General features: G+C 41.3%; 1 protein-coding gene across 1 annotated transcript; it reads right to left on the bottom strand.

Annotated features, from left to right (window-relative positions):
* Window positions 1-3,386: 3,386 nt before the first annotated feature.
* Window positions 3,387-32,536, bottom strand: hs3st3l (heparan sulfate (glucosamine) 3-O-sulfotransferase 3-like). Its single transcript, XM_039789223.1, has 3 exons — window positions 31,716-32,536; window positions 8,509-8,738; window positions 3,387-4,779 (listed from the first exon to the last, which is right to left on the bottom strand). The coding sequence occupies exons 1-3, from the start codon at window positions 32,198-32,200 to the stop codon at window positions 4,391-4,393; spliced, it is 1,104 nt and encodes a 367-aa protein (XP_039645157.1). The 5' UTR covers window positions 32,201-32,536; the 3' UTR covers window positions 3,387-4,390.
* Window positions 32,537-60,948: the final 28,412 nt, after the last annotated feature.

Below are 60,948 nucleotides of genomic sequence, written 5' to 3'. Positions count from 1 at the left end.
GAAGTCGAGGTCATTTGTTTATACAATGTGATACATATCGATAGACGGATGAAGCAGAGAGAGGGAATAAAAAGTAAAGGTTCTGGGTTAGCCGGCATCAGATGCTGGGGGAATCTCTGTCTGTCTGCTAGGTTTTAGCGATAGGCTGTTTTGTCTTTAAGTAATCTGATCCGTATGCATACGCTTTTGTATTTTGCAATATCATTCACTAAAGCTTGTTATTAACTTTAACTGGACGAATCTTGAGTCTTAATTTGAATCCTGAGTCTTTTCCTCTGATCTACCAGTAAACGAACACTATTCAGTGACCATAGAATTGGAGTCAGATTAAGTCTAGCCTTTTTAGGGCCAGACCGGTCATCGGTCACATTTTCGAATAAAATCTTACACCGTGCAAACTGCCAAAACTCATCAGTAAGAGGAGTGTGCCTCTTTTGAAGTTCTCTGTGTAATATTTACTTGATGGGGTACTTTTCTTACATATTTACACAAATTGTATTAATGAAAAACACAGACCAGGATTGTTGGGGTTTTTTTTTACAGTAAAATGTATATTATGTATTATATATTGTATTAATTTATTCAATTAAAAAATAAATGTATTGAAGACAACTTAAGATTTATTCTGGTTCAGTTTAAATTTCATTATTGCAATACATGCTGACAAATGGATTGTTGTGTCTTTTTGTGTATGTCAGACTTATTTACAGAGTCACCTTTTTGTATAGTGTTCTGTAGTTACATTTTTGTGGATTATTTGCAACCTAATATATTAATATGACTAAATTTATATAAACAGATATTTAAAAGTAAACAAGGAACATCATAATAAAGAAGAGACTTGTTTTACATGTTTTCTGTTGGACTTTTTCCCCACCAATCTTAAAATGCTTCCTTTATTGTCCACGAGATGGCATTGTTGTCCCACACTGACATTACCAGAATGTCTCTTCTCTTTAAACCCAGCAGCTTTCAATTTGTTTTGTTTGTGTTCTAAATTAAAATTATAATTTACCCCTTTACAATGAGATCACCCATTCAAACCAACAGTATAACTCAGAGATTTATTAATGGTATACTATGCAGTATTTTCCTATAGACTCATACAAAAATAATCCCTCTTAATCATCCCTTATGACCTACTAGAAGAGTGTGCTTTTAAACATTGGGTGTGTAGCCTTCACGCAAGTGTCATGCATCCAAGAGGAAGCTACGAAAATGGCACCGGGGTTGGCTTTCACTTTCGCTGCTGTATGTGATGCTGCAGGTGGTGCACTGTGCTGTGTTCTGGTAACCGCAATCAAGGACATGTGCTTCTGGTGTCTTCGAGCAGGAGAAGCCAACAGTATGCGACAATTTCTGCATAGTTTTGCTTTAAAATTCAACAATTTCATTGGCATTATTACATGGACCACCTTTTTGCATCTGACGTAAACAGGTTTACATTTTCAAAGCAATTGCACTAATGTTGTCTGTGCTCACATTCAACATTAATCCTAGCTACTCTCATTAAGGCTCAATGAGACCTTATAACACAATATTTGATGGCAAACAATAAGGAAAAAGAAGAAATGTGAGAAAGATTAACACAAAAATCAATGGCTTGGGTGCCCCGGTAGCCCACCAGGTAGAGTCCGTACCATTAAACGTACAATATGTAACTTTCTGCCGCAAGGGGTCTCTAAACCAAAACAATGGACGATAAACTGGACTTTTGATGACGTTGGGAAGTTGCGTGGAATTATGGGAGTTTTTAGTGTTAAACACCTTCGCTGCCGGTTAGAATGCATCAGTTCACGGACGAGTTTACCCATTCAAGTTTATTCACGTTACGTTTATTCATGTTATTCTAATAAAATAGCTGCAGTGTCCCCAACATAATTACGCTTTTCTTGATTAGATTTGTATTTGTAGCTGACCAGTTAGCTAGTGAGCCAGCAAGCTAACAGTAGCCAGCAGCTAAAACTATATATATATATTTCACATATCAATGTAACCTTTTGGATGGTTTCAACACCGAGGCTTTGTTGTAACGCTAGCTAGCTACTAAACGAGGCTGAGAGACGGGTGTGGGTGGGGGTTGTCGGGGAAATCTCCGCAATGGCAGGACGTTCGATGCCCGTTGTGCAGCAGCAGAACATCTCCCAGCTGCCCGGAATTATCTCCCCTTCACTTTTCAGTAATCTCAACTTTTTGTTTTGGTGCTTAACCCACCTTCTGTCGGGTTAATTTAGCTAACCGTAAAGACAGCTAAACGCGAAGGGGGGAGAAATTCGGCAGGGGAGGAGATTTTCGGCACATACACCGATAGCGCTACGGAGATGTAGCTAGCTAACGCTATGAATGGCCGCTGTTGTGACTCGGTGCTGGGTCTGATATGGTCTGTTTCCCGACGTTTAATTAAACTGCCGTTAGCGTCTGGAGATAAGTTCTGGCAGGGGGGTTGCTGTAATGAAAGTAGCTGGCTGATAGCTGACTGGGGGCTAACGGTAACTAGCTAGCTAGCTATATGTCCCGGGGCTGTTGTCAGCTGTCATGCTGACTGAGTCTCTCTGCGCCGGGGGAGTGAGGCAGACAGACCGGGGTGTGCTAGCTAGCTGGCTAAATTAGCATTCGATTAATCGTTTATCTATACAGCTAACGTTAACGTTACTAGTGAAGTTATTCGTGGGTAAGCCCAGTCCTGTTAACTGTGGTCGAAACAGTCATACTAATAGTAACGTTTTTAGCGTGTTGAACGATGTTGTAACCTCATAATGTTACCCACAAAGCATTAGCATCACGTTAGCTACTTTTCAACCAGCACATTGTAGTAACGTTAAGCTGGTATCGATATTGAACTTTCAAAATAAATAAGGTTGTATTATTGTGATAAAAAAGTGGGATGTAATTAATCACAAAATGATGCTGTATGGCAAAAAAAGCAGTATTACGGTTACAAGTATTTTTTTTCTGTGACATTGTATGATTTACAATTACTCCTGAATGTATCATCTTGGTGCCAGTGTTCTGACGGAAGTTAGAGTAACTACACAGTAAAAGGTTATATGACGCCACTGATGGGCGACTAAAGGAAACATCCCGTGTCTGAAAATAAAATAACAGATTTCTCTGGGTTTGACATTTGGTGGAAACATTTGGGATAGTGTAAGAACACAACTCATAAAAATATATAACATAGGTATGGTTGTTTTTAGACATTTTAAAGCAGAAATGTTACATATTGTACCTTTAAGGCTCAGTCCTAAACCGCAGTGGCCAGGGTTTGAGTCTGGCCCTGAACCCTTTTCTATATTGTCTTCCCCTCTCTTTCCTCTCTGTTTCTGTCTTTAATAAAAGCATAAAATGCTTAAAAAATATATTTAAAGAAAATCAATTGGAAATCCTTGGATTAAAAATAGTTTTATTTTGTATGCTTTCAAACTAGTGCAAATACATATGATACACTGATAACAGACAACCCTGTAGGCAGGCCTTCTCACAAAAACAGTAAAGCCTGAAAGCCTTTTCATCACAAGAAATGGTCATTGATATGACCTGGTCTCGTTTTGGTTATCCCCCAGTGGTTCCTTTACTTCACTCAAGGTACAGTCCGGTCGTTCTGCAGTCGGATGCTAACGTAAGCCTAGCACATAAATGTGCCAATAGGCAAGGAAGAAAATGAGCCGGAACAGTTCTCCTATATCCATTTATCCACATTCATTATTTAAGAATACGAAACCACTCAGTCAAATCTCAGCTCATATAAAGATTCTCTCTCTCACCCTTTGCTGCTCGCCACATAAAAGATTCATCCCCCCTTTTAGGGAAAAATGCTTGGAGGATAATACTCTATGTATGCATTGATTGCCCTTAAATTCTTAACCAGTGAGACTGAAGAACAAGAAGGTAAGAAAAAGTTGTGGAAATTCTGGAATATGAAAATGCACCAGTTCTAGGTTTATTGTGCCACAACAGCCTACCAACTAGAGCATCAGGATTAAACCGCAAACCAGAAATGCTAACAGCTACACTGGGTATTTCACCATTAAACTTTTTACAGCTGTAACCTATAGCAAGCACTTTCTCATGACCTCACAAATGTTTTATTTAACCACCTCGCATAGGAATAAGTTGTCTACCAAATGAGGAAGATGTATATAGTACATTCCTTACTGAACATCTATGACAGATAAAATAATGCTGCTGTCTTTCAAACACTTGAACAAGATGATTGATTGATAGGGGTAAATGTACTGACACTGAGTTTTTATTATTAAGTCTCTGAGATGTCCTGCTGGTCATAAGCAGATAATAATAATCGGTTTCAGTCAGATGGAAGAATTGCTCATGCTTCTACCCAAAGCAGTGTAATGCCAACAAAAGCCTCTGGTTGCACACAATCAAAGGGTCACTGCCATCCAAAGTCTTGGCCCGCCATCTGATAGAAGCGCTGGTTATGCACCTTGTAGAAATCCCTCAGTCTCTGCATCACCTCTGGGTCGATGGAGGCATGCGTCCTCCCTTTTGTCTTCCCCAGGCAGTGAGGTTTACTGCTGCCCTCCGGCTTCTTCAGACAGGGGAAGCCTTTTGTTTTATTAAAGTAGAAGTGCTTGTCTGTGACAATCGTCTGGAGACCCAGAAAGTCCTGGACTTTGCCCAGTTCTCCGGCAGGGTCGGAGATGAGCCTCTCACCACTGACCAGATGGATTTGAGTCCTGGGGAACCAGGCCAGCCAGCGTTCCAGGTGCTGGGCGTACAGGCCTATCCACAGCGGGCTCCACAGTGAGTCGATCTGACCTAGAGACAAGACAGAGATATACCAAGTCTCTTTATTCAAAATCATCATTGCTACCACCATTGTCTCAAATTCTCATTCAACTATTACATTTAAAGGTGCCGTAGGTAGGATTGCGAAGATCCAGGACTTAGCCAGAATTGATGCCATCAGTCATAATAATTATAATGCCGATATTATTTCAGTATAGAAATATTAGGTACTTTTTAGGCAAGTATATCACAAAACAGGCAGAACAAGAGATATATTTAATTGCTCAAGAAAGTAACGATGGTGCCCACCCCCCACCTCCACCCCCAAACACAAACACACACTCACACGCACACACACCGTTCTTTTAATACATCCATGACACACACACACACACACACACACACACACACACACACACACACACACACACACACTCAACTTCCCAAGCTAACCGTGGGTGCCCTTCCCAGTGGTCTGTTGGATTGTGCCTGACGAAGTTTGACAGTAGGCTAAGTCAACTTTTTTGGAAATGGCCTCGAAAAGACAGCAGGAGTCAGGATCAGAGAAAAGAAAAAAGAAGAAACTGCGAGATGATGCCCGTGCATGACTTGCAGGTAAGTCCATGTTTAATCATTCTTAAATATGGGAGTTGTGCTGCTAATGTAATGGTTAGCCTATGCATACACCTCGAACTAGCTGACGTTATTGCTAATGTTAGCAAACTCAAATATGTTATAACTTAGGTGCAAGCTAAATTAAGATTTTACTGTTAAACACTATCTATGCATTTTACAAGTAACTAACACCAGCTAGCTGTTATTTTACTTTAGATATTGAGCAGTAGTTTATGGTTTATTTTGACGTGACGGTGGTCAATACTTTCTCAGTAACATTTTTGTAGTAGACAAAATGCTATCGTAACCATATTTAAGTTGTATTCAATTAAATGGTAAAATAATGTTTAAGATTCAGAAATGTAGTCTTGTGTAAGGTGTAGCATTTTGCTTTTATTCCTGTAGGTAAGATATAAATATAAAATGTCATTATGAATGATATAAAGCACACATTATTGTTGAATTGTGTGCAATATTGCAACTCATTCTATTATGCTTTTGTATTAGATTAGATCAGATTTATCAAATAGTTGATAAATAAGTAATAAAGGGGGAGAGCTCCTTGGCTGCATGCTTTCAGTTTTAAATGTTTATAATTGTTTTCGGTATAAGATTCTTTGTTTGAATGTTTTGTCTCTTTCTATACTGATCCTTTTTCTTTGTATTTCTAAATTAATGCAGGGTCAATGCTGAGATACGTAATAGGAGGAACACGTGGCCAAGAGGAAGATACAGACGACGAGCAACCATCTACAAGCAGTTCAGGCACACATCAACCCTAGCCGGCCAGCAGGTCTGTAGACTCCACAACAGTACCAAGCCCTGATCAACCACCCTCAACCAGCAGTTTAGGGACAGATACACAGCAAAAATCTTTGGTTTATTTTGATAATAGGGCATCAACAGCAACAGTTTATTTGAAGACTTTCAATCAGGATTTAGAAAGCATCATAGCACAGAGACGGCACTGGTGAAAATTACTAACGACGTTCTAACAGTTGCAGACAGAGGACTTGTCTCCATACTCATTTTACTAGATCTTAGTGCTGCATTTGACACTATTGACCATACAATCCTGTTACAGAGATTGGAACACTTAGTCGGCATTAAAGGAATCGCACTAAGCTGGTTTAAGTCCTATTTCTCTGATCGATCTCAATTTGTTAATGTTAATGATAAATCCTCCAAGTACGCTAAAGTTAGCCATGGCGTTCCACAAGGCTCAGTACTTGGACCAATTCTATTCTCCTTATATATGCTTCCTCTTGGTAATATTATTAGGAAACACTCAATTAACTGTCACTGTTATGCGGATGACACCCAATTATACTTGTCAATCAAACCAGACGAAACCAGTCAGTTAGCTAAACTTCAAGCATGCATTAAAGATATAAAATCCTGGATGACCTACAATTTTCTGATGTTAAACTCTAACAAAACTGAAGTTATTGTGCTGGGCCCTAAACACCTCCGAACTTCATTATCTAAAGATATTGCTACTCTGGATGGTATTGTCCTGGCCTCCAGCACTACTGTCTAGGAGTTATTTTTGATCAGGATATATCCTTTAACGCCCATCTAAAACAAAGCTCAAGAACAGCCTTTTTTCATCTTCGTAACATTGCCAAAATTAGGAATATCCTGTCTCAAAATGATGCTGAAAAACTAGTCCATGCATTCGTTACTTCCAGGCTGGACTATTGTAATTCCCTACTGTCAGGTTGCTCAAATAAGTCCCTTAAGACTCTTCAGCTGATCCAGAATACTGCAGCACGTGTTCTGACAAGAACTAAGAAAAGAGATCATATTTCTCCCGTATTAGCTTCTCTGCATTGGCTTCCTGTAAAATTCAGGATTGAAAATTGAAATTGAAAAAATTAAAGTCCTTCTCCTGACCTACAAAGCCCTAAATGGTCAAGCACCATCCTATCTAGAACAGCTCCTAGTACCTTATTGTCCCACTAGAGCACTGCGCTCCCAGAATGCAGAGTTACTTGTGGTTCCTAGAGTCTCTAAAAGTAGACTGGGGGGCCAGAGCCTTCAGCTACCAGGTTCCTTTCCTATGGAACCAGCTCCCAGTCTGGGTTCGGGGGGCAGACACCGTCACCACATTTAAGAGTAAACTGAAAACCCTCCTCTTTGATAAAGCTTATAGTTAGGGAGTGAGGAGTAGCAGCGTCCGCCTAACCCGGCCCACCTGCTTCTCTTCGTAGTCATCAGATTTATTTATCATATAATCAATAACATAGTGAGAGTAGAGGGAGGCGGGCCAGTACAGCCCGATCCGTCAGGGGAGAGTTCAAGCCCGATCCGGCACATCTCTCTAAGCTAACCTGCCTCTTTTAGTTATGCTATTATAATTCTAGACTACCAGGGAAGTTCCTTCCTTCCTATGAGACACTGAGCTGCTCTCTCATCTCTGTTTTCACTTGTTTCCTTTTGTATGCATCCTGTCCGAGAACTGCTTGTTACTAACCTAGCTCTGGGGAGTTTACTCCCCGGAGTCCTTATGTGTCTTCCTGCAATGCCCAGCCGCGTCCTGCTGCGTCCGCTGCATCCGCTGCATCCACCCGTGTTCTGCAGCGCCACATTACATCCCACAACGCCCTGCTGCGATGTTCATACACACAGAGTAGTCACGATCCGGTATAGGAGACTGCACTACTCAGTATGCAACGATGTGCCCTGCTATGACATGAACTACAACGACTACCTTCGAAGTCACTGTTCCATTATCTTTAATGTGACTATTATTGCCACTGTTCATCACACCCCCAACCGGCCCCATCAGACACCGCCTAACAAGAGTCTGGGTCTGCCGAGGTTTCTTCCTAAAAGGGAGTTTTTCCTCGCCACTGTCGCAACAGCCACTGCTAATGCTTGCTCTTGAGGGAATTACTGTAATTGTTGGGGCTTTGGAAATTATAGAGTGTGGTTTAGACCTACTCTATCTGTAAAGTGTCTCGAGATAACTGTTGTCATGATTTGATACTATAAATAAATTGAATTGAAATTGAATTGAATCATAAAGGAATTATGCTTAGGGCACCAAAATGGCTAGCAGCGGCACTGATTAGCAGCAAGGAAAACAGGGTTGTCTTTTTTTATGGTCTGAGTCTGTGCTCATAACACCAGGATCAGTACCTGTGGTGCGGTTCTTGAAGGCCAGGCTCTCAAAAGGAGGGATGTCGGGGGTCTTGGAGATGATCTGTGTGTAGTCAGATATGGCCCTGGTCACAGGGTCACGGACGACCACAATCAGCTTCACATCCTGTGACATAGCATGGACTCGTGCTGGTGTTTCCATGGTAACAAAGTAACGAGGTGTCTTCTCAATAACAATCTGACCGTCCAGGGCTTTGGGCATCATACTTCTAAAAGTACAGGAAAAATATGTTGTAAAGACAAAGTACTGGCAAAATACAATATCATATTAAATAGACTTAGGTCTGCACTCCTCCCTGTGCAGCTGGGTCCCCGACTTTCTGACCAGCAGACCCCAGGTTGTGCGAGTGGGCAACCATGTCTCATCCCCCCACACCCTCAACACCGGAGCCCCCCAAGGCTGTGTACTGAGCCTCCTGCTGTACTAATTATACACCTACAACTGCATGACCACGTCAGACTCCAACGTCATTGTCAACAAGCGACTGAGTTCGTGAAATTAAATTTATTATTATTATTATTATTAACATCATCAAGTTTGCTGACGATACAGCTGTGGTGGGTCTGATCACTGAGAATAATGAGATGGCCTACCTGATGGAAATCGAACACCTTTTGAATTGGTGCCAGGAAAACAATCTCATGCTGAACGTCACAAAAACTAGAGAGCTGATTGTGGACTTCAACAGGAAACAGCAGAGGATCTACCATCCACTCTGGATCAGCGGGGCTCAGGTCGAGAGGGTTGACAGCTATAAATATCTTGGGGTTCAGGGCTTGACATTAACTTTTTGAGGCACTTGTCCTTTGGAAAAGTACATTTACATTTCACTTGTCCATGCACAAAATCATCATTTCATAAATGTTTTTGTGTTTTGCTAATGCAGAATTCGAACAAACCGTTGAAAGCATCCAAACTCTGTCAACATTAATAAAATTCCGTTGAAACAGTAGAAACAAACTTCCCATTCAACAAGAAAAAATGATCCATAGACTCCATAATAAAAAATATACTTCGCACGCCGGTGTGCAGAAGTTAATATATTGAGTTTCTAAGTCAATATTTTAAAGTTTGTCATTACTTTACGATTCCTAGTCAATATATTGAGATACTAAGTCAATATTAAGATATTAAGTCAATATATTGAGATACTAAGTTATTGACATTCTAAGTGAATATTTTAAAGTGTCTCATTACTTTGAGATTTTTAGTTTATATTCTGAGATACTGAGTCAATACATTGAGATACTAAGTCAATATTTTGGCCAGAAGTAGTGATGACTTGAACTTATACTATATCTAAAATAATTTTGTAGACATAACAATGGATTTTGCCACTAAATGTTGGTGTTAACTTTTTTTAATTTTTTTTTTTAATACAATTTCACTTTCTAGATGAACATAGACGTAATGAGTGGCACATAACGTGAAGTAACATGGCATTTTATTTTGTTTGACTTTTAACTTGTCCAGTGGGGCAAGTCAATTTCTCTTCCGCTAGCCTTAATGTCGAGCCCTGCCGGGTTCATATCACTCAGGACCTAACATGGTTGCTCCACATCACCTCCCTAGTGAAGAAGGCCTGTCAGCGTCTCCGCCATCTCAGATGCCTGAGAGACTTTAAGCTCCCCATCAGGGTGCTCAGGAACTTTTACATCTGAACCATAGAGAGCATCCTGTCTGGGAGCATCACCACCTGGATGGGCAGCAGCACCCAAAAAGACTACCTGGCCTTAAAGAGGGTGGTGGAGGATGCGTACAGATACAGGTATATGCCTGTAAATTGTGGTTATTTTCCAAGATGTCTCTATAGTGCGTTCAGCGATTAGAAACACACACACACACACACACACACACACACACACACACACACACACACACACACACACACACACACACACACACACTCCATAATACAATCCCACAGTAGTCACTTTGACAGACATCACACTCTTATAGACAGTGAGAGAGTATCCATCTCCAGGGATCCAGACACCCAGGCAGGGGACAGCAGTGCTACATAAACACAGGAGTCTTTCCTTGAATGTATCTCGCTCTGCTCATCTCTAACTCCACACCAGAAGGCCAGCAGATGGGACTCATTTAGAAATAAATTACACCAGAGGGCTCAAAAAAACGGCTGGGGACTCGCGGACATCTGCCAACACACCTGCCAACACACCTGCCTGACTGACTCACAAAACACACACAGCCTCGGCAGCATGGTCACACACAGCACTGAATCAGCTTACCAGCTTGTTTACATAAACAAAGCTTAAATGCCCATACTAAAGTGTTTACAATTTGTATTTCTTAAACTACAAATACTACAAAAGTTTATATTTTTGGTGACCATTTCTTAATGTATGCTGCACTGTTTTAGATTTTTAGAAGTATTTTCCAAACAGTTCCAGGCAACCATTAATTTGCATATGTTTGTTAATAGAAACTAATAGCTACTGTTCAGCCATTGGTTTGAAATTATTTATCTTTAGCTATGAATCAATGGTCTCCAATGGCTGAAAAAAATCGCTGTTTAGTTCTGGTGTTCCGGTGGTGAGACGGCAAGACAAGTGTTTAGGGACCATCTACAAACTACAACACCGAAAAGCGATACAAAAATATTTTCCAAAATAGGCATATGCTTATTTTTTTAAAGTAAGTGCTGTAGTACAACTAGCAGGATACACGTTATAATTGAGGTAAGTTTGGAGACACCTTATTTAATCATTAAATTAATAAATATTTTTGTTGTATCTCTTTTCGGTGTTGTAGTTTGTAGACGGTCCCTAAGCACTTGTCTAGCCGTCTTAACACCGGACTAAACAGAGGTATGAATTAGCACAACTTTTATGCATTTCTTTCACATCTACTGCAGCCATATTCACTGTGTTCACGCGGAAGGAATCAGTTCACATGGCAAGGCCCTTGTAACGACATCTCGAACATGTTAAGAGGCTAAAAGCATGTTGTTGACCGGAATTATTCTGTAATGAATGTAATCAAATATTTATTCTCCCTTAAGCTGTTTGTACGGAAGCCTTGAAAGGCAAGGCAGAAAAAGTCTAGAAGGTTATCTACTATGTACAAGATGTTATCTTCTACATACAAGATGTTATCTTCTAAGTAGGAAATCATTTTTAAAATGTTTATCTTGTACGGATGAGATAACCTCTCATATGTAGGAAATACAGTAGCTATGGGTATTATGTCCTATGTAATAATAATTAATTCAATTAAATTTTATTTAGTTTCAAGCCGCTTTGGGGAGTAGATACATGTAATGGATTACACTTACTGGGAATTACAGTTACTTATGAAAATGTTCACAATTACTTTGGGGGTTACATCTGAATATTTTCTGTAAAGCCCAGTTCAGACCACATATTTGCAACGAGACAAAACCGTTTCAGATAAATAGAACAAAGCAGTGAATCTACGCTTAGTTAAACCAACCAGGTTTAGCCACAATCTCGATCAGCCAATCGCATTCTTGCTGTCAATTTTTAAATGTCATTGCGACCCTCCTCCACCCCATTTGCCTTCACTTCATCAATTCCGGCTCCCAGGTCTGAGCTCACCAGACCTCGCTCCTCTTCTCATTCATCCAGGTCTCAGCATCCTCTTCATTCATCACCATCACCACCAGTGTCTAGACTCTACCGGGGGGTATCCTACATACTCACGGCTTCTTGCCCCCCTGGAAATATGAAGACGTCACAATGGGAATTCGATGATGTCACGATGGGGTCTAACCGCCAAAAACTACATTTATCATTATCATGCACACGTCAATACTTTTTCACTCAAAACGAGGTCTCTCCTGATTGAAATAAAATGTTTTTGCTATGGAGATGGGACACCGTCTTGTCTCGTCGCATTGATGTGATCTGGCAGGTTTTAGAACGTTGCATGTTGGTGTGGTGGTTTTGGGGATTTTAAAAGGACTATTGACAGTAGTCTGTGTTGAGTACTGCTGTAAGTTTAACACTGCCAACAGGGCCGGAGTTGGACTCATTTTCAGCCCTTGAGATTCATGCCCACTTTACAACTAACTAAGACCTTAGTATATAAGTCTACAATAGCGCACTGTTCTCTACAGCCTTGTAATTCGGTATATTTTGTAAACTATCATTTCCAATTCAGTGCAATTGCAGTAAGTGTTGCTTCACAATGTTCTTAGCTTACCTGTGCCTTCCACACTAATAGCAGCTAACCCTTGCACACTACTGGGTCCTGGCTCTGCTTCTGACATAAATCAAATGTTAAAATGCTTTCTGATGCAGTCAAGTCAGTTTGATTAATGTAGTGCCGAATCATCTGGCATAATTGATTATCTCAGGGCATTTTTCATATAAAGCAGGTCTACACCATACTCTTTATTAATATTGATTCTAGTTCTTATAATATTCACTTAATGAGCAATCCTAGCTGCCCACAATTTTTGGGCTCATGGCTGGTGCTTGGCTTTTCATTGTCACTGTTAGCAGCAAGAAAAAGTTTTATTCATAAACATGAACGGTGGTTTGCAGGCAATGTTGTACTGTATTACGTTTTGCACGTCCGCTATCATCTTGCACTGCTTAAACTAGCTTAGCTTAACCATCTCATCGTCTTCATTTGGCGTTTCACTCACAAACTGCTAGCTGGTTTTAATGAAAAAGTTGCTCAGTTTAGCACATCTGGCCGCATCACTTTCTAGAGCTTTCTTCTTTAATTGTCGCATTTTCAGCGCCATTTTTGTGCTTTCTGTTATCCATTTCTATAGCTTCTTTTTGCTCGCATGTTGCGGCCAAATCCTCCAACAAGCACCAGTTAGGCAGTCTCGCAATGTTGATTTGAAAAGGAAAATATAACTGTGTATTGTTCAAATAACAGTGATAAGAAATACGGTCAAGCTCACATCCCTCGCATAACCGTGGTCAAACCAGCCGCCGTTGAACTTGGAGAAAAGTGCCCGGCAGAGCAGTGCAAAGTCTCGGTGAGCAGAACAGACGTAGTAACGTCACTCACCAATGTCTGAAAAATCTTTTAAATAAAATGAGCAGGTTTAACCATGCAGATGCAAGAAATATTCACCAGTCCAGAACACAGGACCTTATTCCTGTTTTTACTTTCTCTTCCCAGACACATCCGACCAATAAGCTGAGTTAACGTTCTTGTGTGGTTTGTAGTGATGCATTTTTGTTCGCTTGGATTTTTTCTGTGTGAAACTGAACCAAGGGAAAAACGCTCAAAGTTTACAAACTCATCAACTGATTCAGATCAGAGTAAACTATAGGTTTGAAAAGGGCGTAAAAGTGTCAATAAAAATGTTGCAAAGGAGTTATAAATGAGATGTTAATAAAAGAAGGACAAACAAAAAGAGACAATAGGGAACACACAGCTGATGCAGTAAAGACAGGATGCTCTGACTGTCTTTTGGTATTGACTCAGGTTTCTGATGCTTCTGCAACACAACCTCCTTTCAATACATCCACCCTCCCAAACTGGCCCCACTTTTATGAATCTGACAAACACGCATGCACACACACATGCACACACGCACGCACGCACGCACGCACACAGGGATTTGAGTTGATCTGAACATAGGGCTGGCAACACTTACCGCCACTTAGCCATAAGACTTCCCTTTTTAACTCCAATACCCTGAGCAGGAGGAGCCACACAGTCTGTGTGACACACACACACACGCAGAATACATACACAATGCAAAAAACAAGCAACCAATCATTCACTCATTAGTCAAGCATTTGCTATTATGCTTTTGGCCTCCCAATGGACCCATCTCTTACAGTCTAATGCCGCGTTCAGACTGCCTGGGTCAGCTGTCCGATGGTCCGGCAAAAACACAGGTCTTTCCATTCATTTTGAATGGGGGTAGTGCATAAAGGGTGGGTGTGGTAGATTTTTACCAGACCCTTTAAATACTTTGTGTGTGCTCATCTAACTATGTGTGTGTGTCTCTGTGAATTTGCTTACTTGTTTTAAATGAAAGGGGTGGGGGAGTGATGAAGGAATGATGGGAGTGGATACAAACGCGCCTCCATTAGCAATCTGTCTGTGAATAGCCTTAGAGCCAAGAGCCCTATGCCATTACCTAAGCACAAAGAGCTAATTACTGCCCCAAAGAGCACCATCAAAAGAAAATATCTATTATAAATATGCTTCTGCTATGAGCTTTGCACAGATACACTAATTGACAGGCATCACAAAAGAAAATTCCTTATCCTACTTTGGCATAAAAATTTGTGATCCCGGGGCTTCTGTAACTTCAATTCCATTTCATCCCTGAATAAATGGAGAATCAAGACGGGACGAAACAAAGACATTATGCAACATTTTCTCAGAATCAGAAACAATGTCACTGGTTGACCTAATCCTCAGTGGGAAGAACAAAATAATTATAATGTTGCTAAAGTAATTTTAGTAGATATAGCACATTAAGAAATGCAAGAACCCTCAAAAACCAATAAAATGGAGTTAAACAAAACAGTTTGAAAGGTAAGATTTTTATTTTCTAACTTGGACTATGGCTTGTGTTAATGATTACACCCTCATAGTGTAATATTTAGGTGTTCATTCACTGGTTGTTGACGATCGTTTCAATACCACTGTTTAGTAGTGTTTGCCAGATCAATGTAAATTAAAATGTGACTCTCCACTCTGATTAATTGTTTAAAAATGGCAAACTGAATAATTGACCTAAGTAGCTTTCTGATACATTGATCAGAATTGGGACACACTATATTACATTAGTCACCATACACTTCCTTCAGGCATTCTGGAGAACACTTTCCCATCAAGAATGGTTCTTTTTTCCCACCCATGATTTGATGTCACATACTGTACATGAACTCAAAGGTAATAAATTCCAATATCTGATCGCTGAATTTGATGTGTGCGAGTGGCCAACAAGTCCTTGGTTGCTTGTTAATGACATATGACTGTTTAAAAAAACAGGAAGTAAATCATAACATAAATCCGTGGGTGGGCATTTGATTTCAGTGAACAGGCCTAATGTAAACATAATAAGCGTTTAAAAAAATAAAAGTTTTATTTTTTTTTCATGCGAACAAAGAATTCAGAATTAAGCCTTGACAAAATGAACTGGCAACACCGCTGCCTGTTCCCATAGTAACTCACTCCTGCCTGGTAGTACACACGGCAAGAGAGGAGGTAAAGACGCTGTGCTGCTGCCTGAGGAGCAAAGTTGACAAGCGCTCTTCCGGCACTCCTCTCTCAAACTTTTTCACTCACCACCTTTTTTAGAACAAGACTTCACCATATTTCCATAATAGAGCTCAATAGTGACCGCCCACTTTTTGAATGGGTCCAGTTCCGTAGGTGATTTTACCCATTTATTCACTCCATTTACGTTTCGGAAAATCTTTATATAAAGAGTTATAAGCCTGGAACCAAGGTAACCAACTACAAGATGAATTGTGACCATAAAACATTTAATTTGGCGCAAAAATAAATTAGAAAAATGTAAAAAGGCAAAGGTAAAAGACTGTGTTCATAAACAATCTTAGAGTTCAGTGGTAGCAGCTCACAAGCTGTTCACAGCTTTGCATGTTTGGTAAACATTACCATGGTAACAGTCATCTCCATTTCAAAGATATCGCTGTTACGCTTAGGATTGTGGGTTGTGTAGTACTCCATGACATTGCAAATAAACATGTTCTTCTTAAAACAAGGTTGTTATCATACGGACTTGCGACTTCCACAGGAGCATAAACTATTGTTTCACAATCTCATAGCTTGTGGTACATCTAACTTGGATGGTTAAGTACAGTATGGCTAATACAGTATGGCTAATATTATTATAATAATATACAGTATGGCCAGAGGTGGGTAGTAACGAGTTACATTTACACCGTTACATTTACTTGAGTAAGTTTTTGAATATATACTTCTAGGAGTAGTTTTAAATCACTATACTTTTTACTTTTACTTGAGTAGATTTGTGGAGAAGAAACTGTACTCTTACTCTGCTACATTGGGCTACAATGAGCTCGTTACTTTTCTTTTTACCTCTTTGGTATTCTACGCGTCATTGTTTGTATTCCCCCCGCGTACGCCTCATTTTAATGTTTTATTTTGAAAGAGAGAGAGAGAGAGAGAGAGACTTCCGCCAAAGGCTCTACCACGTACGTGACTGTTCACCAATCAAACGTAGTTGTGCAGTCTCGTCAGCTGATGCGTAAATCAACACTTATCAATATCACTTCACCATCAGTCAGGACCAAGATCTGACCATAATTACACTTGTGCTTTCCATAAACTGCCGTAATTAGCCTATTGTTTCAGTTGCAATCCTGCCAGTGGAAGCGATCGTGAGAGCAAATAAAAAATATAAAAAACATAATTCAAACCGCTGTGCGCATTGGCTCAAGAAGCAGAGAAATAGCCGATATGTAATTCCCTCCCATTCAAATCTATATATTTCATAAATATACCCATCAGGGAATGTTTACGGCGTTGTCGGTCTCTAAATGTTTTAACTTTTATGAGCGCGCTCTTTTCTCTCTCTTTTTCACTCTTCCCCCCCCTTTTTTTTTTTTTTTTTTTTTTTCTCTCCTTTTTTTCTCTCCACACCGAGCTCCGCCTGATTTTCTATAAGAACGGTGATGCCGTTATCAATCGAGTAGGCCTATTGATTGGTCAGTAGGCGGTGCTTTTACACCGGTTGATCTCTGATCTCCAACATAACCTGCTCCCGACCAGGTTAGGCGTCCAGCATGAGTTACCACGGCGATTGAACCCGGTATCAAGTGATCCACCTTCGTGATAAAGAAAACCCTGGGTTGAACGTGAAGTTAGCTGTTAACCCCAAATCTTGCTTCATAGTACAGGCCTCTGGCCTCATAATGAAAGCTTATTTACCTTAGTAAAAGTGCCAAAAAGCAGCTCTATTACCTTATTCTAGTTCTGCCTGCAGAGCCTGGTAAAAAAAAGTAGGTTTGGAAATTTGTGTTACTTGTGCTTATTTATTTTTATGTATTATTATTTTATGTATTTTATTTTTTAAGTACTTGAATTTACCTGGATTATTTTAATGTAAGCTATTTTGTAATTAATTAATTTGTATTTATTTTATTGATTGGATGAACTATAATTTGCCTAAAGATGATTATTTTGTATTTTTGTCCGTCTGATTGAATACTTATGTTAAAAAATAAATCAGACGTTACTCAACAGTTACTCAGTACTTGAGTAGTTTTTTCACCGAGTACTTTTTTATTCTTACTCAAGTAATTATTTGGATGGCTACTTTTTACTTTTACTTGAGTCATATTATTCTGAAGTAACAGTACTTTTACTTGAGTACAATTTTTGACTACTCTACCCACCTCTGAGTATGGCTAATATTAAAACTTCTAATTCAGAATAAGAATGGGATTTTCACTTCCTGGACCTCACTGTTGAGCTCTATAGAGTGCTGCCTTCCCTAAAAACCAAGAAACTTAAGTTATTACTCCTCAGTACATCACTGGTGCTAAGTCAGTATCTACATGTAATCAATGGCAATTGGGCATCTTTGTTAATAATAACTAACCAACCATCAAACTGTTAATGATATTTAATAATATTCAGGAGGGTTAATGTTAGCCAGCTTTCGATAATGTTTCCTATTCAGGAGGTGGCACTAATTGCCAAATTAGATATTCCTCCAGCTATTTTGTGGGACATTTTTTTCAGTTAAAGGTGAAACAACACATATATGATGGGTTATAGTTTGTCATGCCATGCCTGCCCCATTAACTTTATTTGGAATTGGCACCAAAGTCTTGCACCAATGCACGTTATGAGTAATGACTCCTACCTATTTTATATGACTCTTCCTTCTTTAATAGGTTACTTGGAAATGAGTTTGCATTTTGGCACTTCCATTTCCCTTGTCTCGAAGTCAATGTTTTTTTTAATGGGTTTTTGGTTGATGCCTGAAATAAAGTCTGGGGTTAAAACAAGCTTAAGGGATGTTCATGTTTTGTTCTACAATATAAAATACGTCAGTACATACCATTACGGCAAACATGCAAAATCAGTTGGAAGCAGTTTGAAAGCTAGTGGTGGTGGTCATGTGACCGTGGTGTAGTTCATTTATAGCCTAACATTAGCTTTTTATTTCTGGCAATTGCATTTATGCTTCTAAAATCATAAAAGTGGTGTTTATTTGTGAAGATTATCTTGCTAAACAAAACGTAGTATCGTAAACTTTTGTTTGCCCCAGAGTTTATTATGTTTATTTTTTTTTCTCTCTCTCTCTCTCTCTCTCTCTCTCTCTCTCTCTCTCTCTCTCTCGAACGGTCACGTCAGATAGCTGGTCAGAGGAAGTTTTTCCTCGCTGTGGCACCAAATGCTTGCTCTTGGTCTATACCTACTCTATCTGTAAAGTGTCCTGAGATAACTTCTGTTATGTTATGATTTGTCACTAAATACAATTGTATTGAATTGCAATAATCCAAAATCCAATGGAAAAGTAGTCAAACACTTTTTTTTTTTTTTTTTAAGATCATTTTTTGGGTTATTTTCAGCCTTTATTTTTGACAGGACAGCTGAAGACATGAAAGGGGAGAGAGGGGGAACGACATGCAGCAAAGGGCCGCAGGTCGAGGTCGAACCTGGGCCGCTGCGTCAAGGAGTAAACCTATATATATGGGCACCCACTTTACCAAGTTAGCTATCCAGGCACCCTAGTCAGATGTTTATAATAACAATCTGAGCATGTCAGTGGCAAAAACAAGCACTTTTAGTGGAACACGGTTCACGGCTGTCGGTTACAGCACTCTTGCTCAATACTGGACATGTTATTCGTTAGACACAAATACATGGGAAAATTGGGTCCAGTTTGAAAAATACCGAAATTCCCCTTTGAACTCCCAAATATTAGAGCCCATCACTGGCAATTGAATAGAACCGTCTGGTGACACCATGTATTACAGAGAAAATCTCCACCAAAATGAGATTGCTCAATTAATTGGAAGTTAGTTTAAAAGCCCTGTTTTAGTATAACATTCTTACACTGCCCATTTACTATTGAGTGTGAGAGATCAAACATCAAGTATAATGAACACAGAGGGATTATCCACATCTTATAATAAGCCTTTGTTTTCCGTTGAGGTTTGGTCCTTCATTTCCCAATATTTTTAGCAGGCCTTCCAGGTGAATAACCTCGGGCCAGCCAAGGCCACTGGCTATTAATCCTTTGGGGGCTTAGGTGGATGTGGATGGTGTACAGCCGGGAATAGTAAGGATTGTGTGTATTGGGATGAAAGTATAAAGCAAGAAGGTGTTGGTGTACATGTCAGGGGATGGACTGAGAATGGTAATGCAGCACTAGGCCTCAGCTGGGACCCAGAGTGGCAGGTGGAAACTGGGAAAGCCAGGCGCCTCTGGAGCCCCATCAGTAGCATGCTATGTCATGTGACGTTTTTGTTAACAAATGTGAAGCAATTGCAATATTCGTCATTTGTACAGCAGGAAAAATGCGAATGGGCTAGATGTGCTAGATTAAAGATGTAAAATCTGATCGGTTTATCTTTGATGCTTGATCTAAAGAGGAATCAATAACCAATCAAAGAGCAGAGTATTGACTGTGTTTATTTGCATGAACAAGTGCGTTATAGTGTGTGATATTAGTGGACCGCTTATCCATTTTGCTCTGTATGGGGGACCATTAAGGGGTCGGCCCATTGTGGCTGCACCCTGTCCACTTCAGGAGACATCCATCACAGAGGCCATACCCCCCTTCCCCACCTCCTTTGCTTTCCAAGCCCCAGGGGAGGCCTTAATGAGGGCCCGATCGCCCCACCCGTCTGGGCCTTATGGTGATCACCTCCAGCGGATTACGGGGACAGGATAGACCACACCACACCTGAACCCCAGTTACACACACAACAAACAAAACATAGCCAAAATCAAATCTGTTCTTATAGCTTCAACCAATTCACACTTCAGCATGATGAATGATGAAAATTTGCCAAAAAGATACTAAAAATATAAAATATTCGATTCCCATCCTGGAGATCAAACCATTGGCTTCATCAGAAAATCTGCCTATCCATGGTTGCTACTAATTCCCATTCACTGAATCCTACTTCACATTAAATGTTTTGGCAGCCATTCTTCTGTGCATGGAAATAATATCCACTGTACAAACAAAAACAAAAGTAGCCCTACGTGCTGTGTTGCATGGCAGGACAAAGCCACCAATGTATGGGTAAAAGCCTCCCTTAAAGAGGTCAATATAAATGTGAGTCTGTGCCATTCAGAGCAGCTGACGCTGAAAACAAAAGTTTGCTAATCCAGCGGGATTCCAGGATTCCTCTGGCTGAATTAAAGTTGCTACAGCTGCTAAATGCCTGTCTGAAATGTAACGTTTTTTTTGTTGTTTTTCCAAGATCATGTCTAGCTCCCCCTTAGGTCATGTTTTGTTTCATGTTTATTTCTCTATGTTGTTGCCACTTCCTGTTTTATTTTGATACTCACCTTAGCCCTTTCCCATTTCCCAAATTGTGCATCCCTGATTCCTCTCCTCGATTCCTCTCCTTGCGTCTTAGTCCCGCCCACAGGAGATTCGAGCCAAGGAGATGAGGAAGAGACGCGAGGAGTCGAGGCAACAGTCATTTAACAAACATGACACATCTTCGTCTCGGAGCTGTCGTTAAAAGCGACAGCAATTAAATATGACGTGCAGCACAGCTGCATCAGCTGTTCATTGTTTTGTCATATGCTGTATTTTATGATCTCGGTCAGATGAGCTGAACAGTGTTCATGACAACATTTATATTTACTTTGAATTCAATTCACAACGTGGCATAATGTGACAAATAAATAATATGATAATCGGCTCTTCATACAAATGGACGTGCAGGCTTAAAATCATCCCTCCACCCACCTGAATGAATTATTTTAGACCAGCATGGACACTTCACTGTCCCTCTACAGTCCCTGAAGGCTGCGTTGATTTTTAAATGATGTAATGTATGAGTGTTTTCCATATAACGATTTACTTTAATGATTAAGATTTTAATTTAAAGGTGCAATATGTAATATATTTCTGTAGATCAGATATTAAGGAAACATGCTAAGTTGAAATACTATCTTTTCTGACAACAATGCTAATGCCAGTATTTTCTCCTTTTTAAATTTCCGTTCCGTGACAGAATTTATGTTTATGTTTTGGCCTGTGTGCTGTTATCAACTGCTGTTTGACAGCCAGGCCAGGTTGCCAGATATACCTGTAAAAATGTAAAGCCAGCGCTCTACAGCTTAATGTACAGCCAAAGCAGCAAACAAACGAACAGGATCAACTGAGATAGATTCTACCCAACCAGCTTCAGGCTAATTTATCACAGCTATTATGGACAGGCATTTTATGTCATTTCAACATTTGTGTAGCTACTCACATTGAATTATATAGCTAGACCGAGTTGGTTACTCGCAAAAACAATTGAGACATAGCCAGTAAAGTGATCCCAACTGGTCCTGGCTAATGCTGCCATGCTAACCCTGCTAACTGCTAACCTTACGGAAGGACCAGGCAAGCGGGCCACGGCTGTTTACAACGTGTAGCCTGTTCAGTGGCCGTAGCTGACAACGGTGAGCTATCTGAAGCCAAGACAAATGAATAAGGAAGAGAGGACCTTGAGTTTGCAGTGTGTTTAGCGATTGTTGCCGTAATTCTAACCCAATAAAGTGTGTATTTCAGTCGCATGGCAAAGGACGGCAAGGTAGTGGTATTTTTAGCGGTTCCTATTGTAATTCTAAGCCGAAAAAGTGTGTGTCAGTTGGGTACAGAGCTCCATACTTTCGCTTCAGTCTTTTAGCATAACATCATGTATGTATTTCAACAAGCTCACAGAGATTTAGTGTTTTTCCCCCCGGTTTCTCCCGTTTTTTAGCCCTATCTCCTGGACCCCCCCGGTTTGTTATTTCTCCCGGGAAACTCCTGTAATTTGCATTTAAATAATCAGACCAATATGTTTGTTTAATGTTGACCAGTTGCCAGATCTTGTATGAAACGCATCCTATTCACACAATCCACACACCATATACAATTTTCAACCCGTTTGTCACCTCAACCTGGCAGTATACCTATAAGCCAGTTGCGCAGTTGATCTCTACGCAAGCTTCAGACCCGAAAGCGAGCAGATAAAAATGGCAGGTGAAGGTGGTGTGTTCCCGCAAAGAAATCGAAATATAGCTGTAAATTTCAACAATGTTGGGCGCAACAATTGACATGCATCTTACCTAGTCATATCGACAACCTCCACGCTTGTTTGTAAGGTGGGTCGCATTGATTTTAATGTAGCGCACATTACCCAACAATTAAAACACAGCGGCACCATCGCGCAGAAGAAGCACATAAGGGCACACAGGCAATTTCATCCTTCATCATGAAAGAACAGAGGCAGAAAACGTGAAGCAAACTGAACTCAAGATGGCAATGTTGGGAATACAGACTTACAGTACACTTAACACCAACTATACTATACTAATGACTCTTTTTGACATTATAACAACATTTTTATCACTTTTTTGACATACTATATTATAGCGTTTTTATTACTTTTTTCGACATAGTATACTATGACTTTTGTGACATACTAAACTGACTTTTTTCGACATATACTGTGACTTTTTTTCGACGTATTATATTATGACTTTTTTGATATACTATATTATTGCTTCTTTACACTTTTTTCGACATACTATACTATGACTTTTCCGACATACTATATTAGGATCTTTTTATCACTTTATTCAAATAAGCCCTGCGCCGCACCGCCATGCCCCTGCACAAATCTCCCGTATTTTGAAAACCAAATGTTGGCAGGTATGGACATTTCATCAAATTGACGGTTATCAGCTAGAGCTGGTTTTCTTTTTTTACTTCTGTGTAAAAATGTAAAAATGTTTTTTCATTTATAAATTACTAAAGGAATATGTTTCATTCATTTTATTCAATTGTATCATGTTGAATAATAAACATTGAGGACTTGTTGATGTCCACCACCAAAAAACAAATAAAGCTCTTCACTGCAGCAGCAAACAATGCTGTGGCAGTAACTCAGAGTCAATCATTTATCAATAAATAATGCCTCAAGAACAAAGTACAACCTGCCCCACTGTCTGCAGGACAGAACAGTCTCCAGACTGTAACAGAACCTGAAGAAGTCAGCTTTTACAGACACATACAGGAGTCCAGCTCTGATGACCGATGAAGATCGGTGGAGATGTGTTACACTTCACTCTTTAATCTCCAGCTCTGCCCAAGCCTTATTTCTTAACCCTCTATTTTATCTCCCCTTTTTTTCACCATACATCTGTCCTGCCCTCTTTCAGGAACAAACCATCACGGGTAAGATGTGAATTTCCAACTGAGCAATTTTAATGGATTTCTCCAGAGCTACAGAGGAGAAAAAGCTGTGTGTAACATGACCTCTGTGTGCCTATGCGGGGGGGGGCAATGTAGAATAAAGCTTCCTGCTAATTGTAACAGAAGCAGAGCTGACCAACGCTAACCGCTCTAATGCTAGAGTCAAACCAAGGTCAGAGCGAGAAGAGCTATCGATCCCAGACAACTCAGTAAGGAGGAAATTTCCAGTCCATCTCAAGGCTCATTGCAGCATTCCAGATCCAATCTCTGCTCCAAAAGCCATTAGTGGATCTTTGTCAGGGGCTCTGATCTCAACTGCCCTGATGATCAAATCAAATCTCGACAAAAAAATTCCATCGGCAAGAAGTAGGACCATTCAGACAATCATGCAAATTTTACACAACACTTGAGGTTAGCTAAAAAGAAAGAGAGAGAGAGGGGACGACATGCCACAAAGGGCTGCAGGTCGGATTTGAACCCAGGCTGCTGCCAAGGACTCAGCCTAAATGGGGTACACACAGGGACGTACACAGACATTTGGAGGGGCTTTCGCTCTAATCTGGAAAAAAGGCAACAGATGATAAAATAGGCCTACTTCACATTAAATGAATAATGTAGGTTGGTTGTTTGACATTATCAAATGCTTCTCTCACAGCTCTGCTGAGAGTTTTAATCCAGCTCTGTAAAGTTGCAGATCTTTTAGCTGCTTCATTGAGCTCTGTCTCTCTCTTCTTCAGTCGTCTTTGTTGTGAAGACATACTTAAGCACACAAAACTAACGTTAGGCTATACTCTTTTTTTTTTTATGCAAAGAAAGTTTATTACATTAACCAATTGGGACATTTAAATAAATGTCATAACAAAGTAAGGCGACTTTCACTTTCACTAACGTCACATCTGATTGTTGGTTGAAAACTCATGTAACATATTGACTGTAAACAACGTATAACCTATGATTCAAGAGCCCAAACCATCACATCCCTGAGCCTCTCTCTTCTCTACAGAACGCACACTCATGTAACGGATGTAACGTAGCTACGTTAGCCTGCTGCTGTAACATACGTTATGTAATTAGCTTTGGTTGATAACGTAGCATTTTACGTTAATATAATGCAATGCAACCGATGGAATGCCTTCTCCAGGTAGGGAATGAGTCCTTACCCCAAGTGAAGGAGTTCAAGTACCTTGGGGTTTTGTTCGCGAGTGAGGGGACAATGGAGCGGGAGATTGGTCGGAGAATCGGCGCAGCGGGTGCGGTATTACATTCCATCTATCGCACCGTTGTGACGAAAAGAGAGCTGAGCCAGAAGGCAAAGCTCTCGATCTACCGGTCAGTTTTCGTTCCTACCCTCACCTATGGTCATGAAGGCTGGGTCATGACCGAAAGAACGAGATCCAGGGTGCAAGCGGTCGAAATGGGTTTCCTCAGGAGGGTGGCTGGCGTCTCCCTTTAGAGATAGGGTGAGAAGCTCAGTCATCCGTGAGGAGCTCGGAGGAGGCCACTGCTCCTTTGCGTCGAAAGGAGCCAGTTGAGGTGGTTCGGCATCTGGTGAGGATGCCCCTGGGCCTCCCTAGGGAGGTGTTCCAGGCACGTCCAGCTGGGAGGACGGCCCGGGAAGACCCAGGACTAGGTGGAGGGATTATATCTCCAACCTGGCCTGGGAACGCCTCGGGATCCCCCAGTCGGAGCTGGTTAATGTTGCTCGGGAAAGGGAAGTTTGGGGTCCCCTGCTGGAGCTGCTCCCCCCGCGACCCGACACCGGATAAGCGGACGAAGATGGATGGATGGATGGATAATGCAATGCTGCGCGACGTGATGCACACGTTACAAGCTAAAGCTGTATTCAAAGCTCAAGTGGATTTTTTTGGTTATTATTCACAGGGTATTTGTCATAATCTCAATTACGTTAAAAACTCACGTGAGGGCAGAAGGGCTTGCGCTGCTCCGTGTGTGAGAATATAAGCAAAGTCACGTGACTGGGGGCAGAGGGCATCGCTGAGGGCAAGATTGAATTTTATAGCGGATTTAATTTGATTTAACTTAAAGTGATGGTTCGGAGTAATTCACCCTAGGGTTCTGTGACCTCAGAACTTCAGAAGCACGATATGCGTTAGCTGCAGCATTAGCCGCTGATATGGCTGGGGCTTATCGGACCCATCGTTTGTATCTCTTAATGACCACTAATCGACTAATATGCATGTACAGTATACAGCTAGTTTAGGTGTACCTCATAAAACGATGGATTAGAAACTTTGTAGTACACCAGAAGTTTATGTAAATAACACTTGCCTGCTGGCTTCTGCTCTCTGCTGTTGTTGTTGCTGCTGTGAGACGAGTGCTTAGGGACATCTACAAATATACAACAACCGAAAAGAGATGCAACAAAAGTATTTTTAATTTAACTTATTTTTTAAAGTAAGTGCTGTAATATAACTAGCAGGAGACAAGTAATAATTGAGGTAAGTTTGGAGACATTACCTTATTTAATCATTAAATTAATACATATTTTTGTTGTATCTCTTTTCGGTGTAGTAATTTATAGACGGCCCTAAGCACTCGTCTAACTGCAGGTAGCAGCAGCAGCAGCAACAGCAACAGAGAGCAGAAGAGAGCAGGCAAGTGTTCGTAAACTTCTGGTGTACTTACAAACTTTCCAATCCATCGTTTTATGAGTGCATAACCTATATATACTAGTGTAGACCTTTGGTATCATTTCGGGCATTTTTAGTGGGGTCATTTAAGAGATACAAACGTGGGTCCATTAGCCCCGCGCTAAGCTACTTAGCGGCTAACGCTACTCTACGCTAACTCGCCCAGTGTTAGACCCAGGTGAAAAAAGCTTCTGGGGGGGTGTTTGGCTCGAGGTCATGGTGCAAAGGACCCTAGGGTTAATTACTCCGAACCATCACTTTAAGTAATAATGGACATATTACGGACAAGTGAGGAAAAGATGGAAGAGAGAGTAGTTGACGACGTGGTAAGGAGTAAGCAAATTAACAGGGACTCTCAGGAAGGGAGGGAGGCTGTGTGTGTGTGTGTGTGTGTGTGTGTGTGTGTGTGTGTGCGTGCGTGCGTGCGTGCATGTGTGCGCCTCACGTCATAACGACAACAAGCAGTTGGGCTGTAACATTAAAGTTAATGGCTGTCAGGTAACCTAACTGTTTAAGCTTACATTGAAAATGCTAGCGGTTGGCCTTTTGGGTAGCTGAAAAGTCTGTGTGATCTACAAAATCAGTGTTGATACAAGCATCAGTGTTCCTTGAATTGCTTAATTATCTTCTCTTGTAGCTCTTTTCCAGGGCATACACTACTCTCAGATTTATTGTAGCTTTTGGGAAGGGTTATGGTTATGGTTATTGTATTTAGCAGACACTTTTGTCCAAAGCGACAAAATATGAATCATACAATAGTTAAAATTTGTTAAAAACTGTTTTTAAAAGTTGCTTAGCCAATATTAAGCAAAATAGTAATAATAACAATAATGGCAATACAATACAAAATATCAATATAAAAAAAATTTTTGTCCCAGTCCAGCCATGTGTAACGGTATGTGGACAAGCACGGTAGAGAGTTATGGCGTTATATATGTGTCACATTCCTGAGCGAGTAATTGTATGTTTTGAGCACAGAGAACTATATTTTGCAAGCACATTACATTTTGAACAGAAATTAACACTCGCAAAAAATTATTTAGTTTGAGTAAACAAAAACCTATTTCGGGCACAATAAATGTATTTGCATGTCTTTCTCTGCTCGCAGGTAAAAGCTGCTGCGCTCCGGTCCTGTCTCCCTCGCTCTCAACCTCTTCTCTCTGCGCGCTCAACTCTAGACACGCTCGCTCAGATTTTCACAGCGTTACAAGTGTGCCACAAAACCAACCAATCGCAGAATCAATAGTTCAATTGCATGAAAATGTAAGAATATTCACTTTAATAGGATAGTGTGAACACATTGGGAATTGACGGGGTGGGTATGTGAGTTAATATGACAGGGATGTGGGGGAACCTCAGACCAGAAGGGTTGGAAAGCACTGATCCACAGTATTTTATATTATTGACCGACCGGTATACTACAGACATGCCTTAATAGTTGTGTTAATCACAACACCGTTTTTTGAATTACATATCTCCGTGTGTGACTAACATCATCCTTCACAAGAAATCTAACATTAGCTAGCCCAGCATGGATACAGTCTATGCATCCAACATATTCATCTGAACAAACCTAAAATGTCACAATACAGCCACTTAAAAGAAGTTTGTAATACTGGTTACATCGATGTGGGGTTTTATTAACCTTAATTCTTTAAGGTTGGTTCAATTGACTTGCAAAGTAGCTATCCGTTGCTAACGTTAGCTAGCTAGCTTATTTATGTCAAAAATCAGTAGCTAAAGAACGTTACTGCCAAGATATGATTTCATTTTAAGACAGATGACAACACTTGACGAGTCTTATAACACCTCTCTGGTCTCTCGTGAAATCATATCTTGGCAGTAGTTAGCTAACGTTTCTGCTTTTTGAGATAAATTAGCATTAGCAACGGATAGCTCATTCTAATATAGCTAATATAGCTAATATAGCAACATAATTCAGGTTAATAAAATACGGTAATGTAACCAAAGTATTAAAAACTACTTACATGTGGCTATAGTGTGACAGGCCTACTGCTGTTCAGTCTCGCATTGCGAGACCTAACTTAGCTAGTTACAGTGCTGCGAGGCCTGTTCAGATGACATGTCGGCTGCTGTGTGTGAGCTAGCTAGATTGCTTGTGAAGGATGAGTCAAACATAAGGAGATATGAGTCAAACAAAAACAACGGCATTATAGTACACACAAATATTAAGACATTTCTGTGATATAGCTATGTCAATAATACAAAATACTGACCGAAATGTGTTTTAATCCAGTAACATTAGTCGAACAGCTCCACTGTAGACGGTATTTGCCGTACCAACAAGTGTTGACTGAAAAAGACGGTTACTCCTAGATTTTTGTTTCCTGATATTGCAATCTAACTGGAGACGAACAGCCAATCAGAATTGACCTTTTGATTCTGCGATTGGTTGGTTTTGTGGCACATGTATCCGCTGTGAAAATCTGAGGCGTGTCTAGAGTTGAGCAGCGCAGAAGAGAGTTGAGAAGCGACAGGCGAGGCGCGCAGCAGCTTTACGAGCAGAGAAAGACATGCAAATACATTTATTGTGCCCGAAATAGGTTTTGTTTACTCAAACTAAATTATTTTTTGCGAGTGTTAATTTCTGTTCAAAATGTAATGTAATGTGCTTGCAAAATATAGTTCTCTGCGCTCAAAACATACAATTACTCGCTCAGAAATGTGACACATATATAACGCCATAGAGAGTGACTGAAGAGAGAGACGCCAGGCGGCATTAAAACAAAGCGTTAAATCAGAAAAATAAAATCTCACAATCACTAACGTTATCCAAATTCATATTTAGAAACAACAAATAATATATCCAGTAACAAAAAAGCTGGAAAGTCAAAGGTTAGACAGAAGTACAACGAGTCAGTGGCTATGAAGATGGAACACCGTCTTGTCTCACTGGAGTAAACTGGCAGTTTTCAGAACGCTGAAGACCGTTGCAAGAAGCTGCATGTTTCATCTCGTCTTGTCGCGAATCTTTGGTCTGAACTTGTTACTGCACACACAGTGAGTGATACAGTGTGAAATTGTAAGTTGTTAAAGGAACACACCGACTTATTGGGAATTTAGCTTATTCACCGTAACCCCCAGAGTTAGACAAGTCCATACATACCCTTCTCATCTCAGTGCGTGCTGTGAGGCTGTCTGACGCCGCCAGCGGCATCAGGCCAGGCATAGTTATGTCTCATGTTACGTTTTTTTTTACTCTACGAATCACAACATGTAAATAGGAACATGTTGGCGTTATTTTGTCACTTTTGTCACAATTCGGAGCAGTAGGATTACTGGAACCATTCACCTGCATGTTCTGTGCTGGCCTGATGCTGCTGGCGGCATCAGGCCGCCAGATAAAGGGATATGTATCGACTTTGGGGGTTACGGTGAATAAGCTAAATTCCCAATAAGTCGGCGTGTTCCTTCAATGACTCTTACTTTAGCTATGTTTACTTGAGGTAAAGATAAAGGGATATTTTAGTTGGCTATGGAAACGATAGTCTAGCTAGAGTGAATGAGTGAAATACAAGAAATAATTAATGTTAGTGGTCTACAGGGCTAAAAAAAGTGTGGGGTGTTTTGTTTTCTTCTAATAACAGGCAGGTCTAGGCACTAAGGTATAGCCTAAATTAATTATTTCATAATATTTATTATACTGTATATGCTATATTCTGACCAATTTAACTTTCTGCATTGATTTGCTGTAATAAATTAGACAAGTATGTAGATGTTGCTTAAATGTAGCCTAGGCTATACATACATGCATACATACATACATACATACATACATACATACATACATACATGCATACATGCATACATACATACATATAGTAATCGTCAAAACTTTTGTTCCTCCGTTATTAAATTTAGACAGCAGCTAATTTAAATATGATCCTTATCAACAGCTAACATGATAAAGTATGCAACAATAGCTATTAATTATTTTATTCTTCCTATAGTACTGTTATTAGTCATTGTACACTGGCCTCTGTCTGTTTTACTGATTTGTGCTGGACATGACATTTTGGATGTTGACATGACACTGATTCAACCACTCCACCATGAAGTAACAGTAATTAGTGTAATTAAATAGTCTTATTTTGACCTGCAATTTATCTAATAGAGAGAGGAATTAGGTGTGGTATTATTAACCCTACATTTACACGAGCAGATGGATAGCATTTAAGTCATACCCTACATAATAACTCAAAAGCACAGCCTGGCCTAAGTAAGTCCCCCCATGCAACTTTGATGTATCTAAAAGCTAACATTAGAGTAACGTTTGTAAGTAAGATTTTGCAAGGTAAAGTCCCCCCCCCCCTATCTTTCAATCTTAGTGACCTGTTTGGAGCATAGTTGGGGTCTACAAGTTCACAGTACACACATTTAGAAAAAACTAAATGAAGCCCAGATATCTGAGATTGTGGGTCTATTTCCTTTCCTTAATCTTCTAGCAGTTTAAGCGACTTGAATCTGCTTCCCCTGAATCTTAGTCATGAGTGAGCATGTTCTGATTACCAAGTTTTCATGGAACAGGATGAGAACAAAGCCACATGACAACAGTAACATCTGGCTCATGCTCCAGAGATGATTACTCTGCTGCTTCAGTGAGAACTCATCCTGCAAGGCCTCTCTCTCTCTCTCTCTCTCTCTCTCTCTCTCTCTCTCTCTCTCTCTCCCTCTCTCCTTACTGTACACACACATGCACAAACGCACACAGCAAGCACTGGAGGCACATGCATGCACACATGCACAGATTGGCGTAGCCAGATGGCAGAGTCTCTTTGACTGTCCCCAAACCTCCTGGAATAGCTGTGGATAGGTTTGGGTATGCAAACAACACACAGACTGGAGGCTCCTAGGTGGCTCTCTGACTTAGATTACAATGATATAAAAAGGGCAGTCACTAAGAGCATTGACTTACATTTTGGGAATGTCAAACAAATTGCAAATGGAGCAAGAAAATCCCTCCTGCTTTAATGAGAGACGTGTACATTTCGGCCAGAATAAGTAAGACTTTAAATATAGTAGGCTATTTAAAGTTTATAAAAGGAAAGAAAACATGAAAAGCAATACAATTTGATAGATTTATCAAAAAAAGCTGAGATGGATTCCCCGCGTAATGTGTGCGTACCTGTACCAGTCCAGTCCCCGTGCATAATGCCGGTCGAAGAAGTGCGGCTCCGACCCCAAGGCACGGATGTCCGGGTGGAGCCGCAGAAACTCCAGCAGAGCTCTGGTGCCTCCCTTTTTAACCCCTATGATCAGAGCCTGGGGTAACCTCCGAGTGGCTGTCCATTCTTTACCGGAGCTGTTCGCCTCTAGCCCTGGATGACCGCTGAACGCTCTTTCGCCAACCGCGGTGGTGACCTCCTTAGCAACGCTGGTTCCGTTCCTCTCGTACGGCCATCCAGACCCTGAGACAAGGAACTCGCGCGTGGGTGGCTTGATCTCAGAGTTTTCTGTCAGATCCGACTCGCAGCATCCGGTGAAGAGATAAACCAAAGAGAAGCAGAGTATGCTTAGAGAGGACGCGATGGTGAGCCGATGAAACAGCCGCCGCAGGTCTGCACTCGCATAGTGCTGCTGATGGTGGTGGTGGTGGTGAAAAGTTGCCATCCCTCAGAAATCCATGTGAGATAAGTTGCCATTCTACCAAATGTTCAACTCACATCCCTTCATACTTTACCGCTGTTAACACAACGCTAACTATTGGAGAGTCTATCTCAGTGCGCTCCGCAGCTCTCGTCCTCCTTTTTGCTGAACGTCCGGAGCGCATTGAGCCCCCAAATCCAGCCAACCAGCCAGTAAATCAGAACTAGGTTTTGCCTGACATCCAACGCAATAAATCTCTAATAACACATCCGGGCTGGTGCTGGGATCTTTCTCTCTTTCCACTCCAAGGGATTACTCTGCGTCTCTCCACAACGGCTCATGACGGGATTCGCGTCCAGGAATCTCTCTCTCTCTCTCTCTCTCTCTCTCTCTCTCTCTCTCTCTCTCTCTCTCTCTCTCTCTCTCTCTCTCTCTCTCGTCCTGATTAGAGGGTCATGGCCTGAGGCGTGTATAATTCCAGTATTATATATTGGTGAAACCTGGGATCGGATGGATCCAATGAGCAGAAGATGGTCATGCCCCATATGCCCTCATTAACACTCTAATCTAATATGATTGATTGATTAATTGATTTCCAGTCACACATTGTATTGTATCTTCTGCAGCTTTGTGCCATATAATAGTGCATCTAATTGCTACGATAAATAGTTATAAAGTCACTTAAGTACCCATAAAAATACTTTGATGAGTAGACCCAGGAATGGATCTATCAGTAGGTAAACAAGTGTGGGTAATTGGTGCCATTTTCACACTCTGAGCTGGCACTTTAGCCGGTTACAAAATTGACTTAGTGGTCAGAGCGTATTAGACTGTAGTGCATCTGCCAATAGTCAGCTGATCCTGACCCCGAGGACAGTCTGTGTGAACACACATCATGCAGAAATGTCTCACAATGTTAAGTAACAACTTAACTTGTGTCAATTTTTCACTCACTTTAACAAAAAACTACTTAAAAATGATATCATTCTTAAACAAATGACACATTATGAAAGAAACAAACTGTTCATTTAATGTTTCCAAGAAGAGGTTTGCACTTTATAAGTGGATGCTTTATCACTTGAATTAGCAGAGGCGTGTGTTGTGTTGCACTCTCCTGTTAGGGAGCTCTGCAATGACGGCTTTTATTATTGCAGAGTGCGGAGCTAAGGTATGGATAATAGCTCATAGGAGACTCATTAGTTCCCCCTTCCAACCACACGTACATGAGCACATGCACATACTTGCACGCACACACAGATACACAGACACAGACACACACACACACACACACACACACACACACACACACACACACAAATAAGCACATACCTCATTTTCCATTTGGCTTACCCCTGTCATTATCCCATAGCAGATGTGACCTGTGCCATAAAACCACTGCATTGTCCTGCAATGAGACTAAAGAGATCTGCCGTCCATTTTCAACAAGATAAAACTGTGTGTTATTTGACTGTCCTATCTACTTTTATCACCAGATACAATATACTCTATACCTCTAAATATTCAATTCTTATCTCAGGACACTTACACAAAATACAAAATACAGAAATATGACTAATAATACAATATAATGTATGAGGTATAGTATATTATGACTTTAAAAGTAACGACATGCACATTCATTTCGATTATCATAGTTTTCATCAAGGCTAAACGAGAAAAAAATCAACAGATTAATCGACTATGAAAATAATCATTAGTTGCAGCCCTAATCTGCTCTGCATTGCCTTCCCTGCCCTACTCACCTGCATCACACAATCGCTCACCTGCTTCCCATTCCCTGATTAAATCCAGCTCTAGAAATACCAGCCCATTGCCTTTGTTCCTTGCCAGTTTGTCATCATTGCAATACAGTTCTTGTTACCTGCTAACTGTCTGCCTGTTGCCTGCCTATACCTGCCTGCTGGATCCTACTCTTGAAGCATGTAGGCTTGATCTTTAAAGTGCTCATATTATGCTCATTTTCAGTTTCATAACTGAGGTTATATCAGAAGAGGTTTACATGGTTTAATTTTCAAAAAAACATATTTTTGTTGTACTGCACATTGCTGCAGCTCCTCTTTTCACCCTGTGTGTTGAGCTCTCTGTTTTAGCTACAGAGTGAGGCATCACACTTCTATTCCATCTTTGTTGGGAGTTGCACATGCGCAGTACCTAGGTCAGCACTACAAGCTAGTCAGAAGCAGAGTATGAGGGCGTTCCACGCTAATAGCTAGGTGAGCATTATAACGTGTGTTACAAAGTGAGGCACGTTCGTCACAGAAGTAAAGCTAAACCATTTGGCGCATTAGCAAGGGGTGGATGAGACCTTAGTCTTTTTTTTATACAAAATGTAGTCAGTCAATCAACAAAGTTATTCAGCCAATACACTAACTTTACATTTCCTCTGACATGCATTATGAAATTTAATTAGGAAATGAAAATATCCAGGTAAAATAAAGGGTGAGGCTATTTGCACCCCTGGTACAATTAGCAGTGTATGCTATTTGCACCCCTGGTACAATTAGCAGTATGCTATTTGTACCCTGGTGCAATTAGAAGTGTATGCTATTTGCACCCCTGGTACAATTAGAAGTGTATGCTATTTGCACCCCTGGTACAATTAGCAGTGTATGCTATTTGCACCCCTGGTACAATTAGCAGTATGCTATTTGTACCCTGGTGCAATTAGAAGTGTATGCTATTTGCACCCCTGGTACAATTAGAAGTGTATGCTATTTGCACCCCTGGTACAATTAGCAGTGTATGCTATTTGCACCCCTGGTACAATTAGCAGTATGCTATTTGTACCCTGGTGCAATTAGAAGTGTATGCTATTTGCACCCCTGGTACAATTAGAAGTGTATGCTATTTGCACCCCTGGTACAATTAGCAGTGTATGCTATTTGCACCCCTGGTACAATTAGCGGTATGCTATTTGTACCCTGGTGCAATTTAAATGTGTCTAATTTGCACCCCTGGTACAATTAGCAGTGTATGCTATTTGCACCCTGGTACAATTAGCAGTATGCTATTTGTACCCTGGTGCAATTAGAAGTGTATGCTATTTGCACCCTGGTACAATTAGCAGTGTATGCTATTTGCACCCTGGTACAATTAGCAGTATGCTATTTGTACCCTGGTGCAATTAGAAGTGTATGCTATTTGCACCCTGGTACAATTAGTATTGTATGCTATTTGCACCCCTGGTGCAATTAGCAGTATGCTATTTGTACCCTGGTGCAATTAGAAGTGTATGCTATTTGCACCCATGGTACAATTAGAAGTGTATGCTATTTGCACCCCTGGTACAAATATCAATGTATGCTATTTGCACCCCTGTGCATTTACAGTACATTGGCATATATTTACACACAGTTATCCATACTACTCATGTATTACACCTTTTTGGAATATTATCGCCCTGACATTCTTACCCTAACCATAACCATCCCACTCCTCTTGCCTAAACCTAACCAACCCAACCAGAGCAGGCATATTCATGAGTCTTCCCCTACCACCCTGCAAAAAAAAAATAAATACGCGTTCGCGGGTCCTGACTTGCGCAAATTATCCAATCCAAATTTAAAAAAATAAGATCATCACACAGGGGAATCGAACACCAAACTCCCATACCAAAGGAAAGCACACTAACCACTCACCTAGCAGTTCTTTCAGGAATTGAACAACATTTTACCACTTGGTTTCTTCAAGCCTCGGTTGCTAGGTAACCATACTGTATACAAAAAAATAGGTACTAACTAACAAACTAACGGTTGTATGCTTTCACTGAAGACAGAAAGCGCAACTGTAGTATCCATTTTCCGCTAGAAATTCAATTGTTATAAACTTTAGAGACAAAACTTCCCTAATATGCCAGTTTCTGCAGTCATGGAAGATGAACGTCCGCCATGATTTCGGTGCACGCGAGCAACGTTTTTTTGTTGTTACGTCACAGGGTGTAAATAGCTCAGCTGTGTGGCCGAGGCTATTCATACCGGGGGTGCAAATAGACACCGTAAAATAAAATATGTTCCAGACTTTTCAAGGGCCCTCTCTCCCCTTGGGCCCTGGTAATCAGTATTGGTTTAACTCCAGTCCGACGCCCATGCATGCACACAAAAAAAGATATATAACACAATAAACGAATAAAGGAAAAAGCCAAAAAGCATAATATGAGCACTTTAATAAATCAATGAAATCATCCTGCTGCCTCTGCTGTCTGCATTTGGGTCCAATCCCTGTTGTCCTTTTTAACCAACGTGACATTTCTCAACCGTTTGGTAGAGCACATTTTGAGTTATGATGTTGTTCTCAACCTGATTGAGCCATCTTCAAACACGCAGTTGAAGTATGTTAGGCCCAAAAAAATCCCCAGATTGCACTACACTTTTCAAAACCAGATTATCATGTGGCTTCCAACCAGGAAGTTACAAGAGTAGAATGAAAAAAATGGTCTTGGTATCTGGCCTATTTATGGTATTTTCATGACTAATTTTATTTCAATTTAGTTTAGTTTCAGAGGCCTTACTGAACTAATGATGTAAATACATACTCCCCAAAAAGTTTGACTGTAATCATAAAAAAAAAAAAAAATGGTAGAAATATTTATTTATAGTAAAGATAATATTTCTAACAATCATAATACTGGTATGCAGTTTTCTGATCATAAACTATTGTCAATGTGATTAATTTTAGGTCATTCCATTGTATATTTTGTAAAATTAATATGTGTGTATGATTTTTCAGATATTTTAGAAATGCTTTAAATGCAAATAGAGTGACCAATTAGGTAAATCCATGTTGATGATGCCAATACGGGTAATAAGTCAACAAAGCCAAATATACAGTAAGTACAGTATAGTAAAGGTTGTGAACTTTTGGCTACCTTGCACTGATAAATGTCCTAAGGTATCAGTCCAGTAAAAATTCTGTGCAGTGCTTAACTGACCCTGAAATAAGACAATTGTTATGTGCCCCAATTACTCAATAACACTTACCACCAAAGTCACCCTAAAGTATCCCTTTACTCCATCATGACAAACATTTATGAAGTGGGGTAGAACCAAATTAAATACAGACATAATAAATATATCTATCTTATTATTTCCTGTGTATTTTATTCTCCAACATCCCTCCATGGATCATAAGGCAAGGTCATCAGGTGAGGTTGTGTTTTTTGTCTGCAGTCGCCCAGCAGATTGTTTTGTGATGAAGTGGTCGTCCATAAAAGCGTGACCCCAGGGTCAGGGCCTGAGCGCAGGCAGTGATTTATTATCAAACACAGGGCCAGAGCTAGCTGATTAATACACTCCTTCATCACCATGTATGAAATGAGGATGTTTTAGAAATGTGTTTATTTTTAAACTATACATTGAACTGAACATCACTGCGTTATACACTCTGTTAATTATTATGATATTTTGAATGTCTGTGACTTTATATTCCCAGTCTATATCATACATTGTCGGAAGCTACTCTATTTTAATGCACTGGGAATCTTCTTTAAAATTAACATATTTGTCATCCAAACTGCATCTATGAATCTTTTACAGTGAGTTTGTGTGCATCCTTCATCCCTCCCCTGAGTGACAGTCTAATTAGAGTTAAAGTAATGGTGTATGTAATCAAGGCTAAATTGCAGCCATAAGTCAATCAGTGGAAAGCCTTATACCTGGAAGCCAATCACAGACGCAAATTAATGAACCACACTCACTGACCACTGAGCTCACCATCCATTTCAAACATAAGGACCTGGTATTAACTTTTCTTAGCCCCAGGCCATTACATGATTTTTGTGGTCAAAAGGGTCACTACAAAAAAGCATATTTTACTATTTATCCCAAGTGGCAGATACAGTAAATTGACAGAACATTTTGTGATTTGTGTCTACTGACCCTTTAAAACCAATCTGCATGGGTCATGGTCTTTTTTATTATAATAAATGACATACTTTAAAATGCTGGTAATCTTTCTGTGAAACCACAAGAGCAGACATTAGCAATAAGACACCAAAAATAGCCGTACCATGGCTCTGTGAACATATTATTTCATCATGCATGGTGGGTCGAAAACAAGATTCACTGAGAGCTAATAAGGAGATCAACATTAGGAGTGTTTTTTGTGCCATGAACTGGTAATAGGTGGGACATTACAATACAGATACATTACAATTATTTTGTTATTATAATTGCAAATAAGAGTTTCCTTGTGTGACTTGGTGACAGCTAATAGGGATGACTGATGGCTTTGATTGAAAAATGCAACACAATGTTATGCTTTCAATTTTGTTTCACAAATGTATGCAGTCTCTTTTCATAATTATGTATGGCTGATAAATAATTTACTTATTATCTAATTAAAGGGGTGATAGAATGATTATATAGGGTATTTCACACTGTTCCTTATGGTCTCCTAATGGGGTATGTAACATTGGTTGGGCTGAAAATGGCCTGGTTGATATTTTATGGGCCCTTATGCATCCCTGTGTTTTGGCCCTATTTGTAACAAGAGCTTTTCTTCCAAATATGGTATGCTCATGAATATTTAGATGAGCTGCGCGCTGATTGGTTGAGCGAATTGCCATACGCACACATTAGAGATGCGCGCTGATTGGTTGAGCGTATCGCCATACACACACATTAGAGATGCGCGCTGATTGGTTGAGCAAATCCCCATTACACACACATTAGAGACGTGACAGAATCTCATATTCCAGCCACTGCAATGTTTCCTTACCAATTTCACTTCTGAGACTTTTTTATGCGAGAAATCAACTATATAAATCTCAAATATGGGCCGTTTTACGAAAATTGATGGCTAATTGCAAATTTGGTAAGACGTGTCGGACTTTTGGAGCTCCACACAGTCTGACGAGAAAGCGGCAGCCTGCTGAGCTCCATACCCAGCGCAAAGTCACCCTTTGTGGATACTGCACTACAGGGGCTCCGCGGCCGGCTGCCGGCATAACTATAATATATTTACGGTTTGAAATTCGTCACGCCACTTACATAACATCATTCCCCAATGTCTTATAAAGCTAACTGTTGTGTCCGATTTGATTTTAAGGCATTTTTATGAACGCGAGGCGTCTTTGTAGGACGAGCAGCTGCTAGCTATATGTCACATTCAATACAATGGGGAAATATCGCAGCTAGCTAGCTACACTTTCGGCATAACTAAAGTATATTTACAGTTTGAATTTTGTCACGGCACTTATATAACATCATTCCCCAATGTCTTATAAAGCTAACCGTTGTGTCCGATTTGATTTTAAGGCATTTTTATGAACGTGAGGCGTCTTTGTAGGACGAGCAGCTGCTAGCTATATGTCCCATTCAATACAATGGGGAAATATCGCAGCTAGCTAGCTACACTTGCAGCATAACTAAAGTATATTTACAGTTGGAATTTCGTCACGCCAGTTATATAACATCATTCCCCAATGTCTTAAAAAGCTAACCGTTGTGTCCGATTTGATTTTAAGGCATTTTTATGAACGCGAGGCATCTTTGTAGGACGAGCAGCTGCTAGCTATATATTTCGATCTTACTAATATAGTGTAGCCTCAGTTAGCATTTTACTACAGTAGCCTAGCTGCCATTTGTCACTTGAATATGTATCCTGTTAGCTAGCTTGAGCCCACAAATGTCTAGCAAACTGATGTGTAGAAAACAAAAATTTGGGTTGTGCGAGGATGCAAATTTACCTCTAAACGGTAGGCTTAATGGTTCTGGTTCCCAGCAAGTTCCTTCATTTATAAATACTGAAGTTGCCCACAGGAGGTGCAACTTGTGAACAAGCAAGGCAGGCAACTGTAGTCATCAATGTCGACTGCGTTGTGGGGAGGCTTCGGTAGGGAATTCGTTGTAGCATGACAGACCCCCAAAATCTCCTTTTTGTTTTTACAATGTTTTTATTAATTTTTCATTGCAATTACAATTTTCAACACCCTCCCTCCCAACCCACAACATAATTCTTCTCTCAACCTCTGCCGTACTACAACAATCAAAAAACCAAAAGCAAATGATATGACAGTATCACAGTAGCAGCTCCCCTATGTCTTCTTTTACAAACCGGTCAAATGGCCTTCAGATTTTCTTATAAACCCCCAGTTTGCCTCTCAATATATACAGTATGTCAGTCTCTCCATGGACATATATATTGCTTAGATCAATATTCTTTATCTAAGCACCAGTTGTAGGTGCCTCCATTTTCTTCCAGATGAGAGCTATAGTTTCTTGGAGTTTTAGATTCAGATTTGTTGGATACAGGTGTAGCGAAATCATACTAGGGTCAAGTAGAATGTTCACAGACAAGATGAACATAGTTATTGATCACCTTCCTCCAGAATGTTTTAATTTTGTCACACAATGCATAACTGTTCCTTTAGACATTGCATTTAAAACAAAGGTCAGGTATATTACTGTTGTATTTATTAATTAATTTAACAGGAGTTGTGTACTTCTGCATCAGCCAATTATATTGGAGTAGCATTAAATTAGAGTTTGCTGTTTTTTCTGAGATGCGTCACAAGTTTTCTTCCAATTGTTTTCTGAAATGGCCTCTTTTAAGTCCGCCATCTCAGAGTTTCTTAAACATTCCTGCAGGTGGCTAGAGAGGGATAGTTTGAAATAAATACATGAATTTAGGCAATATTTTCTATCCCTTTTTGTATTTTTTTTATTTTTGGGCATTTCTGCCTTTATTGGACAGGAAAGCAGAGAGATATGAAAGGGGAAGACATGCAGGAAAACTATCACAGGTCAAATTCAAACGCTGGACCTTCTGCATTGGGGAATAAACCTCTGCACATGTGCGCCTGCTCTACCAACTGAGCTAAACAGCCATGTTCTATCCATTTTCAACCCGTTCTCACTCTGAACTTGTAAAATACGGACGTTTGGACAGTGGCTGTCAGCGTCTGAAGCAACGAAAAAAGCACCCTTCAGCGTGTTTGTATAACGTACCGGGGATAGCAGTAACTACACGGAGTTTAGCGAGTAGCATGTAAGGGGGAAATTCTGCGTGGGGATGTTGGTCGGGGTGGTGGATGGGTCAAACACAGGACTTTCACCCAGGAGACCGGGGCTCATGTCCCACGTGTGTCTTTAACCTTCCTGTTACCGCGAGTCACGGAAACGTAAGCCCACCCACGAGCTTTTCCTTAACCTAACTGCGTGGAAAGGGATGCCATTAGTCCCAACCAATGGCGTTTAGTTAAAGCGCGTTATATGACGCTAAAGGAGACTTTTAGCGTCAATAATAACAACAAAGGCACCTGACCAAGTGTCCTTATTTTACGAGATGGGAGTGAGAATGTGTTGCCATTTCTAATATATTTATTCTCCCTATCATGGATATAAGTAAGGGCATCCACCCTTTTATTATTTAGTTTATTATTACTTAATAGATTGTTGGTGCTATAGTTTCTAAATGAGGTGTTATTTTGATGCCCAAATATGTAAAATTAGATGAGAGCTTGAAAGTAAATAAGTATTGGTTCATATATTGTCTTTCATTTCCGTTAAGCAGCATTGGTAATGATTTTGAAGCATTTACTTTATATCCCGGAGATACTACCAAACAGGCCAATTAGATCTAACTAACTGGTATGGATGATCTCTGTTGCCAATTGTAATCCCCTGTATTTGTGTACTGGATCTAATTGCTATTGCTAGTGGTTCAATAGCTAGTATGAACAGAATTGGTAATAGATGTGAACCTTGGGGGCACCCTTTTGTAATATTGATGGGCTCAGATATCACTTCATTTGTCAGTACCTCAGCTATAGGGTTGAGATGTAATAGTTTGATCCAGTTAAGGAAAGTATATCCAAAACCAAACCGAGCTATAACCTCAAAGCCAAAACCTCCAGTTACTTAAAACAAGAAAAAGTGGAGCTGAGATTGTTGTGATCTAAACGGATGTAGCGGTGGAACAATTCGGGGGACTAATGGCCCATGTTTGTATTAATTGTTCTGGGATACCATTTGAAAAGCTGAGGATGATATAACGGATGTAGCTGTAAAGAATTTGGAGAATCGACTGCCAATGATTTTATAACAGTAAAGTTCAGGGATGTCTTTGAAGGCTGAAGTGGTGGCCCCAATACTGAAGGAGTGTCCAGAGTAATGAACCGGAGAAATGCCAGACGAGGAGAGTACATGGCGGAAATGCTGGTAGAACCACAATCGAGTGTGGACTCAGAAATAAAGGGATCTGTCAATGTCAGTTTGCAAGCTTTGATAGAAGGCAAGGATGAACAGGTGGGAGAATATATCAGCTGTGGATGAGAGGGAGGCTGGCTGCTGAAAATCAGACGTTTTGACGCTGCAGATTTTTCTTTGGCACTGGCTATAAACCGCTTTCGGGGGCAGGAAAAACCCTGCTTCAATACAGTAACTACCAGTCTGTTTACCAGTATCTAATAATTAGTGCTGAATCACAGTTAATCAGTAACTACTAATAACTAACCAGTCATTCCTCATTCATTAATACAGTAACTACCAGTTTGTTTACCAGTGACTGGTAAATGAGTGCTGAATCACAGTTAATCAGTAACTACTCATTAACTAACCAGTCGTTCCTCATTGCTTAATACAGTAACTACCAGTCCGTGTGCTAGTAACTAATCATTTGTGCTTGAATCACAGTTAATCAGTAACTACTCATTAACTAAGCACTTGTTCCTCCTTCGCTCCTCATTAATTACCTACTTTTTTGTGTACCTTATTGTAAAGTGTTACGGGGAACACATTTTCAGAAGGCTGATCTGAGTGAAGTTTAGAAAGAATGAAGAATGCAGACATCATCGATGGTCCGACGATGTTATTCACGTGCATATTAAGTAGCCATAGAGTGTGGTCTCGACCTACTCTATCTGTAAGTGTCTTGAGATAACTCGTGTTATGATTTGATACTATAAATAAAATTGAATTGAATTGAATGTGCAGGAGGCACTGGTTAAGAGAAAGGGGCTGGTTTGTCTCCGCCAGCAGCTAAGTCTACAGACAGCTTTCATTTTAGCTTGTTTTCTAAAAAAATCGCTATTTGCAGAGTAGCATGCTGTAGTTGTGTATTTTTTTATTTATTTGACAGGGACAATGCAAACAGACATAGTGTCAAAACAAAGCTTTTTACTGAAGTGCTGCATAAAAAGTTTATAGCAGATGCTAATTTTCAACTCCAATCCCTGGTTGGGCTTTTATACACAATGCTGGACAAGAGACTGCATGCAGTTGCCTTGTGTAACACTGTTTTTTTGCAGCTTAAACTGATCCCAAACCTTCCGTCGTTTTCTCCGCCTGTTTCTTCTCTTAGCCCCTAACTATTTTCGCATTAATCCTTCATGTTGTAATCTGCTCCGTCGGTCTTCACGGCATGTGTCAACAGCAGCGTCAGCCCGTTGTGCCACAGTAATAATCATCCGTGCAGAAACACAGCAGTATACAGCGTTAGTTACATTGTTTAGACAAAGCTTTCTTCGCTAATTATTTTATTTACTCGAGGAATCGTTTCAGCCCTACTCTGACATTACTTATTAGACATTAATCTGCTTGCTTCCACTGGAAAACATTATAGAGGCAATGCCGTAAGTTCATCTCAGTTTTTAAAAAAACGTGTTTACTTACAACTGCATAAAAGCTAACAGCATAGGCACATTTTGGAGACAAAGGGAATTGGCGACGCAGATGGTGAAGTGGTGAACTGAAATCAGACTGCAGAAAGTAAATGTGGGAATAACTATTCCTCGTAATATTTTCAAGTATTGTAAATGGACAGACAATTTCAGTTTCCTTTGTTTTATTCACCCTTGAAACAAGCCTGCTATATTATTTCTTAGCTGAATCTTAGCAACGTGTTCTAAGAGGCCCAGCTTGTGAACAAGCAAGGCAGGCAACTGTTTTCCCAGCCGTTGGTCGTACACATCCACACCAACTTATAAAAATAATCAAATTTATTCCCTGTTTTGTTCAGGTACAGGTCCACATAAGGCTACAGTGTAGACTACAGCATAGGCTAAAGCTTGGCGTAAACGCATTCGTACGTGGTGTAGATTTAACACATAGCATAAATCAAGCTTAAACAACAAATAGATGATTTGCAATGATGTCTCAGAAGGTAACCTCTCAAAAGAGGCCCCATGTCATTCCCTTCAATCTTGCATGATTAACGTTAACATTCTCAAAGTTTGAATTGAAAGTCAATTAAGGAACATTAAGAGGAGTCTAGTGAAGAAAAATAAAGCATTAGATAACTGCAGAACACAGTGTAAATAAGTAAATATCTGTCTTTAATACTGTGCATATGTCATCAAATGTCAAAGTCTGGAAATACAGTCGTTCTCGCGCAATCGTTACACTTAGTGTCCTCGTTATCGGTCTGAACTTTAATACTGTTTGTGACAAAACCTGCACTTTCGTCTTCAAATCTCGGGGTGGGGGATACCACTAGTTGATGCTGTGATTTGGCAAGGAGTTAACAATCACAAATTGTTGTAAACATAAATACTGCGGTGACCCATAATGCGGCATGATGGCACTGCTGGCACTGCAGGAGGACTATGCCAATGGAAGAATCAGGAGAGAAAGAGACTTCAGGGACCATGCCAACTGTAATATGACGGACAGAAAGAACTTGCAGAGGGTCATAAAGATAGCACAATGCATCACTGGCAGTCGCTTACCCTCGCTAGAAGACATGCGGTGTCTCAGGAGAGCTAGGGCAATCACTGCCGACCTCTCACACCCAGTGGCGGTGCGTGGCAAATTTGACCGAGGAAGCCAGTGAGCTTAGTATGTATCCTTGCTCCATCGTCTGACAAATGAGCTTTGTTTCAGGATTGTAGTTGGCAAGTGCCCGCACCACAGCAGTTATGGCTTCAGCATCTCGTTCAAGGCTAACGTCAAAGAAACCAAGAAACCGCTCACATATCATTCCCTTTTTATTTACGTAGCGGATAATGACCGTCAATTGGCACTTGCATGATATGTCTGTGGTGTCATCCACTTCCACTGCTATGAATGACGCTGTGTTTATTTCTTTATCTATTTCTTCCTGAATAACATGAGCAGCACTCTCTATTATGTCATTCTTAACTGTCTTTGACACACCCGTAAATGTTGTAGCTGATGCTAGGCGCCCTGCTAGCGCGTTATTGTCACGGCTCCAGCGCCACGCACCAGAGCCGCGGTAACATATTTTAAATTGGGGGTGCTGACAAATTTTCCAGAGTGAAGTTTTCAGCCAAAGTCAACCACCACACACCAAACTGCATCCATCACAATTTATTGAACTGTATAGAGATTCAATTCATATAAATAGCCTATCCAAGACCGTAATTAGCCTGCCGTGGGCTACTGATCCCCAAACACCGGGAAATAATAGACCGTTATCGCTATTCAACCAAGTTAAATTTCTGTCATACTCATACTGTCAAGATGAAGACAAAATATCTCTATTTATTAAAACAAAGACACTTTGTGGTGTCAAAACAGTACGGCTTCGGTACTAAAACTGGAACACAGATACACGCTCCACAAGGGAAAAAACTAAAACATGAATAAAGTCCAAAATCCAAGACAGAACAAACTAGGCACGGGTAACGCAGAATATAGACACACGGCTACGACAATGGTACAGAAAATGCCTACTGCAAGCTCACTGAGCCACAAAACACAAGGGTAACACATCACTGAATCATATTAAATCAAATCAAAGCCAGTCAGTCCTAAATTTTATTTAAAAAATTGTTTTTATATTTTAAATTATGTTTTATATTTTTATGGGGAGGCCAGGCTTCCTTTGGCCTCCTAGAGAAACCGCCACTGCTCACACCCAGGACAGCACCTGTTCAACCTCCTGCCCTCTGGCAGGAGATACAGGTGCCTCAAGAGCAGGGGCCTATTGTACAAAAGTATAATAAAGAAATCCAGGATAAAGGAAAAAGCGCAGCTTGACTTAGTGTGATCCGCTCATCGCGGCTTAATCGGTTGCACGTTTGCCGAGCCAGAATAAGTAGGTGAAGCTATGTCAAGCCAGGTGTAGATAGCTGGGATAAGTGCACGTTCACGGCTTTCTTAAATAGACCACGGTATCGATCACAGATTTACTGATGCAGAAATGGAGAATACGCGTGCGGCACATGTTTCACCCGCTGAGCAGCAACTAATTATGGAAAGTTACGAGGAGGTGAAGCACATAATATCCAGAAAAGGGAAATACGGCTGTTGTTATCAAACGGAGAGAAAAAGCCTGACAGACAGTAGCGGACCGACTGAATGCGTATGGATTTTAAATAATCTACGAGTCACTCAACATTGTGCTAACATATGTGCTAAATGTGCTGGTTTTACTGTAAAGTGTAAAGTGTCTTTTAAATTAAATGTATTATTATTTAGCCTACTTTGCCATAAAAGTGAGCAGAGGGAATTAATGTTCCTCTGGAAATTTACCCTAAGGACTAGGCTTAATTCCAAACCCTTATTCATAATGCGAGAATTTGTTTTACAACCATATGCACAAATCTCTATGAGCTATGTCTAATTCTAAATATCTTTCTACAATTAATGATCATACAGAACAAACATGACTCGAAAAATAAGTAAGTGACTTCAATACACACTGTAAAACAATGTAGCCTATTATTCATGTTTTTTTATTCTCACTCCCAAGCTCGAAGATGACAAGTGACAGCACCAAAATAAAATGATTAAGAAGCTTTGAACACATTCTCACTCCCATCTTGTAAAAGACGTTTGGTCAGGTGCCATAGTCGTCGTTATTGAAGCTAAACGTCTCCACCGCTGCACGGTGTGGGAGGACCCCCCCCCCCCCCTCTCCGCGTTGCACGGGGCACACTTCACGGGGACAGCAGTGGAGGAAAAGCCCATTTCCTCCGTATCGTCCCACTTAATCTCCGGGTGCCAGTGCAACCATTTCTTACCATCTAAACAACTGCAATAGTAGGATTTAAATCAAACTCATGACAGCAATAGTGACAAGTAATGCATGTTAATAAAAATAAAGCAGAACACATTCAGAAGACAACGGAATAACTGTTAAACACGTTTATTTCGGATCAGAGCGGCAGCTGATTTAACACAAGACTCCAGGATTAATTTTAGCCTGCCTGTCAGCCTGCTCTGGAGCAGGCTAGCTGCAAAGAATAAATCGCCATGGTTACTTGGCTGGGTTTAATTCAACCTGCTTTTGTGCAACCAAGTCAAAGCTAAATTCATCCAGGATAACCTGAATATCCCGGCTTAATCCCTTATCTTGGTTTTGTGCAACAGGCCCCTGGAGTAACAGACTCAAAAACAGTTTCTTTCCCTGGGCCATCAGGTCCCTGAATTCATAAAATGTATATGCGCTATGATGTGTAAATGATGTATATATTGCTTACTTCTCGCCTTTTATTGTTTATATTGTTTATATTTATTATGCACTGGTCGAAGAAGCACTGCAGTTTCATTGTATACCTGATGTGCAATGACAATAAAGATTCTTATCTTATCTTATGACGATGACTGGCTAATATGCCGATTTAAATTCCCTAAAGCTGTGCTCTTGGATCTATGTACAGAATTGAGTCCAGTATAGAGGGCAACATGCCGGAACAGAACAGATCCTCGCCACTCTGGGGGCAACCGGCTGTTTCTAGAGGGAAATGGCAGACAGCTAAGTGTTTTATATAAAAATTATATATCATTCAATTCAATTGTATTTATAGTATCAAATCATAACGAGTTATCTCAAGACACTTTACTGATAGAGTAGGTCTAGACCACACTCAACAATTCCAGTAATTCCCCCAAGAGCAAGCAGTGGTGAGGAAAACTTCCTTTTAGGGAGAAACCTTGGACAGACCAAGGCTCTTGGTATGCGGTGTCTGTTGGTGCCGGTTGGGGGTGTGATGAACAGAGGCAATAATAGTCACAATAAAGATAATGGAACTATGACTAGAAATATTAGTAGTTCATGGCGTAGCAGGGCACTGCAGGATGTCATAGGGTGTAGCAGGGCACTGCAGGGCATAGCAGGACCTAGCAGGGCATAGCAGTACATAGCAGGGCGTTGCAGGGCACTGCAGAGCATAGCAGGGTGTAGCAGGGCATAGCAGGGCACGGAGCAGGACCACGGCAACAGCTGCAACCACCCTAATCCAAAGAAAACTGCTGGGCGAAAAAACATAAGGACTAAGGTGGAGGGTGGGGGTGTGGCCTTGACCAACTGCCACTTTACTCGTTTGGTGATGATGTCTCTCTCTCATGGGTGGGCCAAATTATCTGGCAAAGCAGAGAAAGGGGAGGTAACCAGGGTGGAGGATTCCAGATCGGCCCATCTGAGCTTTCATTTTCTCAAAGGCAGAGCAGGATACCCAGGGCTCGGTTTACACCTATCGCCATTTCTAGCCACTGGGGGACCATAGGCAGGCTGGGGGGATGCATATTAATGTTAAAAAAAACTATAAAGTGAAATTTTCATGCCATGGGACCTTTAATGCATGCTTGAAGTTTAGCTAACTGACTGGTTTCGTCTGGCTTGATTGATAGGTATAATTGGGTGTCATCCGCATAACAGTGAAAGTTAATTGAGTGTTTCTTAATAATATTGCCTAGAGGAAGCCTATATATATATATATATATATATATATATATATATATAAATTTGAAGTTGATCCTGTGTTTGACTGGGAGCCAGTGGAGGTTGTGGAGGACAGGGGTGATGTGGTCTCAGCAGCGGGTGGAGGTGAGAAGGCGGGCAGTTCTGGACGCATTGGAGTTTGTTGGTGATTTTGTTTGGTAGTCCGTAAAGAATGCTGTTGCAGTAGTCCAGTCTGGAGGTGATGATAATAATAATAATAATAATAAATTGAATTTATATAGCGCTTTTCATGGCATGGATGAGTGTTTCAGCTGCAGTGGTGTACAGTAGTGGTGTCAACAATAATCGATTCGGCGATGCATTGCAATGCGGGGCATGCACGATTCAGCATCGATGCGGCAAAGTGCCATAATCGATTATGTCAAAATTGTTTCCTTTCCAATGATGTCAGTATGTGGGAGCTGTACCACTTTTAATTTGGGTATGTCGTTTAGACCAAAAAGCATGAAATTTCAATCTTAACAGGATATCTGACTGATTGCCTCATGACTAATGAAAAATTTGCCTTATTTTTGATGCATTGCAACGCATCGTAGAATCGAATTGAATCGAATCGTTATCTGGTGAATCATAATCGAATCGTGAGGGCAGTGCCAATGCACACCCCTAGTGTACAGAGAGGGACAGAGGCATGCAATGTTACCAAGGTGAAAGAAGGTGGTTTTGGTGACGTGGTTGACATACGGTACAAAGGAAAGGGTGGGATCAAAGATCGTTCCAAGGTTGTGGATGCAGGTGGAGGGGGTGACGTTGGAGCCATCGATGTTGAGGGAAAAGGTTTGGGCATGTCGGGTGAGGGAGTTTGAACCAATTATGAGAATCTCTGATTTGTTGCAGTTGAGTTGGAGAAAGTTTTCTTGCATCCTTGATTTAATGTCAGTGAAGCAAGTTGTAAGGGTGTAGTGGGTGGAGGCTGTGATGGTCTTTGAGGAGAGGTAGAGTTGGGTGTCATCCGCATAGCAGTGGAAGTGGAGGCCATGTTGGCAGAGGATCTGTCCAAGGGGGAGCATGTACAGGATGAAGAGGAGGGGGCCAAGAACAGAACCCTGGTGGACACTATGAGTGACTGGATTGGTAGAGGACTAGAGTTGGACTAGAGTTGGACTAGAGTTGTTTATAGAGATGTAATGGTGTCTGTCAGAAAGATAGGAGGTGAACCAGGTTAGGGCGGAGCCAGTTATTCCAATAAGGTGCTGAAGGCGTGAAAGGAGGATGGAGTGTTTGATGGTGTCAAAGGCTGCGCTGAGGAGGAGGATGGTGAGAAGACCAGAGTCGGCAGCAAGGAGAATGTTGTTGGTGATTTTGAGGAGGGCAGTTTCGATGCTGTGTTTGGAGCGGAAGCCAGATTTAAATGGTTCAGAGGTTATTGGAGTTGAGGTGAGTTTGAAGTTGAGTAGCAACAGCTTGTTCCAGGATTTTGGACAGAAATGGGAGGTTTGAGATGGGGCGGTAGTTGTTGGGAATGTCTAGGTCCAGACCAGGTATTTTCAATATGGGGGTGATGGCAGCAAGCTTGAGGGGGGAGGGGACAATGCCAGAGGCCAGAGAGGAGTTGATTATGTTGGTGATGAGTGGGGAGAGTGAGGGGAGGCAGGCCTTGGCAAGAAATGTGGGGATTGGGTCAAGGGGAGAGGTTGAGTACTTCATGCTGGAGATTATGGTGGATACATCGGTTTCAGTGATTGGAGTGAGTGAAGAGAGTGAGTGGGATGGATGGGAGGGGGGTGGAGGTCCAGAGGTGGAGGAGGGGGAACTATGGGCCAGTTGAATATGGAAGTTGTCGATCTTGGTTTTGAAGAAGGAGATAAACAAATCACACTTGGAGGTGGTGAAGGAGTTGGAGATCTTGTCCATGGGTTTCAGGAGTTTGTTTGGAGAATAGGGTCTTGGGAATGTTGGAGCCAGATTGGATGACGGAGGAGTAGTGGGAGGAGCGGGCAGAGTTGAAGGCGTCTTTGTATTGTTGTCTGTGAAGTTTGTAGGCTTCCAGGTGGACAGTGAGACCGTTTTTATTGGTGAGTCATTCTAGTTGTCGGCATTTGGCTTTGACGAGGCGGAGTTGGTTAGTTAGCGGAGTGTGTGAAAGAGACAGATTTGGTTTTAAGGGGGGTGATGGCGATGGTATTGAGACAGAATGACAATGCATCATTGTAGGTGTTGACGAGGACAGTAGGGGAAATATTTTGGGGGTCAATGGAGTTTGCAATGGTGGTTGTTAATATGGGAGAGAAAGAGGTGGGGTTGATGGATTTGAGGTTCCTGAATGTTATTGTGCATTTTTGCTTGGTGGGGGGACTTGGGATGTCGATGTCAATGGTGATGGCCAGGTGGTCGGAAATGGTGAGGTCAGTGTGGGTTATGTTGTTGATGGTGGTACCACAAGCACAAACCAGGTCTAGTGTGTTTCCTTTTTTGTGGGTTGGGAAATCAATATGTTGGCTGATGTTGAAAAAGTGTAGGATGTCCAGGAAGTCAGTGGTTGTTTTGGAGTCTGTGGAGTCAATGTGGATGTTGAAGTTGGGATATAAATTCAGATAGGTCAGAGAGGAATGCAGGGTTCATCCCAGGCCAGAACAGGAGGTCTCGTGCTCTATGCTTGCTTTTCTCCACGCCCATGTGTCCTGTGTGTATGCGTTGAATCATATCTCCTCTGAGGCTCTGGGGGACTATGATTTTCTCACCTTTGAATAGTATTCCTTCCATCTCGGATATCTCGTCTCTGTGATTCCAGTATTCCTGGATGCTGGGTGGGCATTTCCTCCATTCGTCAGGCCATCCATTCTGTGTGGCTCTCCTAAGTGCAGTGAGCTGTACATCCTGTGCTGTCGCGTCTTTGATTTCCAGTAGCTTGTTGTCACTCACTGGAACATTGAGTGAATTGCTTCTAGAGGTTTGTGGTCAGACTCTACAATCACTCTCCGGTCGTACATGTATTCATGGAAGCGCTTGCAGCCGAATAAAACTGCATACAGTTCCTTTTCTATCTGAGTGTAGTTCACTTCGGTGCTGTTGAGTGACTTGGAAGCATAGGCAATGGGCTTTTCATCCTGGAGCATGACAGCGCCGAGGCCACATTTTGAAGCATCTAGTTGGAGTCTCAGTTTTTTCTGAGGGTCGAAGCACGCAAGCACAGGGTGATGTGTTATCAGTTCTTTCGTCTGTGTGAATACTTTGTCATGGTTTTTGTCCCATAGGAACTCACTGTCCTGCTTCAGTAGTTGGCATAGTGGTGCATTTACCTCCGAGAGACGTGGTGCAAATCTGGCCAAATAGTAAATCATCCCGGGGATGGTTTCCACCTCCCCTCTGCTTGTGGGTTGCTGCATTTCTCGTATTGCCTTTACCTTTGCCGGGTCTGGCTTGACGCCTTCACTCGAGAGTGTGTGGCTGAAGTAGCTGACCTCTGAGACGCCTATCTGGCATTTGTCGGGATTTAGCCTTACCCCTCTTTCTCTTGTGCGGCTCAGCATGGCCCTGAAGTTGTTGTCATGTTCAAGCTTTGTCTTGCCGAAAACGGGGATGTCGTTGACGATGGCGGCTACACCTGGGAGGCCTTCATACGTCTCGTCGACGCGCCTTTGGAATTCGTCTTGAGCTGAATTGATCCCGAATGGCAGCCTCAGGAACCTGTACCTGCCGAAAGGGGTGTTGAATGTTGTTAGCAGGGACGACTTTGTACTCAGCTTTATGGCCCAATAGCCAGATCTGGCGTTGAGGACGCTGAAGTACTTTGCTCCAGCGAGTTTTGTGGTGACGTCCTCTAGTGTCGGTAAGGGGTAGTGGGGCCTTTGTATCGCCTTGTTGAGGTCTCTGGGGTCCAGGCAGATTCTCAGCTTGCCAGTCTGAGGTTTTTCTACAACTACGAGAGCGTTGACCCATTCTGTGGGCTATGTCACTTTGCAGATCACTTTGCTCTCTTCCATCTTGTCAAGCTCCCGTTTCAGTCAATCTCGTAGAGCGATCGGTACTCTTCAGGGAGGGTATACTACTGGTGTGGCGTGCGGGTCGTCATGGAGGTTGCACTCCCCTGGAAACTCTCCTATGCCCTGGAAGATGTCTGCATACTCCTTAAGAAAGCTGTCTGTGTCTGTGCATGGCTTCACTTCTTCGTCGGCCACAGTCATTATCAGCTTGATTAGCTTAAGGTCTAGACTAGCTCTTATCCCTAGGATAGGGGGTGCCTTGGTGTCTACTATGTAGAACTTAAGTAAAATGGAGGTGTTCTTGTACCTACACTTCAGATGACAGGTGCCCTTCACTTTCAGCAACTCTCCACCATAGCCAGATATCCTTTTGGTGGCTGGTTTTGTGGCAGTATCTCGAAACAGTTTTTCAAATATGTGTACGGGAATTGCATTGGCCTGTGCGCCACTGTCAATTTTGAATTTGACTTTCTGAGTTCCGATTTCAATTTCAGCATAAGCTTGTTTGTTACATTTTCCTGTGTTTTCAGTTGTAAGTCCATCAATAAAGAATTCTACCTGCTCATCTTCAGTGTCTTTATCCACATTGTGTATCACTTTTCTTGTATGTGTGTTTGTGTGTTGCTTTGACCTGCAGACCTTTGCAAAGTGATTGAGGTTTTTGCATTTCATGCACTGCTTGCCTTTGGCTGGACAGGAGCCATCTTTGGTGGTGTGCTGGCCTCTGCATCGGTCACATTCTGTGTGCTGTGGTGGACTCCCTCGGCCTGGCTTTGTAACTCGTGTGCGTTTGTCTCTGTTCAGGTCTTCGACCTATAAAGCATTGTTGTTGGGGTCTCTGCCTCCGACCATCTCTTTGAGCTGGGCTTGCGCTAGCTCGTGAGAGCACGCTATGTCTATTGCTTGGTCCAGCGTTAGCTCCGCTCCATGGCTGAGCAACTTCTCCCGGACTTGCGGTGAGTTTGTAGTGAAAACAATGTGGTCTCGCACCATCTCGTCGCTATTGGGGTATCCACAGTCTTTAACTATGGAAGCGATAGCTTTGGTGGACTTGGACTTTGGTGCGAGATATGCAGTGTACTTATCGTAGTATGTCTGCAGTTTCTTTGCATCTTCATCTGTTAGTGTCCATTAGGGTGCGAAATTAGTACCTGCCAATGGCGGGTATTTTTTCAAAGTGGCGGGTGACTTTGCCACAGTGGCGGGTGAATTGTAAAACATTCCTTGTAACGGATTGGACAGTTTTTGTCAAAGAATGCTGTTGTTAAGTAACAATGCACAATGCTTATAGGAGTCGCGTTACGTTACTGCTAATGAATCCCCAAAATGTCCAGATTTAGCTGCTTCATAATAAAAACATTCAAATACCAATATAACGGAGGACCTTTATTGTGAAGAACTTACAGGAAATGAAACCGTTCACAGCCGGGGCTTTGACCACGCATAGTCGAGTAGCTAGTTTTCACCACGCTAGTCCGTGAGTCCGTGACAAATGTAGCTAGCTAGCTGAGCTGAGGTACAGACGAAAGGAAAATGATCTGTTAAAAAATGTGGCAACATATCCCCAGCAGTAGCTATGGCTGTACAAACAGTTGAGAGCGAAGTAAAGAAAAAGAGGAGGTACTTCTCGAACAAGTGGCACATTGACAAACGTACAGCGAAAGACCGTTCAAAACATTTCAGACCGTCCTGCCAACCTGTATACATTTTAACGTTAATGTAGACTAACGATGTTTAAGGAGCTGCTGCCGTTTTAATCCTGTCGGCTCTCTGCTGCTCAGTTCTACCCCGCGACTGACGAGACACACACACACACACGCACACACACAGGATGCAGGAAAAACCGGAGATGAGACGTACAGGATGACCTAAATTGAGGACAGCTACACTTGTTATTGTAAGACCAATGATAAGTTTAAGTCCAATAAGTCCTTTATCAAACCGTATGAATGTGTGTCTCAGGCCAGGATAGGAAATTAACTAACAATGTAAAGATCAACAAGCTACTGACACATAATAAATACATTTATATTAATAAAATATGTATTAATAATAAGTAATTTAATAAAGCAATTAAAAGTATGCTAGTGCACTTTCTTTTATAAATTTGAATTCCGGAAAAAGTGGCTGGTAAAAAATTTAAGTGGCTGGTAAAATTGGGCATCCACCAGCCACTTTGTTAATTTAATTTCCCATCCTGGTGTCCATGTGTTGAAAATGTCCCGTCCTTTCACTCCGATCCACAAGAGAAGGTAACTGAATTTGTCCTGTTCGCGTTTCTCCCGTAGGGGTCCGGAGAATATCAACTCTGCATGCTGCTTGAAACGTCGCCACGCTTCAGGTAGGTTCGCTGAATCCCAATCCATCTCAGGTACTGGAACGCCGAAACTATCCATTTTCTGTTGGAACGTGAGTATTAGAGCCTCTACTCTGACACCATGTAATATTTACTGGTTTGCACACTGGCTAAACTAGTGTATATAATGAACTGGAACGGACACTGGACATTACTAACGTGTTGTTTATTCCACCATCTTAGATCACACACTGACTCTCGCGAGAGTACAGGGATATTGCCCGGGGGCTACGGTGTCCCTTTAGGGACATACAGTCAGGATGTTACAGGCTCTACCGCACAGTAGTAGCGCTAGGCACAGATGGATAAGTCCAGGATTATGTTCTCCGGCAGCGGGCGATATAAGTTGTGACGGCTAGCTGTGACGGCTAGCTGAGCCAGCTAGCGTTTCCCATTTGAGAAGAGCAAAAAAGTTCGTGGAGTTACCCAGGGATGAGCCTGTGTCAGGGGTGAAGGTGATGGCAGGTAAGTTGGCATCCAAATGGGTATAATCCATGTACAGTTTAGCAGAGGGAGGGATAGAGTTTGGATGGAGAAGCGGCGAACAAACAACGCCAGCGTCCTCTCATATCTTTTCTAGTCAACATATTGATCATATCTAGTAATGAAGTGTTAACCACGGGTAATGCTTCTTTAAGTAGCCTTGTTGGGATGGGGTCTAAGAGACAGGTAGATGGCTTAGCTGAAGAGACCTTTAACATTAATTGTCTGAAAAGGTCTATCTAAAAAGGTCTATAGGATAAAAGCAGTCTAAGTATATGTTTGGTCTTGTCGTTCTTTCTAGCGGTCCTGCGTTTAAAGGTGAACAGTTAGAAGTTGAGGGCAAGAGGTGATGAATTTTATCTCTAATTGTTATAATTTTATCATTAAAGAAGCTCATGAAGTCGTCACTACTCAGAGCTATATGAATTGATGGCTCAGTAGAGCTGTGACTCTGTCAGCCTGGTTACAGTGCTGAAAAGAAACCTTGGGTTGTTCTTATTTTATTCTATTAGTGATGAGTAATAGTCTGATCTGGCATTTCTGAGGGCCTTCCTATATGTTTTCAGCCAATCTAAACGAGATTCTTCCAGATTGGGCATTTACTTTCAAGTTTTCGCGAGGTTTGTTTTAATATGCGAGTTTGGGAGTTATACCAAGGTGCTAGTTTCCTTTGCTTCTTCATCTCCTTTTTGAGAGGCGCAACATAGTTTAAAGTTGTCCGTAGCGAGGCCGTAGCACCGTCTACACAATTATCAATTTGGGAGGGACTAAAGTTAACATAAGAGTCCTCTGTTATATTAAGGCACGGCATTGAATTAAATGCTGTTGAAAATATTCCTTACAGCTATAGCACTCTCAGATAGGCATACAGTGTAGAAGCTTTTATCTAATTTCGTATAGTCGGGTAGTTTTGAATGAAAGTTATTAAAGAATGGTCTGATAGTAAAGGATTCTGCGGAAATACTATTAAATCTTCAATTTCGATGCCATATGCCAGCACAAGGTCGAGGGTGTGGTTAAAACGTTGAGTGGCCCTATGCACACTCTGACTGAAACCAATTGAATCTTGTAGTGAGTTGAAAGCAATACTAAGACTATCGTTGTCAACGTCCACATGGATATTAAAATCACCTACAATAAGTACTACACGTGATAAACTAAATTCAGAATACGGACCTGGAGCTCGGTAAACAACAACAAATGATAATTGGCTGTAATGTTTTCCATGTTGGATGTAGAAGATTAAGAACAAGGCTTTCAAACGGGTTATAATTTAGTTTAGGTTTAGGATTAATTAACAGGCTTAAATCAAAAGATGGCTGCAACTCCCCCTCCTCGACCAGAGCCTCGAGGAATTTGAGTATTAATATGACTGGGAGGAGTGGATTCATTTAGACTAACATATTCTTCATGGCACAGCTATGTTTCGGTAAGACAGAATAGATCAATTTGATTATCTGATAAATCGTTTACTAGTACTGCTTTAATTCAATTCAATTTTATTTATAGTATCAAATCATAACACGAGTTATCTCGAGACACTTTACCGATAGAGTAGGTCGAGACCACACTCTATAATTTACAAAGCCCCAACAATTGCAGTAATTCCCTCAAGAGCAAGCAGTGCGACCAGTGCGACAGTGGCGAGGAAAAACTCCCTCTTGGGAAGAAACCTCGGACAGACCCAGGCTCTTGGTAGGCCGTGTCTGACGGTGCCGGTTGGGGATGCGATGAACAGTGGCGATAATAGTCACATTAATAATGGAACAGTGACTTAAAATGGTAGTCGTAGTAGTTCATGTCATATCAGGGCGCTGCAGGGCATTACAGGATGTAGCGTGGCCCAGCAGAGCATGGATGGACGTAGCAGGAAGACAGATATCTAATATGTAATAGTCCACATCTAATTTTCCTATTCTGTTCTATTGCAGTGGTATTTTTAATTCCAATTAGGTTCTTAAGTATAGCTCCTCTTTTGTTTACCTTTGATTTAATTGATCTGAGTTGGGGGACAGACACCGTGGTTATGGGACTATGAGTGGGCGACTGCTCCAACGGAAGCACAGAGATGCGCGTAGCACTGCACCTCTGATTATTGATTTCAACCTTGGGTTGTCATGGTTTATGTCCGATAATAGACTCGGTCAGATTTCTTGATATAAGAGCGGCTCCGTCCAAAGTGGGATGAATGCCGTTTCTCCTAATCAGACCAGGCTTTCTCCAGAATGCCCTCCAGTTATCTACGTAGCCCACATCATTAGCTGGGCACCACCCCGACAACCAGTGGTGGAAGGATGACATGCGGCTGTACAGTACATGACATTGCTGATCAGGTTTGGCAGGGGTCGAGAGAAAACTACTGAGTCCTACATTTTGGCCCTTATGCAACCCTGTGTAATGGCTCTATTTGGAACGACAGCTTTTCTTCCAAATATGGTATGCTCATGAATATTTAGATGAACTACCACTCACACATACATTGGAGACGAAACAGCAGGTTTCATATTTCACACACACACACACACACACACACACACACACACACACACACACACACACACACACACACACACACACACACTCACTCCATTTACTCGTTCTAAACACTTTTCTCTGGGCCAGTAGGCTATATCGTTGTACAGTCTAGAACACTGCATTTACGACCGTGGTTCATTTTCAATTCATACTTTGCAGTGACGTCATTACCTTGGATACCTGGCGGGCAAGAAACGCCGATAGAATGGCAATGAACAATCAATACATATACAGTGGAACAGTGGCCAGCCACGGGAATTGCAGCCTTGCGAGTTCCAATACTACAATCAATCAACTATTTAGACCATATGTCACACCATATGTCACTCGGAACTTGCGATCCATACACAGCACCCGCTGATGTTTTCATTGCTTTGAAGCTGGCAAAGTCTCTACCAGACTTGGAGTTTGGAGATATTTACATCTATCTTACAGAGAATCCGTCACCTTACACCGCACAAAAAATGAAAGCCTACAAAAGTACAGATAGTATCTTTTTTTTTCAAGAGTGGATGGGTTAACAACGCTGTCGTATAGGAGGTGAAAAACAGGAATATCTTCATAATCAAAGCAAAGGTGAGTGTTACTAGTTAGCTAGCTACCCGCTAACGTTTGCTAATCTGTTCTGTCGTGTGATGAAGTCTTCATCTGAATACGTACACCCTGCCTGCCGGCGAATGACAGCTTTTTTTTTTTACCTTCTGCCAACACTAGGCTATGTATCTTGTAGGGTGACCTACAAACCGGGACAGTCCAGAGTCCCAACAAAAGCTGTGTCGGGACGCTAAAATATCCCGGTTTACACCAACCACTATGAAATTGTCCTGGTTGTCAGTGATTACATAACCGACGTGGTCTTATTATAGCCCAATCATTAACTAAACCCATGTAGAAAGACTAATAAAGCGTCCAGCATATGATTTTAACTGTGTGTGTATGTGTGTGTGTGTGTGTGTGTGTGTGTGTGTCAGTCAATCAATCGTAGCGGTCTGCGTCTGCATAATCTGTGCAGCCAGCGTTACAATGTATATTTGTAAACATTGTTGCAACGCCTCTTCTTATCTGTCTCGTTTTAACCAGTCTTTTGCTGACACCTTTGTTAAATTTCACAGTAGGCTTTCAGCCAACAAATTGATTCTTGAGGAAATTCACTCCTTTAACAAACGTTATAGAATGATGTTCTTGCCCGCCAGCCAGTAGTTGTGACGTCACGTGCAAAGTATGAATAGCCTTGAAAAACTTCCAAACGTTCTTCTTTCTAAAGTACTCAGCGCAGTTTGTCTGTGAGATCCTGAAAGAGCTCCAGTTCAGCAGGTCTGTGAAGGGGGAGAGGCCGACAGGGAAGGCAGCAAACCCGGCCAGCAGCCGCCACCTGTCCCGGCAGATTGTGGAGCTCGTGAAGTCCGACACTGTCTTACCAAATTTGCAATTAGCCATATATTTTCGCAAAACAGCCCATATTTGTTCCAATTTATTAATGGAATAGCAGAGATCTGCACAACCTAGATTCAGAAGACTATCTGATCTCAGATCAGTGGTGTAGCCTATGTAAATGTTGGGGTGTGACAAAGTTAGACTAGAGCCAAATGAGGAGGAGCCACCGAGTCAACTCAGTGGCTCGTTGGGATTTGCCCATTTTCAGAGGCAGTTTCAAATTGTGAGATTTGCAGAGGAAAGCAATGTCAGTGGGATTTTTAGGTTCTATGTATGTCTTATCCAAACTGTCATTTTTCAACTATGACAAGGTAAAATCGGTTTTGCATTCTATCACCCCTTTAACATTAATTTTAGTGATCTCCGATTTGTGTAATCGGGTATCATTACCACCTACGTGAAGTATGATCTTACTGTATTCATGGTTATCTTTAGCCAGTAGCTTTAGATAGGATACATTTATTACATGCATCTTTATCACTAAAGGAGGCAGAGGAATAGCTAAACATTTGACACACCGAGTAAGGGAGAGCAGGAGAGGGAGAGGAATTAGCCATTGCTAATGGCTAAGCAAAAGCTGTAAGAGAAGACAACTATAAGTGCTTGAGTATAACTAGTGTAGTTTAAATGCAATCCAGGCAATTAGCCACTAAATTAAACAATAAAGCAGAGTTGAGTAAGTTTTTGCTGGAGCAGCAAACTAGCGTCCGTGACACAGGAGCACCGGAAGTGAGACAATGTGCTTACCATAAACGTCAGCATGTTATTCTTCCCTCATTATTGTTTGGATATAATATATAGTTCGCAGCTGGCTACACGATGGATGCGTGGGAGAGGTGGCGGGTCGTGTGTCTGGCGGCTCTTTCCGTGGAGGACATTGAAGATTGAAGCTGTGGGCAGAGCTGTCGGAACTCAGATTGTGACTATGAACACTATGAACCACAACTTGGATACCATCTTGGTGAAACTGACAGCTTTGGAAGGTCTGGACAACATCTTGGAGAAACTCACGGCTTTACAAAGGAAAATTGATCGATTCGGAGACCAGAATGGACGTTTTAGAGAAGACATGTAACTAAATGCGCCTACTCGCCCTAAGACAAAACAAATTCCAATCTTATCTTTCGGCTCCTCTGCACCAGCACTGGCCTTGGCCGAGGCCGGTGTTGTACAACACCTCCCCCTGGAAGCACTGCAGCGAGACACACTCTTGCGTTCCTTACCCGACTCCCACAGACACCTGCTGATTGTTGACTCGGACTGGGTCCTGTTCAAGGTTGACTCCATGGCAACCGGCTGTGTATCACTATGACAATCGTGCGGACTGAGACAACGTGATTATGGGGCCAGACGTAGTTTGACTACGCGGGCCTACA

Source organism: Perca fluviatilis, chromosome 21 (assembly GCF_010015445.1).
Source record: "Perca fluviatilis chromosome 21, GENO_Pfluv_1.0, whole genome shotgun sequence".
Taxonomy (NCBI): Eukaryota; Metazoa; Chordata; class Actinopteri; order Perciformes; family Percidae; genus Perca; species Perca fluviatilis.
The sequence above is the reverse complement of the archived record's forward strand: the minus strand, read 5'-3'. Positions and strand labels throughout refer to the sequence as shown.

What these genes read in the sequence shown, in the direction of transcription:
- hs3st3l (XM_039789223.1), bottom strand. Translation starts at nt 32,200, where the DNA reads ATGGCAACTTTTCACCACCACCACCACCATCAGCAGCACTATGCGAGT. An exon ending in CGGGGACTGGACTGGTACAG is followed by an intron (nt 8,739 to 31,715) that starts GTACGCACACAT and finishes CTGTACTTTTAG; the next exon opens with AAGTATGATGCCCAAAGCCC. An exon ending in CTTCAAGAACCGCACCACAG is followed by an intron (nt 4,780 to 8,508) that starts GTACTGATCCTG and finishes TCTTGTCTCTAG; the next exon opens with GTCAGATCGACTCACTGTGG.